This window comes from Panthera tigris, chromosome D1 (assembly GCF_018350195.1).
Source record: "Panthera tigris isolate Pti1 chromosome D1, P.tigris_Pti1_mat1.1, whole genome shotgun sequence".
Classification (NCBI taxonomy): Eukaryota; Metazoa; Chordata; class Mammalia; order Carnivora; family Felidae; genus Panthera; species Panthera tigris.
In genome coordinates, this window is record NC_056669.1 from 107,044,327 (window position 1) to 107,103,334 (window position 59,008).

Genomic DNA, 59,008 nt, shown 5'->3' on the forward strand with positions numbered 1-59,008 from the left:
ACAGCCCACTGCCCCACCCATCCCCCACTGCTTCTCTCCCTGCAGCCCCCCCCCCCATGCCCACACCCACATACACACACAGACTTGTCCAGCCAGGCACCGGGGCATGGATGGGCAGACAGATGGACAGGTGCAGTGACTCAGAGAGACTCTCTCAGACCCTTATAGATGGGTGTAAGAAAGGATAGGAGGAGGGCAGGGGCAGGGAGGGATGTAAGAGTGAGCATTTGTCTCCTGTCCCTACCCCCAGCTCTCTGGGCCACCTTTGCCCATCAAGGGCAGGAAAGGTCACCTGGCAGCCGCTGCACCTCCCTGCCCCTCCCCCCAGCCACAGGGAGGTCTCCCCGCCAAGGTCCCAAGGTTCAGGCTACCCAACGTAGTTGGGACGCACCACCTCAAGACAGCCCCCCAAAAGGCACCCGACCCAATGTGGCCCTTCTCCCAGACACAGTCCCGTGGGGACGCACGGCGGAGGGGAAACGCAGCAAATACGGCGTGTGTGTCTGCACACACACACATGCACACGCACGCACAACGTGAGGCTCGTACACCTAATTCACACGCGCAACCATGAAAAGACAGTCCCACATCACACTCCCGGGCAGGGCAGACCTGGGCGCACATATGCACACACACACGCACACACCACACGGGGAAGAGGCCGGGCTGGGGCGGAGGGCTGCGGGGAGGGGAGCCGACCAGGCTGCAGGGACGGAGGCAGCGCGGGAGGCGGGCGGCACCGGGAGCGAGCTGCTCTTCACAACACAATCGCCGTCTGTTGTTATAGCAACTCAGCCCCCAAATCGTGAAACGGATATTACAGCCTTCAGAGGGGGCAGGGCAGGAGGGGGCTGAGGACGAAAGGAGGGGTAGCGCGAGGGACCCGATGGGGAACAGGGCTGGGGTCTCAACAGAGGGTAGAGCTGCAGGTGACCTCAGTGAGGAGTGGCCCGGCAGGAGTGGGGTCTCAAGGGGAGAGGGGAGCATGGGGTCAGGGACCCCCGAGGGAGGGGCTGAGGCCATTGCTTTGCAGGTAGGAATGGGGGGCGGTGCTCAAGGCGCCACCCCCAGGACAACCCACAGCTGCCGTTCGACACACCCCAGGTTGGGGGGCAGCTCCCCATTGGAGCTCCAATGTTGGAGGAGACAGCTCCCACTCTCAGGGCTGCTGGAGCCTGGCCCAGTTTCAGAACCTTCAGAAGCCCCCCTACCCCACCCTCTGTACCCAGACCAGCCTTAGAAGTAGCCTCAGGTAGCGGTGACCCCCAAAACCTCGGTGCTGCAGACTCAGGAGGGAAGAGCTGGGTTGGGAGAGGCCACAGGAGGCTGAGAGAGGGATCGATATGCATTTCCTCTGGAAGTCACCGTCCTTCCGGCTGGCAGCAGCAGCACCGGGTCAAGAGGCTGCCAGCCCGGCAGGGGCTACTGGGGCCAAGGCTGCCCAGGTCCCCACCTCCCTCCCTGCCCCACAGCCAGCACTCAGGGCTGCCCTCTCTCCCCCACTGCAGTGAGATTCCCACCGCCGGAAGTATTCAAGCAGGGGCTGAGAGGCCACCTGTCAAGCAAGGGAATTTCGGCTACGGGCTGAAGGCTACGGTTACCCAGGCCACCGGGCCCAGCAATTCTGGGTGCAAAGAAGCCGTAGCATCAAGTCTGAGACACGCCCCCCCCTGCCCGCCCCTGCCAAGATTCTGGATTCCTGGAGATTCTAGGCCCTCTCCAAGATTATTATGTCTCAAGGTTTCTGGGTTCTAAAGTTCTACCCCCCAATTCTACTCCCCTAAGATTCCCAACACTTGAGATTCCAGATCTCCCAAGATTCTCTGACTACAAAGTTCTGGATGCTAAGATTCTAGCCCCTGTCCTTACGGTACCCACCTCCCCCCCCCTCCCCTGCCCCTTGAAGATTCTAGGCTCTGATGGGCTGGGTTAATTACATGGGCCTTTTTATTCCATCTGGAAAATACAAATATTCACAAGAGTCTGTACAACCTTAGGGACACCAGCCCCGGCCCAACCCTCAGCTGCATGCCACCCTCACCCCCCCACCCCACCCCCCAGCCCCAGCCTGCTGCCCCAGCACCCCAGGCTTCCTGCTGTGGTCCAAGTCTTTTCTCCAAGGCAGGCCTGAGTGTTTGATCCAGTCACAGCTGGGAAGGAAAACAACAACACAGGTTGTCAGGGAAAAAGTAAGAGTCCACCCGGCCTGGGCCATGCAGACAGAGGGCCTGTTTCCTTGATCCTCCCCTCCCCCCATGTCCCCAGCCCTCAGCCACGCAGGCTGCCCAAGACTCACCATCAATTACAAGTGGATGTCAAATACGCCATCCTCCACGGCCTGCACCTCCTCCTCTCTGATCTCTGCAGGGAAGTGGGCGGGGGTCGCGGGAACAGCTCCTGGGTCTCTGTGCCTTCAGCAGCCCTTCCCCCACTCACAGCCGACACCTTACCCCATCCGGGAAGCAGACCCATCCACCAAAAATCAATTCACTGAGTAACCAGTCGGCCCTCCCGTTTTTGAGCCTCTTCTAAGTTTTCATTCCACCGCGGCTTTTTCACAGCCACGTACTTGTCAGTGCAGTTTGCTTCAAATGTCAATTTTGTGTGTGTTTCACATTTTAGACCCCGGCACTTCGGAAGGCTCCATGCAAATGGCTTCACTTTTTCTATTTTTGAGGACTGATGCCTGGTGCCTGCCTCTATTTCTGAGGACGCAGGCCAATTCAAATGGCTGTGGTCAACTGCCTCCGACCCCAGTTTAACATGGTGGTTCAGAGTGTTCTCAGCAAAATAAATCATTTGGGGAACTGTCATTCAGCACACTGCGCTAGAACCACAGGAGACCCCCAAGACAGCCGCCAAAGATTTCCAGGGCAAGGGACATTTCTCAGAATGGCCTCCAGAGCAGACGAAAAGGGATACTCTGCTGCCTGAGCCAGCCAGGCACCCCTGTGACTGGAATCTTGAAGCCCCTTTCACTTTTACTCTTTTTTTTTTCTTTTTTTAATGTTTATTTATTTTTGAGGGAGACCCAGAGCATGAGCAGGGGAAGGGGCAGAAAAAGAGGGAGACACAGAATCCGAAGCAGGCTCCAGGCTCCGAGCTGTCAGCCCAGAGCCCGACACGGGGCTCGAACTCACAGACCGCGAGATCATGCCCCGAATGGAAGTCAGACGCTTAACTGCGTAACCGATTGAGCCGCCCAGGGGCCCTCACTCTAACTCTTTATGTATTATTCGTTTCTCTCAGCTTCAGAAGGTCAAGGTTTCCTGAGCCACCTTCTGGCCCCCTTACCTTTTCAATCCTTCAGTATCACCCCACCAACATCCCAGAATTACAAACTCCAGGAAGCTTTCCCTCCTGGATAGGTTAATACTTTGCCACAATGGCCCTGCCTCCCTCCCCTCACAGGACAGCACAGGAGGAGACCCCCCTCTTACCTGGAGGCCGGGAGCCTCGCCTACCTGGGCGGGGCAGGGAGAAGCTGAAGGCTCGGTGATGGGTGTGGGTGGGCGAGGGCGAGGGCGCAGGCCCCTCCAGACTCACACTCTGGGCCCGGCGCCGGCACTCAACGGACAGACGGTCTCTACATTGCTTGTGGCAGTTCACGCCGCAGGCTGGGAGAGGCAGATGGGGAGCCCAGCCAGGGCCCTGGGTCAGAACGCTTTCCGGCCCCTTCCCCAGGCCTGCACCTCTCCCCAGTTTCCTGTGCTCCTGAGCAGCTGCCCCACCAAAATAAGACTCTCCTTCCAAAGTGCTTCATCCTGCTCACCAATCCACACCCTCCGCCAAGTCCTCGGTGCCCGGGCAGCTGTCTCACCACAATAAAAGCCCACTTAAAGGCTACCCCTTTCAATATAATCAGCACACCCCTCTGGCTCCAGGGTACCTCACTCCTCCTCGGTTGCCCCGCCAAAATTAGAATCCCCGCGCAGAGAGTAGCTCTTCCCCCAAAATTCGGCCCTCCGGCCCTGCTCACCTCGGCATTTGAGGCCCTGCTTGTAGATGCCCAGGATCTGAAATAGAGGAGGGGGCTGTGCTGGGGGAGAGGGCTTGAGAGGTAATGATTCCACCTCTTCTTTCTCAAGGGCAGGGACTGGGACTGACCCACTCTGGGGCTTTAGAGCCCCTCGGGCCAACGCAGGCGCAGAACGGCCAGAGGAGAGGCAGGCGGAATTAACAAGGTTCGACTCTGCTACGAGGCCTCCAGCAGGGGCGGGGCCGGAGGGAGGGCGGGGCGAGCGGAGGGGCCAGGGCTGGAGGGGTGTGGCTCGGTGGGGGTCTCACCAGGGCCTTGCAGTGGCGGCAGGCAACCGGGCGCAAGGAGTTGCTCTCGTGGAAGTTGTGCACGAAGCCCATGCGGCCGCCCAGCACCGAGCTGGAGCGCAGGAAGTAGGACACCATTTCCTCCCTGCTGATGCAGCCATCCCTGCGGGGGGCGGGGTGGGAGAGGGAGCGCCTCAGGTCGGGGCCCTCCCCCGGGACCAGCCACCCACCAGCCTAACCCATCCCACTGGGAACTTCCCTACCAAGGAAAAGATCCTCACCCAACTCCTGGTTTTAGATTTCCTGGTGCCGCAAAGAGAGGCCTAGACTTGGGAGCCAGCCAGAAGCACCGGCCGCTACCACTTGTGTGGTCTTGGGCAAGTCACTTCCCCTGGGTTTCCTTCCCAGAGAAATGAGGATCATAACTCCTGCCGGGGTCACTTCACAGCGTTGGCGTGTAAACTAACTAGAAGGGCTGTGCGCTTTCCCACGAGATTATCAGCCTTTGTTTCCCAACGTGAGCTCTTTGGAACACCCATTGGGAGCCCTGAGATTCAAGAGACTTCTGCTGAGCTCTGGGACCAGACAAGATTGGGAAAAGCCGCCTGCCTCTGACTCTCATGCGGGTGAGTGCTGGAAAGACACCTGCAATCAGGATTCCCCCACATAACCCAGGGGTTCCCACAGAACCCTTTTCTCACCTATTAACATATTTTACGAAAGGAGCATGTGCTCTGGAGACAGACCTCCGTTCAAATTCTGGCTTGGTTACTTCCTGGCTCTGTGACCGTTGGGCTCATTAATCTCCCTGTGCCTCAGTTTCTTCTTCTATAAACGGGGACAGTGATAATTCCTGCCCCTCATGGGTCTGTGTGAGGACTGAATGAGGGCACATGAAGCATTTATAACAGTGTCTGTGTAGTTGGTAGGTCCTGGGCCACGCGGAGCTATTTCTGTCAGTGTTCATCCTTGTTGGAAACTCCTGACTATTATTATATCTGGGGCTCCATGATGTGGTCCAGGTGATCCTTCAATTCAGTGGGGCATTGGGACAGCTGGCCATTTAGAAAAAATATATATATCACCCTAGATTCTTACCGCACGCTGTGCCTGGACACTACATTCTCACTGAACTGAGACCACTGATGTAAAAACAAAAACCATCGAAGTATCTGGAAAGGTGTAAGAGGATACCTTTGGAATTTCAAGGAGATGAGGGCCTTTCTAGACATAACACAAGTCCAAGAAGTCATAAAGGAAAAGACGGACATATTGAACACGCGACACTTTTTTAAAATTTTATATGGAAACGGACAACACAAACGACAGACTGGAAGAAGATATTTGCAAACACATTCGACAGCAAAGAGTTAACATCCATTAACAGAGATTCTGAAAATCAATGAGAAAAAAAGACCCACAAACCCAGTGGAATAATGGACAAAGAATATGAACAAGCAATTAACAAAAGAAATATAAGGGACCGATAAACATATGAAAAGAGATCCTACCCCCGCTAGTATTAAAGAGATTCAAATTTAACCAAGACACCATTTGCCAATTAGACTGACAAAATTGTAAAGCTTATTATAGCGTCCAGTGTTGGCAAGGAAGTTGGGAGATGGGCACTCACTCACTGCTGACGGGGGTGCAGGCTGGCACAACCTTGCCTGAGGTCACTTTGGCAGGCTCTCTCCTAATTTAGAATGTGCATATCTTTTGATCCAATTATCCCACTTCCAGGAATTTCACCTACAGAAATAGTGGCCTGGGTGCATCGGTACAAAGATGTTCACAGCAGCATGGCGTATATTAACAGCGGAAAACTGGGGACAGTCTACATGTCCATCAGCAGGATAATGACAGCGGGACACTCTGCAGCTATTCTAAAGAATGAGGTCGTTCTGCACGAAGCTGGCGTGGAAAGATGTCCGTGATAGAGGGTTACGTGGAAAACAAAAACAAAAGCAAAAAAGCGAGACGTGCAGTTCCATCAAGAAAGTGATAATGAATAAATAAATAAATAAATAAATAAACAAACAAACAAACAAACCCACCACCACCAACAACAACAACAACAAAAAACCCTGCAAACCCTGCTGCTACAAATAAAATACTAGATCCCGGTTAAAATATACCAAAATTTGCTTTAAATGCGTAGGTGAGTTTGTGGGAAAGAAATGGGCATCCTCTCATTCCAGAAACAGAGAGCGAGCATCAAGCTGAGGCAGGGAGTTGGGACCAAGGCTGAGGCTGCCCTAGGAGGGGGTTGCTGGTCTCCCTAGAGAGCCAGGTGCTGGATTTTGGTGCCCAGATGGGCTGGGCACAAGGCTTGGGGTGCGCAGGAGGTGGGAAGTCAAGGCTGAGACCCCCGCGCGAAGCTGTATCTAAGGTCTCCAACAGCGAGCTGCACCCTCACTAAAAGTGTGACCTGGAAAAAATCCACCCACCAACCCAGGGACATAACCTAGAATTCTGTCTCAGTTCTGGGAGCAGAAACAAAGCAACTGTAACCAGCCCCGTGGGCAGAGCTAGATTTATACCACAATCCTATTTGTCCATGGAACAGGCACAAACAAAATCTGTAGCAATTTGCACATGCAGGGTGGGGAAAAAAAAAAAAAAAAAAGACTGGAAGGACACACTGTTGCCAAGCCAGTGGCATTGCAAACATGTTACTAATAATATAGCCTCTTCTGATGGGGAAAGATGGGAGGACGAACGTAACTTTGGCGTCTCACTTCATACGCTTTGTTCACTGTAAATCCGTTTTACTACCTGGATTTCTTTTTTAACGTGGGGCTCCGCAATATGGAAAAAAAAAAAAAAAGCCCAGATTTTTGAAATATGAATAGCGTTAAAAATATAAGTCGACCTGAGGTGGGGCTGTAAATTGCGACTGGAGTTTTTTGTCTGCTCAGCAAAACAGGGATATGAACATGGTTGCAGGGGGCATGTTTAACCTACTTCAGAGAATCAGCTGTTTGTCCAAATTGTCAGTATGTGAATTGTTGATAAGCAAGTGGGTGCTGCTAATTACAGGCCTTTCTTTTCTATTCATTAAAACAGGCTACCCAGGAGTTGAACTTGCCCACACTTTTTGCCAGCTGTGAGCTCCACAAATAAAGCGGCATTTATGTAGCAACAGTCCCCAGGCCACAGTCTTTGCAAGATTCAGGTGGGGCCCCCCCATCTGTCTGAGTGAGTGGGGTAACCCTGTGCTGCCACAGCTGGAAGCCTCCCCCTCCAATACGAGCCCCTCGCCACATTGGTGGCTTCCTCGGCCGCGATCATCTGGTTCAGTGGCCTCCTCTTGCACAGGAGGAAGCTGAAACCCGGGGGGGAAGTGAGCCTGCCTTCCCTCTCCCCCAGCCCCCAGCCCTCCTCACTGGTTCTGGTCGAGGTCCCCAAAGGCGCTGAGGTAAGGGAAGTTCCCACGGATGATCTGGAACTCTTCCTGTGAGATGTGGCCGTCCCCATCGACGTCAAAGTTCCGGAACACAGACTGAAGTGCACAGAGGGACACGCGGGGGACAGGAGGACAGGAGAACGAAACAGGAGTCAGTCCCGTCCTGTCCACAGGCCCAGTCCATGTTACGAAGGGTGCTGAGGCGTGGGCGCCTCTGCAGCTCCCCTTTTTCTCTCCCTTTACCGTACCCCCCCCAACCCCGCCCACTGGCTCCGCCCCTTGCCTGCCGGAGCCTGAGCCCTGGCCCTGGAACGAGGCGCCAGTGTGGCTCCGAGGGTGGTGGCCAGGCAAAATCGTTCTCGATGCACCGCTGCGGACCTGTCCCCCGACCCCTCAGGTTGCAGGGCTGGCTGCCACAGAGTCTCACCTCCACCATCTTCTCGATGTGTTCCACCAGGAGTGCTTGATCCAGCCTGGGTTTGGCAGCTGAGGTCCACTCATCCAGCACCGGGGGCCGGGGAGGCGGGGTGCAGCTTGTGGGGCTGGTTGGCTGTGGGGATGGTCAGGCCTGAGTGAAGGCCGGAGGTGAGGGAGTCCAGGGCCCGGGGTTGGGGGTGGGGGCAGGCAGGAAAGCCCTGGGGAGAAGGGAGCCCGCCCAGCAAGCTGGACAGGTGAGGTAGCCTCTGTCCTGGGAGTTTCAGGAAGGGCAGAGGTGGGGGAGAAAGAGGTGGGGGAGAGTGGGGAGGCAGGGATTCCCTGTCTCACCGAGGACTTCGAGCGCGGCTCCCGCTGCAGGGACAGCTGGTAGAGTTCATCCTCTGTCTGATACTGATCCAGAGATACCTAAGACACACAGGCCTGATCACACCCCCTGCCCCTGCTGCCCTCAGGAGCCCGCTGTCCAGAGCCCAGGGTCATAGGTCCACTTAGAGGCCACGGCTCAGCCTGGAACCCAGCCCAGAAGCTAGACTCGGGACAAAGGCCACCTTAGAACACACCCCAGTGACCACACACCAGCCTAGCACACAGAGCAGACCCCGCCGCTTGGCCCCAAATCTTGGGCACAACGCGCCCCCAAGAATCCAGCCAAGAATCCAGGTCAGAACACAACCAAGAGCTCTGAAATTAAGCCCCAACCTAGAACCCAACCCCACATCAAGAATCCAGCTCAGATTTCAATCCTGATCCCAGCCCAGAGGCTAGAAACCGTTAAGAATTCACTCTAAACCCAAAACTCCAGCCTCGGCTCAGTGTCTCGAACCTAGTCTAGATCTCGACTAGAACCTAACTCCCATCCTCGACCCCCACACCGAGTGCAAGACCAAGCCCAGACCTTTCCTGAGAGCTCAAGGCCATGTTTAGAAACCACCCCTGGGGCGCCTGTGTGGCTCAGTCGGTTAAGCGTCTGACTTTGGCTCAGGTCATGCTCTCACAGTCCGTGAGTTCGAGCCCCACGTCGGGCTCTGTGCTGACAGCTCAGAGCCTGGCGCCTGCTTTGGATTCTGTGTCCCGCACCCCCCCTCTCTGCCCCTTCCCTGCTCATGCTCTGTCTCTCTCGGTCTCAAAAATAAATAAACATTAAAAAAAATTTAAAAAAAAAAAAAAAAAAAAAAAAGAAATCACCCCTGACCCCAGAAGCCAGAGCTGAGCCCCAAGCCTTGAACACAACCCACTGCCAGGAACTCAACCCAGGACCCAGGCCTAGCTTCAAGCCCGGCACAGAAAGTCCACATGCCAGCCTCGAAATCAGACCTGAGTCCACAGCCCCTTTCAGAGGCTGCAACTCATCTCGGTGTCCACTCCAGACCCTGGAGCCCAGGCTGGATCTCAGTTCCTTGATCAGAACCTAGAACACAAGGCCAAGCCCGCAGCCTTGCGTGAACCCAAGACCAGAGGTGGTTGTCCACGCTGGTGCCCAGCCCCCGCCCCCCCCCCCCCCCCAGCGTCCCTGTTCCCAAGCCCCCTCACCGTGAGTAGGCTCAGCAGATCTGGGTTGGCCTGCACTGGTGGCCGAAGGCTGGTCACCATGGCCAGCTCCTCCAGGATGCTGAAGAGCTGCTTCATCTTGGCCCCATTAAGTCGGGTCCGGGCGGGGTCCAGCCAGTCAGGCAGTGCCAGCTGCAGGGCCACCAGGTCCTTGAGGTGCACGCCCAGGATGGGAAAGCGGAAGCCCACGCAGGCTGCCAGCCGGCGTCGGTAATTGCTATAGTTCCCTGTGGCTGTCACCAGTTCCGTGAGACCTTCCCAGAGCTGGGGTGGGGTGGGGCGTGGTGGGTGGGGGCAAAAAGCAAAGAATCACACACACGTTAGGCACATCACTGGCTCAACTACGCCTCCCCCCATCCCCCCCGCCCCGAGCCCTGGAAACGTGGGAGAGGATGAGGAGCCAGAGATGGGTGAAAGGTTAAAAAATCCTCCCTCACTGTCCCCCAGCACTGTCTCCCTTAGCCCCTGGGGGTCAGAGTTTATAGGTCATGAGTCCAAGGGAACGCCCACTGCCCAAGACCCCACCTCCACACCAGCCCTGGGCACAGACTATCCCTAACATTTAACAGAAGAAACTGAGGCTCGGGGCGGCGAAGAGAACAGGACAAAGATCCAGAAGAAACGTCCTCCGCTGTGTCCTTTGTAACCGCCCACGCTGGGAAGACCCCCAAATGTTCAACAGGAGATACATAACTTGCAGTAGACTTACAATAAAATATCATACGGCAGTGGAAACGAATGAGTAACAGAACGTTAGAAGGAAAGAAGCAAGACATAAAGTAACACACAACATGATCCCATTCATAGAAAATTCAGAAACAGGCAACAAAACTCCCACGTTATTTTGAGATTCATACAACGTGGTATGGTAAAGCTGTAAAGAAAAGCAGGGCCCTCATTACAAAAGTCATGACGTTGGTCACCTCTGATTGGGCGGGGGGCGGGGGGGGAGGTGGGGAGTTACGGTCTCAGGTGCTGGAAGCTTCTGTTTCTTGACCTGGGTGCTAAGTTACACAGGCATTTTCTTTCTAATTTTTCTTTAACCTCTACATACATACGCTTTATATATTTCGCTCTATGTACGTCACCCAATATGTTAAAATAAATAAACAAATAAAAGGGGGCACCTGGGGGGCTCAGGTGCTTAGCGTCCGACTCTCGGGTTTCAGCTCAGGTCATGATCTCACGGTTCAGGGGATCGAGCCCCACATCGGGCACCGCAGTCGCCTGCTTGGGATTCTCTCCCAATCCCTCTGCCCCTCCCCCGCTCACACTTTCTCTCTCAAAATAAATAAATAAATAACTTAAAAAAGAAAGAAAGCAAGAAAGGGAAAGAGAGAGAGAGAGAAAGAAAGAAAAGGAGAGGAAAAAAACACAAGCTTTGGGGTCAGGCAGACCGGTAAGCCCCCACTCTGCCGCTTTGGTCGTGTAACCTGTGAAAAGCATGGGACCCCTCCAAGCCTCAGTTTCTGCATCTGTCAAATGGGGACAGGAGTGCCCAGCCCGCGACGCTACTAGGAGTTGTCAGTGAGGCCAGACCTGGGAAAGGGCTAGCCCAGGGCTTGACCAGGCTGTTCCCCTGACCCACCCACCCCAGTCCCAGGCACCTTGACCGTCTCAGGGCTAACATGACTGTGGGTCTCCTTGAGGCGCGAGATGGAACTGTGGCTCAGGCCTCCCACCACTGCCATTAGTGTGTTGAAGTTCTGCAGCTGCAGGAGCTTCTGGGGGGCAAAGGAGGAGGGGTAGGCAGCCAGTCACTGAAGAGGCCCAGAACTTGGCCCAGCTTTTCTGGCGAGGAGGCAGTGGGTTGGTGGAAAGGAACGACTCCGCGGTTGGGCACCTGGGAGGCTGGCGGGGGGCGGGGGGGGGGGGGGGTGGGGGGTGGGGGGGGGTGGGGGGGGTGGAGCGACGGGCACCTCTGCCACGTGGACGAAGTGTGTGATGACCAGGGCCCGCTGAGGGGCTGTGGGCTTGCTGAGGATCATGAGTTGCACCCACTGCGACACACTGTTGAAGAGGGAGATGAATCGCTCCAGGACGGGGTTGTCCACGGTGCAGCCGTGAGTCACAAAACTGTGATAGTCCTGGAACTGGGGGATGGGAGTGGCCTCAGCCCCTTCGGGCCCCTCCCCTCACAGATGACCACGCCTCACCCTCCAGCTACTGAAAACCCCCAACCCACCCTGTGACCCTGCCGACCCCAGGGACCCCCGATCCTCCTGGGACTCCTCCCCAACCCAAACTCTACCCCTGACCGCATGCCCTCCGGGGCCGCACCAGGATCTTGCAGAAGGAGCGATACTCCAAGTAGGTGAGATGCTCCGCCAGCTCCATGGGCTCCAGGTGGTCGAACAACAGGGACATCTTTCGCTTTTTCTGTCCTACGGGGTTCCGCTGGGTCACCTGCCGCTTCCACTTGTAGGTGGGGCTGGGGGGGGGGAGGGGGGGGGCGGGGCAGTGAGCCCTTTTGCTGGAGATGCCCCGTCCCTTGTGGCCCCACACTCGTGCGCAGGCACCACTCAGGCTGACTGAGGACCGACACAGTCCGTGGCACCGTGCTGGGCACTGATGTCCCCAGTCCCAGCAACTCCTGCAAACTCCCCCCTCGTCATGCACTCAGGCACTGTGCTGGGCACTGGGGGTACAGAGAGGAGCAAGACACAGTTCCTTCCCTTGGAGAGCTCACAGTCTACTGAGGGAGACAGACACAGAAACAGACAATCACCAAACTGCGCGGCGCGTCTACAGGTCTTTGCACAGAGGGGTCTGCACAAAGTGCGGGCCACGGGAGGGAATGGCAAATTCTGCCCCGGAAGGCCTCCGAGCCCTCAGCGCCCGGACACAGTCCACACCTGAGCTGAGTCTTGACAACACAGAGAGGCAGGCAAGGGGGGCCCGTATGAGCGGAACGTCATGGCGCAAAGGATGCAGGGCAGGGAATGACGAGCGGACCCGTACAGCTGTCGCATGGCGTGCACGGAATGGGAGTGGGCTGTGGAAGATGCTGCAGGAATGCCAAGCCGCCTGGACACCACCAAAGGCTTTGATCCCCAGCCGAGACATTGTGAAGGCGACAGGGGGCCATAGGTTTTCCAGCAAGAGAGTAACATGACCCTCACTCATTCAATTCAACAAACATTTGTTAAGTACAGATGGTGTAGGACGCTGAGCGCCCTCCCCAGCCCTCAAGCTCGCCCCACGCACACACTCTCGATGTCAATGAGGCTGCTGTGCCGCCGGTTCCCTTCTTGGTCTAACAGAGCCTTCAGCTCCTTGATCTGCTCAGCGAGCTCAGGGTTCAAGTCAAACTCTGCTGGGAATGCCGAGATCCAGTACCTGGCGGAAGTTCTGAGTCACCCAAGGCAGCCCTCCCCCCACCACCCCCTGGGATTGTAGTTCCCCAAAGAGGGGGAAAGAGCCCTACACTGTGGCTCCCTCCCGCAACCATCCCACCCACCCACCCACCCCCCCCCCCCCCGTTCATTCCTTCCCCACCCCCACGGGGCAGATCAGAAAACCCAGGCCCAGACCAGGAAAGAGGCAAGCCTGTGACAGCCGGCCCACCATGGACAGAGCCCGGGTTCAAACCCACATGACCAACTCCCAGAACGTGTTCTTTCCACTCCTTCAGGCCAGTCTGAAGCCTGAGAGAAGGGAGCGAGAAGAGGGGACAGCGTCGCAAAAGGAAGGCTCACCTGACCAGGTGGCATGTTTTCACCTGCAGCGAATTGGAGTTGTCCTTCCGGGATTGTTGGTAGGTGAAGGAGAGTTAAGGAAAACGAGGATGGAGACTAATTCTAGAAAGGGAGGCAGGAGATGGGTCCCGGCTTCTGGAGGGAGACCGTGGGAGGGGCCTGGTCCTAGGAGAGATGCTGGGGGCGGGACCTGGGGTGGGGCCTGTAGGAAAGGGGCTGAAGAGGGGGTGAGGGGCGAGTCTGGGGAGGGTGCACAGCTAGGAACGGGGCTAGGTTCTAAGGGGTGGCTGAACGCATGACCTGGGTTCCGGGAAGGAGGCCGGAGGAGGGACTTGGGCTGGGAGTAGGGACAGGTCCTAGGCTGTAGAGAGCCCAAATTGAGGAGGGGCGGGGCGGGGGCGGGGCCTGACTCGAGAGGCGGGAAGGGGCGGAGCCTCGGCCCTGGAGCAAGGTTGCGCCAAGCCTGGATTCTAGGGCTTATAAGGGGCCCATGCTCTAGGAGCGGAGCCCATTCTTGGCCTGGGCTGGGCGGCCTGGCTCCCCCAAGCAGGACTGCAGGGCCCACGGCGAGGCCCGCGAAGGATATATGTGGAGCAGTTTTGCCGCCAGCTGCGAAGAAGGGATGTACCAAGGGTGCATCATGAGGAACATGCGCACCAGCTGCGGGTCTCGCACCTTCCCGGAGTCATCTAACTCCGAGGGGTCAGAGAGAAGCGGGGTGACCCTGCGTCCCGTAGCTGTGGTCCCTAAAGCCTACCCCACAGCCCGCCGGATATGTGGCCCCCCGCCCATCACCTGCTTTGCCAGGACTGCGAATCCTGTAGGCAGATTAGAAAGAACAGGTAGGGTGGGCGAGGGATAAGGCAGGATCTGAGGAACCGGAGGAGGGAAGCGTCTGATCCGGGCCCATCGTCCCGAGGGGAACCAGCTGGGGCGGAAGAAGCCTGGGTTCCCGGGGGTCAAGAATCCAGAGGCCACTTCCTGAGTGCTTGGGGGAAAGGGCACCCCCTCACCAGATAAGCCGCCCCCCACCAGCCGGAAACAGCTCCCAGGCCAGAGATAGACAGTTCCTCCGGATCCTCCGGGGAGACAGATAACGCTCCGCATGTTCCAGAGTCTGGGGACCCCGTCCCTCCCTTCAATGCCGGCATAGCAGGGAAGGGAAACATTTTATCTTTCCGAAGCGTGTGGATCTCTCTACCGAGCAATGAAGAGAAGGCTTTCGTTAAAAAGGTGGCAGGATGCGGAACTGGGTGGGTCCAGGCCAGGGGTCTGCCCGGGGAGGCAGGGACCCCGTTTCAGGCTCGGAGCTGGGCTCAGGCTGGGCGTGCCCTCCCGTGCCACTCACCGAAGGCTTCGATGCAGCCGCGGAGCAGCTCCTCCACCGTGCAGCCCTTGTCCAGGTCTAGGGTGCCCGCCATGGCCGCCGGCGCGGGGAGGCTGGGCCAAGCTGCGCTCCGAAGCCTCCCAAGGGGCTCCGACCGGACCCCTGTCCCGGGAGAGGCAGAGAGGGAGTCTGCGGAGGCGCCGGCGGGGGGGGGGGGGGGTGGGTGGGTGGGTTGCGAGTCGCGGGGCGGGCAGGAACGGGGCGGGGCGGGCACGCCCCCTGCTGGGCAGGGGCGGAGTCGTGCGCCGCGGCCACTCCCGGGGTTAAACGGTCTGGCCCGGGATGGTGCAACCCACCAGTTGGGAAACCGACCGGCCGCGAGGCTTCCGGCTCACCCTTGGAGTCGCGGGAAGGCCGAGGGGCTCCCCGGGGATGGGGACGAGCCAGGACACTCCGGGAACTGGTTTGTGCCCCAACCCCTCGTAGGCCCTCTTCTCGCGTCCTCTCCCCGGAGGCACCTGCAGCACCCCGCAGCTCGGCTCTACGCCCCTCCCGCTTCCCTCCCTCCACAGCCTCCCTTCCCCCGCAGGGTTATTTTGGGAACCCAGAGCCTGAGGGGACCTCGGAGGAATTTCTCCCTGGGATGGGAGGGAGGGAGGAACCCAGGCGTCCTGCCCGCATCGCCCCCTCCCGGGCTCCCGGGAGGGGAGGCGGGGCTGTGGCAACCCCCAGGGGCCTGCCCTTGGGGAGGCGAGCTAGAGTGCAGAACATTCCTGGGGCGGGGTGGGGGTGGGGGGAGCCCGCTGCCGCCCCGGAGGCGTCAGCGGGAAGCCTGAGCCTGGGAACCACGCGCTCCCAAGCCACCTCCTCCGTGAAGGCCCCAGGGGTCCGGGTGCAGCCCTTCCGCAGACCATCTTCCTCCCCAGCCGGAGCTCCGGACCCAGGCCCCATACTACACAGTCGAACTGTGAGCTCACTCACAGGCAGGCCACATTCGAACACACAGAGCAGGGCGCCCAGAAGGGGGCGCCAGCGTCCTGAGGGGTGGAGAATGCCGGCACGTCTCCACCAGCAACCCCAGTCACACGCGGGGTGATACACACCCATGCAGGGACACACTCTCATTCTATACCTGAGGCCAGAGGCCCACATTGGGGGGAAGACCCCTCCACCCCATACACACACACTTGGGCCTCAGGCACTTGCCTCCCAGCCTCTGTCTCATACACACAATGGCACTCACACCCCGTGCACACCTGCAGGAAGGATCCCTCGGGCACACGTACCCAGCTTTCTAGCCCAGAATGCAAACCCGTTGATGGGGCCAGTTCTGGACTTGCAGCTCGCTCGAGCCAGGCCAGGCTGGAGTCCCGCGGCCACGGAGGCTCTGAAATCGCACACGTGCGCGCACGCACACACACACACACACACACACACACACACACACGACAGTGCACCTACACGCATGTACAATCCCACACATGCACACACCCCCATGGGTGTGCACACACGCCCATTCCGCCGCCCCCATTTCCTCCGCAGTCCAGAAACCAGCTCTGCGGCCGCAGCGCCCTGACACCCCTCATCCCCGGACGCTGGCAGAGCCTGCCCCCCCCCCCAAAGGTACCCCGTCCCCCTCCCCTGCACAAACTCGCCGGGGCTGGAGGGGGCTCCTCTACTGAGTTCTCTGGCTGACTTTTCCTAGGAGCCACCCAGAGCCAGCCCCGTCTAGCTCTGTCGCCTCCTCGCTGTGTGACCTTGAGAGTCACTTGGCCTCTCGGAGCCTCAATTTTCTCATCTGTCAAATGGGGGGTCCGCGAGAGAAGGTCCCGCTGAGACGTGGCTGGGAAGGGCCGGAGGCGCCGCGGATGCCGCCCCCTCCCGCGGGTCGTCCAGGGCGCTTCAGCTCTCTCCCACCTACCCCGGACCCGGGCCGCAGACTCCGCTCCCACCAATCCACCCGCTGCCCCCGGCCCGCCGCCGCCGTCGCCCTGGGGGGGGGGGGGGGCTGGGGGCCAGGCCCTCCTCTGCCTGGCGCCTCGCCCGCTCTCGCTCACTCACTCTTGGGACCCGCGCGGCACGGAGCCCGCACCCGGCCGGGCCGGCGCCACCTCCGTGCGCTCCCGCCCGCCGGCCTCGCTGCGGCTGCAGCTCCCGCCCGCTCTCGGCGCCGCGGCCCCGCTTCCCGCCGCCCCGCCCCCGCGCCGCGGCCGCCCCCTCCCCTCCCCACCCCTCCCGCCCCTGCGCGGGGCTCCGCACCGCCGGCTGCGCCTCCCCCACCGGGGGCTCCCTCTCGCCCCGCACGCGGCCGTCCCTGCGGCAGCTTAACCCCTCCCCTGCCGCGCCGCCCGGGAAGCCAGGGCCGCGGGGCTGGGGCTGCGCCACCGGCCGCGCGGAGGGTGGGCGAGCGGAGGTCAGGCCTCGCGGGACGTGGAGGGGGGGATCTAAACCGAGAGCCCTCTCCCCCCACCCAGACGCCCCTACGCCCCCCGCCCTGCCGGCTGTTGGGCAGAGGAAGCCGGGAGGGGCAGGAAGCGGACTGCGGTGGGGAAGGGGCGCCCCGCCCAGCCCCCGGCCCGGGTTCCTGTTTTCGAGACAAACCGTTCCCACGGGGCTAACCCGACCCGGGGCCGGGCGTCTTCCTGCGGGCAGCGGGGGGCACAGACCTGGTAGAGATCGGGGGCGTGGGGAGAGCGGCTTCTGTGATAGCCTGGAGGAGGGGCTAGGACAAGATGGGAACATTTTGGGGACAGGGGCCTTGTGGGAGAGGGAGGCATGAAAACGCGGCTACCTGAAAACGGGGCCTCGATGTCTGTGGAGGGGGGTGGGGGCGCCCCGAGTTCACACAGGAGGGACTGGGGCCCCGGAAGCCTGGCTCCTCACGGGGCCAGATGGGAAGGGGCTGCTGCAAGCGGCGGGTGGGTTCTGCGCAACTTGGGGGACTGGAGGTCTGCGTGCGTCTCCCCCACCACCCCACCACCCCCCGGGGCAGGGAGGAACTTGGGAGGGGCAGCCACAAGCTGTTGGGGTCCCACAAGCCAGGCCTAGGAGAGCCGGTAACCATTTCCGGCTGTTTGGATTCAAATACACTCACTGTGAAACCACCGGCCCCAAACCTGCCTTTCGAGGCTTGCCCCTTCCTGCCTCAGGGCTGGGGAGGCAGGACCTCCCCCACACCTCAGTTTTGGTAATATGAGGCCGAGAAACAGCCTCTTTCTGGTCCTCAATTTCCCCAAAGTGAGGGGAGGGGGCAACACTGGCCTAGCCCAGACCGTCTGTGAGTGTCCCCCACCCTAACTCCCCAGACTTTAGACCAAGCGTAGCCACCTGCTCAGAGACCCTTAAACGCCGCAGTGGGGCGGGGCTACGGGCGGAGTCAAGAAGGCGCCAACCACCCACAGGCTCCTCCCCCTCCCAAGTCCTGCCCCGGACAGTGTGGACCCTCGGTAGTCCTAGAGGCCTCGGCCCAAGTCCCGACTCCCAGCCCCTGTGGGCCCCACCCAAGAGGACGCCCCGCCCCCGGCCAGCTTGGCAGGCCGCTGACCTAGTATGGACACAGCACTGGGAAGAGAGGCGTGGAGGGTGACGCCTGTAAGGAGGCTGGAGAGTCTCGGGTCCCGCCCCCTTGGGCTGCCCCCTCCTTCGGAGGGGACGCACCTGCCGGTTGTGGGGGCAAAGCGCGGTGACTGCGCAGCTGCCGCGGTGCCTGCCGAGAGCTAAAAATATTTCCCAACAGACAGAGGAGTAAGGAGGTTCCCAAGGAGAATCAATTTATTGAAGAGTGGGTGCAGTTGGTCAGACCCTTAAATAGGAGGGGGCAGGGAGCCCGAGGACAGGATGGGAGCAGTGTCCTTAGTCACACTGGACACTGGGACCTTGAGACTGGGGGAAAATGGGAGGTTCCAGGAAAAGGCTGAGAGGACGAACTCCAGTATCCCCCCTCTGGGTGGGGACCTGGGGCTGGCCCAAGGGAGTGCAAACAAACTCAGGGGCCAGTTTGGGGTCTGGTCTGGAGGCTCAGATGGTCTCATCAGGGGCCGGCAGGCGCTTGCGTGAAGGATCGACGCCCCAGATCTCCCGGGCATACTGGGCAATAGTTCGGTCACTGGAGAACTTGCCTGATGTGGCTATGTTCCGGATCACCATTCGTGTCCACTCTCTTGGATTCTACAAGCCAAAAGAGAGCTCTGGGTTCATTCTGCCGGTGGGGTCCCCGGCTTCCACCCCATCCCATCCAGGGCCACCAAAGCCTCGCCAACCCCTCACCTTGTACAAAGCACTGACTTTCTCCTGGCACTTAATGTAATCTTCATAATCTGCAAAGACTTTAAACCTGGAAGGGAACAGAGAGGCAGGAAGCTCCATGAGATCAAGGGCCAAGCCCATCCTGTCCTAATGGTGTGCGAGGGCCAGGAGAGGGAAACTGCTTCCAGAAGAGCCTGGCCCCAATTGCCCAGGACCCCTACCCAGCCTCCCCACACACGGCACCTGAGCCCAGTTCAGCCCAGCAGCCCCACCTGCACGGCTCCCTGGCCAACCAGCTCACCGGTCATGGTGCATAAGCATGTTGACAATGTCCTTGAACAGGTCTGGCTGTTTGGGGGAGAAGAAACCACTGCTCAGCTGCTCAATGATATGCCGAAGCTCCGGAATTCGGTCGTAGTACTCCTGGGCGTTGTACCTGTGGGGGAAGTACAGTCAGCACTGTGGCCAGGAGTTCCTGGCTCCTCCTTCAGAGAAAATCCGAAAAGTCCTAAGCCTCGGGGCCAAAACCCAGGCCCCAGCCTGCGGCTGCCCTCCCTGGAGCTGCTGCACCCCTCTGGAGGACCCTCTCCCTTCTCTGCTCAGCTTTTCATCCCCCTTGTGTAGGTGAGGCCTGGAGACGGCAAAAAGGTAAATGTCTGAGCCAAAGGCCCCAAACCAAGTGTTCTTTTTTCCCTCCCATACACCACCACCTCTCCTAACCGGTGCGTTTCCTTCCTAAATGCTTTTCTCGCTCCCTCTCCCAAGTCCGTCCGCCTTCGGGCCCCAGGAGGAAGCACCAGGCATGTCCTCGGACCGTCCTTCAACTCGGACCGTCCAACCGAGCCCATCGCTGGCCTGGCGCCAGCTTTCTTCCCGTGCGCCGCTTTCTGAAGCAGTCCAACCACCCCTCGGCCACCTGGGTTCAAAACCCTCCCCGAGGCCAGTCTCCTCTCTTTCCTGGCCTCCCCACTTCCAACCGGCAACCAAGGGCGACCCCTCAACACCGTCCCTCACCCCCCACCCCCAGCACTGGCAGTGCGGGCCATTCTCCTCGCATCACGGCGCGGCGGCCTCCACGCTGGGCCCCCACCTGCAGGCCGGCCTCCACCTGACACGCAAAATTGTCCTCCTGGAGCCTGCCTCTGAACGTGTTGGAATCTGGCTCAAAACATGTCCTGTCTCCCTCCTATCCAAAGGATAAAGTCTGAACTTCCTAGTCAAGCCCCACAGGAGAAATCTCCTTTCAATATTTAATGCCAGCTCTCAGAAGCAGGTGGTGGGAGTGTGAGCCGCTACCAACTTTCTGGAAAGCAATTTGGCAACAGGCATCAAAAGCCTTAAGAGCTCATACTTGAAGAAGAAGGGAGGAGGAGAAGAAGGTCTCATACTTTTTTTTTTTTAATTAAAAAAATTTTTTTAATGTGTATTTATTTTTGAGAGAGAGAGACAGACAGACAGAGTGCAAGGGGGGAGAAGCAGAGAGAGAGGGAGACGCAGAATCTGAAGCAGGCTCCGGGCGCTGAGTTGTCAGCACAGAGCCCAACGCGGGGCTCGAACCCACAAACCCTGAGATCTTGACCTGAGCTGAAGCTGGACGTTCAACCGACTGAGCCACCCAGGCGCCCCGGTCTCATACTTTTTTGACTCAGAAATGTATCTCCTTCTAATAATTATCTTCAGGAAATAAAGATGTGGGCCTAGATAATAAAAGGATGGGATCGCAGTGATATTTACACTAAGAAACAGCAGAAATCAACCTTGATGTCCAACAGTATGGAACTGGATAAATTACAGCATGTCCATACGATGGAACCCTATACAAACATTTTTAAATAGTTTAAAGACTATTTAGTAACATGGAAAATGCCTCACCAGTGCTGACATCAGCCTTCAAAATTGTACACGTGTTAGTCCCAACTTTCAAAACCCTACATATATACACACGCATAGTGATACACGTAGAGATAGGACTACAGTGGGGCACCCGGGTGGCTCAGTCGGTTGAACGTCCAGCTTCGGCTCAGGTCATGATCTCCCGGTTTGTGGGTTCGAGCCCCATGTCGGGCTCTGTGCTGACGGCTCAGAGCCTGGAGCCTGCTTCGGATTCTGTGTTTCCCTGTCTCTCTGCCCAACCCCCACTCGTACCTGTCTCTCTCTGTCTCAAAAATAAATAAACATTAAAAAATTTAAAAAAAGAAAAGAAGAAGGAGTATGGCTTTAAGAATGGGTGATGAGGGGCACCTGAATGGCTCAGTCGATGAAGCATCTGCCTCTTGATTTGGGCTCAGGTCATGATCTCACAGTCCGTGAGTTCGAACCCCACGTTGAGCTCTGCACTGTCAGCACCGAGCTTGCTTGGGATTCTCTCTCCCTCTCTCTGCCCCTTCCCTGCTCCCTCGCTCTCTCTCTCTCTCTCTCTCTCTCTCTCAAAACAAATAAAATAAACATTAAAAAAGTAAAAACAGGTGATTAAATTATGAATGACTGTTATTTTATTCTTTGTGGTTTCATATTTTTCCAATTAAGGAGCACATATTGCTTGTATGATAAGAAAAAAAATTTTGTAATAAATTTTAAGAAATCTAATATCTACTTTGAAGAACTGCATTTCTGGCCACAAGCACAGCTGTATTTACTGTCCTCATCTTTCCCCTTTTGCCATGCCTGCCAGGGAGCTAAGAATTCAATTTTGCTTCCAGAAATTCCAGCAATAAATAATATCATAGCCTACGATTGACATCATTTTCTGCTCCTTTTCCTTCAGTGCTGTGTTCCTTCTTTCTTTTCCGTTAACCTCATTTGTTGTAAGTCATCTCAAAAGTTCTCCGGAACCCTAACGGCCATAACTGAGACCTTGTGCAGCCTGGGCCGGCCTTTCCAGGTATGCCCCTTGCTCCCAAGCCCTACCCTCCAGTAGCCACACCTCCTCGGTGCCTCCTGCCCATGGACTGTGAACTTTGGAGCCCCTGACCCCCATACCCTCTCTGGTCAAGCTTTTCCACGTCCTCCACCCGCATGCCAAAGATGAAGAAGTTCTCTTCTCCTGCCTCTTCCGCCATTTCCACGTTGGCCCCGTCCATGGTGCCAATGGTCAGAGCCCCATTGAGCATGAACTTCATGTTGCCGGTGCCTGAGGCCTCAGTGCCTGCAGTGGAGATCTGCTCGGAGAGGTCAGCAGCTGGGATCACTGTGGGGCGGCAGCAGGGGACACACTCAGCTCCAGGGAAGGTCCCACCCCAGCTGGGGACTGTGGAGTTAGGCTGGCCCGAGGTATAGCCAGAGTCAGAGCCCCCCTCCACCCCAACCCTCCCACAGTCACCAGCTGAATCTCCCTCCCACCGCCAGCCCCTCCACCCCACTGCACCCCACTGCTTGGTGATCGTTGACCATCTGAGGTCTAAACCTGGACTGCACTCTCTCCCCACCCCTGCCCCACTGTGTGCACGATTCGAAGGGCAAATCTTCCCTATAATTTCACCCTGTACTGCCCGAAGCCCCCACCGCCATCAGGGTGGGGGTGGGGGGACATCCTCATGATCTGAGCATTGTCCTGTCCAGATTCTTCTTCCAAATGCAAGTACCCCAGGAACAGGTGACCAACACCCCTTCCTGGGACTGAACTAATCAAAGCGTCCCTCTGGCGGCACCCCACCTTTCTCGGCCAGCGAGACTCGGTAGTTCTCCAAGAAGATCACACGGAGGCGGTCTCCTACCACTGGGTCGTGGTTAACCACATCCCCAATGGCTGTGATGAGTTTGATGATCATCTTAGCCATGTGGTATCCAGGGGCAGCCTGTGGGAGCACAGTCTGGGGTCAGCTCCACAGCCTGGCCCCCTACCCTTATCCTGCAACCCAGCCAGGCTGACCTCAACCCGGCTGTCAAAGGATCAGGGCCGCGGTCTGCGGCCTGGCTCCTCACCTTCCCTCCAATCATCACAGTTCGGGGCACAACGAACCTATTGGGTTCCTGCTTGATGCCTGTGGAGAAACAGAGATCAGCGGGCCAGGTTTGGCCTCCTGACGACACCTATCCACCAGGGCCCTAGACAGTAGGCCTGATTTGGGCAACCGCTTGCTATGTGACTTCCGGTCTGCTGTCACTTTCCCCTCTCCGAGCCTCAGTTTGCCTGTCTATGAAATGGGGGTAAGTCCATGCCCCAAGAGCTGTCCCGAGGCCAAAGGAGACGTTGACTAGGAGATACGTGGTGCGTGGTGCACGGCGGCGGGGGGGGGGGGTGTACGCAGAGGGGAGCGCCAAGAGACAGAGGGCACCCCTGCCACTCACGGTTGTACAGGGTGATGACGTGGAGGCAGTTGAGGAGCTGGCGTTTATATTCATGAATTCGCTTCACCTGGACGTCGAAGAGCGAGTTGGGGTTGATATGGACTTTGTACTCCCTCTCCAGGTACGCGGCGAACTTTAACTTGTTTTCCTGGAGGCAGGGAGGACGGGGGGGGGGGGGGGGGGGGGGGGAGAGCTTCACCAACGGGCCTCAGCCTCAGGAGATCCCACAGTGTCATTTCTTTCCCAGAAAGGGAGCGGACAGAAGGCTCGCTCGCCACCTTTATCCCCGCGTGCGCCAGGGCAGACATCGCTAATCAATGCCAGCACTCTTCCAGTGCGGTCAGCTGATGCCCTGTCACCTTGGACTCCAGGCAACGTCTACCAGGCCCGAGGCTGCGGGGGAGACAGGCCCCGCGGGCCATCCCCAAGCCGGGCCCGGGGGCTGGCGCCTCCAGAGTGCTCCCTCCCGCCCTGGCACCAGTGCTCCAGGTCGCCACACTCCGTACCTGCTTCACTTTGGCCACATCCCGGATAAAGGCTTCATCGTCCACGTACGAGAGCAGCTTGCGCAGCTGGTCCAGGTCGGAGATGTAGTCCTCCCCGATGCGCTGTGGGGCGGTGGCTGTCGGTCAGGCCTACACCCCTCCTCCAGCCTCCCGCACAGAAAGGTCCCTTTCTGGCGTCAGCCAGGCCTCGCCCCCTGCAGACAACCCCTCCTTCGCCAGCCTCCCCGCTGGGGCGTGGTGTGGGCACCACCATCTTCCCGCTGGACCTCGGGCTCTGATGGCTGACCTCACGGGACCCCAGCAGGCCTTTCTCCTGGCCTTTTCCTCTGACAGTGACCTTGACGCCCTGCTCACAATCTCTGCTCCTGTCAGTCTCACTTCAGATGTGACCTGTCCTGACCCTCTCCGAGGCTGACCTCCATAGCCAGGCCTCCATTAGCCCACAGAGCATCCTCATGCAAACAAGAAAACGGTCCCCCTCCTCCAGGCACATGCAAAGCTAGGGGAACACAGCGCAGGATGGATTTCGGCCCTCCACCGGGCCCCCTGCAGTGGCCCACCTACGTGTCCATGCACAGCTGGTCCCTGTAGCGACCCGTGTTCACCCCTACTGGCCACACAGTGACCTCTCACCTCAGCAATGACCTCTGCCAGCCCAGGGTTACACAGGACTAGCCAGCGACGAGGGGTGATGCCATTGGTCTTATTCTGGAATTTATGTGGCTCCAGCTCGTAGAAGTCCTTGAAGCTGCAGGATGGGGTTGGAGGGTCACTACCCACCCCTGCGGGACGAAGGTCCCCTCCTGGAGGCCCTACCCTGGTTTCTTGCTGAGAGGGGCCTGGGGATGAGGGGGTGGCTGTATGTGAGAGGAGATCATTTGGGGACGGGACTGTACTGGACATCAGGGCCATAATGCTCATAAGGGGCGCCTGGGTGGCTCAGTCGGTTGAGCGCCGACTTCGGCTCAGGTCACGATCTCGCGGTCCGTGAGTTCGAGCCCCGCATCGGGCCCCGGTGCTGCCAGCTCAGAGCCCAGAGCCTGTTTCAGATTCTGTGTCTCCCTCTCTCTGACCCTCCCCCATTCATGCTCTGTCTCTCTCTGTCTCAAAAATAAATAAAACGTTAAAAGAAAAAATTAAAAAAAGCTGTGCTACCTGTGGAAAGGGCCAGCTGGGGTCAGGTGGTGAGGGGGGTGGGATGGGCGGGGCCAGAGGGGGGCGGGGCCTGGGGAGCGGGTCTCACATGGTCTTCTTGAGGATCTCCGAGTGGATGCGGGCCACGCCATTGACGGCATGCGACCCGGCGATGCAGAGATGGGCCATGTTGATGCGTTTCACTGCGCCCTCCTCCACAAGCGACATGCGCCGCAGCCGGTCCACGTCCCCGGGGAAGACGGCTGCCACCCGCTGAGCAGGGAGAGCCCAGAGCTCAGACGCCGGGGCCTCCAGAGCCGAGGTCCCCAGCCCCGTACCCCCAGCACTCTACCCACAGCCCTGCACCCTCCAGCCCAGGCCTCCTCCACTCACATTAAGGAAGCGCTGATTGATCTCGTAGATGATCTGGAGATGTCGAGGCAGCAGCGTCTCAATCAGATGCACGGGCCAGCGTTCCAGGGCCTCGGGCAGTACCGTGTGGTTGGTGTAGGCACAGGTCCTGACCGTCACATCCCAGGCCTGATGAACAGGAGGGGGGGCGGTCGGGGACCCCGGGGCCTGAGCCCTATGGCTCCCCACACACAGAGTGTGGCCAGGAGCCTGGGCCCTGTCACTGGGGGACAGGTTCTAGGACACTCGTCCTCGGGCCCTTACGCTGCTGTCTGCTCTGTGCGGGCTGCCCTCACGGATTTCTACTTCCCAGACCCCGCGGGAAAGGCAGCCCTGAGACAGAGAGGCTCAGGCAGGGGTGGAGGGTCCCGGAGCCCACCTTGTCCCAGTCCAGCCTCTCCAGATCCACCAGTATCCTCATGAGCTCGGGGATGGCCAAGGAAGGATGGGTATCATTCAGCTGGATGGCCACCTGTGGGGAGGGGGTTGGGAGTCAGGCTGGGATCCAAACCAAGGCTATGGTCGCCGTCCTGTGCCCCTTCAGAGCCCCCTCCACGTGGCTCCAGGCTGGAGCTGGGTGTGGCGGCCCTCGTGGGGGCAGCGGCGGGCAGGAGGGGGAGGGAAGTTCCCAGGTTAGGTGCCCGTCGATTGAGGATCCCGAACAGGCCACCCTCACACACACCCCCAGCCCCCACTTCCTCATCTACAACGTGAGGGGGCAGGCTGAGGCTGGAGGGGAGAGGCGATGGCATGCATCACGGGAGGTGTAGAGGGGGGCCCCTCCCTGGGGCCTGGCACCTTATCCGGAAAGGCGTCGAAGCTCGTGCGCACGGGGTCACGGCAGCCGAACTTGGAGGACTTGAAGCGGCGGATGATGTCCTGGAGGGTGGCGGCCACCACAAAGTACTCCTGCTTCAACCGCAGCTCCTTCCCCTCAAAGAACTGGGGACAGTTCAAGGCAGGGCTGAGTCAAGGGGGTGGGGGGTGGGGGGTTCTGACGGTGCCACAGCGTGGCCGGGAGACTCCTGCCCACACCAAGCCCCTCCCCTTGCGCCCTGAACAGCCCCCACCTCCGGGACCCAGGGGTTTTCTTTTTTTTTTTTTTTTTTTTTAATTTTTTTTTTTTAATGTTTATTTATTTTTGAGACAGAGAGAGACACAGCATGAACGGGGGAGGGGCAGAGAGAGAGGGAGACACAGAATCGGAAGCAGGCTCCAGGCTCTGAGCCATCAGCCCAGAGCCCGACGCGGGGCTCGAACTCACGGACCGTGAGATCGTGACCTGAGCTGAAGTCGGACGCTTAACCGACTGAGCCACCCAAGCGCCCCCCAGGGGTTTTCACCCACCAGGTAGTGGAGGGGATGGTGTGAGGACGGGGGCATTCGAGGACCCGGAGTATTGTCGGCATCGCCAGGGAACAGGTCCCCCAAAGTGCCCTGCCCCAACTCGCTGCCCCCAGGACCTAGGTGTCCTCTTAAAGAACCAAAAGTACTTGGGGGGCGGGGGTGGGCAACAGGACACGACAGGAGCCAGCAATACGTCCTGGGTGCTGCGGGGCGCCCGGCTGACTCAGTTAGAAGAGATGTGACCCTTGATCTCAGGGTCGTGAGTTCGAGCCCCACGTTGGGGGTGTAGAGATTACTAAAAAATAAATAAATACGCTTAAAAAAACAAAGGATATGTCCTGGGTGTCACTAGGGCGCCAGAGGCTGTCCCTCCCCGTTTTCTGCCCTCTCCTAGGCTTTCAGGTTTCCCGCCCCCAGCCCAGGAGGTGACATACGTTGTCGTTGGGGTACAGGACGCGAGAGATGTTCTCCGCCAGGTTTCGGTCCAGCACAGCCTGGATGTAGCCACCGACGTTGACTGAGGGGTGAAAGCGGGGACAGTGTCGGGCCCAGGCTGAGCACAGGCCGGGGCAGGCAGGGGTGCGGGCAGGCGGCTGAACTCACAGTCCTTGAGGTTGAAGTCATTGGGGGCCTTGGCCGACCACAGGCGCATGGTGTTGACAATGTTGTTGCGGTAGCCAGGCACAGGAGTGTCATAAGGCATGGCCAATACCACCTGCAGGCGTGTGGGACGTGGTGGCAGGAGCTGGGTATCTGCCACGTGACTTGGGGGGCCCCCGAGAGCCACAACTCCTGCCTTTGTCTCTACCCTGCACCAACCCCCCAGCTCCAGGTTCTACTGCCCACTCTGGGTAACCGTGAGCGAACCTCTCAACCTCTCTGGGCCTCATCCATAGAGAGAGGGCCCCCCAGGGTCTCCCCACCCACCCCCCACCCCCCACCCCCCACCCCCCACCCCCCACCCCCCACCCCCCACCTTGCCCGGCTGCCCGCGAGGATTACAGGGGGCAGTGATGAGTCTGGAGCCCAAGGCGGGGCTCCGTTGGGGGCCACTCTACAGTGATGGGGATGAGCGGGCCCGTCTGGCCCGAGCACAATCTAGAAGATACTCTGGACTCATCAGAGGGCTGGGGGGCCCCGGGGCCTGGTTGAAGGGGACACAGATGTCAAGTCCATCCGAAGGGCATATGTCTGGTTGACCACCGGGCTAATTAGCAGTGACTAATGCTGGTCCCACCTCCCACAATTAGCAAATGGCGATCATTGCTGCCAACAGCTGCCCGCTACCACGGGGCTGGGGGCATCAGCACTTCTCCAAGGCCCGGCGCCCTTTCTCCCCAACACCGAAGCAGCTTAGCCCCTGACTGGAAAAGAGTGGAAGGTGCAGCTCCGAGAGGGAAGGGACTGGCCCGAGAGCACAGAGCTAGGGGGCAGCCAGAGCCCCTACTGAATCTTATCATAAATGACAGCCCGACAAATGGCCCATTCTGAAAGCCTAGAGGTTTCTGTGCAGCCGTCTGGAGGCCTATGACCTACAGCCACGGCAAGAGAGCTGACTGAGCTGAGGTTCAGACACCTGGTTTGGCTTCAGGCTCCCTCTCACTCGTTGTGTGACCTTGGACAAGTCAGTTCCTCTCTCAAGGTTTTAATTGTCTCCCTTTCTGGGGGGAGTCAAGTCACCGTGATTATTCTGGGATGAGTCTTGTGGGGTGGAAAGGAGCCAGGTCGGGGGAAGGGCACTGGTGGAGCACGGCAGCCTCTCTCCTCCCCCTGGGCCCTGTGCTTGGCTTGGCTCCTCTGTGACCCTGTCTCCAGCCTCTCCTGACCCAAGCTGTGTGACCTCGAGTAAATCACTTAACCTCTCTGAGCCTCAGTGCCCTTCATTGTAAATAGCACTGGGTCCGGTAGTCTCCAGGCTCTCTCCCCGTATCTCCCTGTTTTCTTCCAGAGCCTCTTCCTCCCTGCTTCCCCCTCACTGGGGGCTCCCCCCACTCCCTGGCTTCACCCTTACCTGTGTGTCCACCCACTTGGCCCCCTGGCTGGTGTGCTCCACTCGGCCATAGAAGTGCACAGGCAGCGTGAACTCGGGCCGGGCCTTCTCCCAGGGGTTTCCGTAGCGAAGCCAGTCATCGGCCTCCTCCATCTGAGTCCAAGGCAGGTCAGGGGAGAAAGGAAGGCAGCGTCAGACCCAGGCTCACACCACGGGAGGCAGTGGGTAGGGCAGGAGCAGTGGCCCTGCTGGGCCCTCTACGGAGTGTAAACTAAGAGCCCTGGGGTGGCGCCCACCCCCGGTCTGGTGGCATATCCCGCGGGACATGGTTTGTGCATGGGAGTCTGAGAGGTGGCACAGGTGTGGGCCACCTGTTCCAGCAGTGACCAGCAGGCTTTGGGGCCAGGGGGAAGGGACAAGGATGCCTTCTCTCAAGGCTGAGGCTGGTTCTGGGTCTACCCGGAGGTGGATGACCCAAGGGGGGGTCCGCTCCATCGTGCCTGGGGCCCCGCAAGGCCAGGGCCCGAGGCTGCTCACCTGCCAGCCCCCACAGATCTTCTGGTTAAAAATCCCAAACTCATAGCGGATCCCGTAGCCGTAGGCAGCCAGGCCCAGTGTTGCCATGGAGTCCAGAAAGCATGCTAGGGGGTTCCGGGGAGGTGGGTGTCAGGGACCCGGCACACAGGAACCCTTCTGCCCGCCCCACCCCTGCCACCCTACCCACTCACCGGCCAGCCGACCCAGGCCCCCGTTGCCCAGCCCCGCGTCCTCCTCGATCTCCTCCAGCTCCTCCATGTCCAGACCCAGCTGGAGGGGTGGGGGGAGGGGTGGCAGTGGTCAAGGCCGAGGGCCAGCAGGTGAGTCCCCCAGTATCTCAGGCTCACCCCGCTCCCGTCCCCCTGCACACCTGGTAGGTGGCTTCGTCACAGGCGTTCTCCAAGGCCAGGTTCACCATGGTGTTCTGTAGCGTCCGTCCCATGTAGAACTCCAGAGACAGGTAGTAGATCCTCTGCCCGGAGAGACAGATGGGTCGGGGAGGGGTCAGCCCTCCGGCGTCTAGCCAGCGCCTCTCACACCTCCTGTCCCACTCCGGGGGGCCTGGCACGTGCCAGCCCTGTCCCTGTTTATTCTTCGCCCCACCACAGGCTTCAGGACCCATCGGGAGGGTTCCGGTCCAGCCTTTCCTCTGACTTTGGACACATCACTTTTGTTCTCTTAGCTTCCGTTTCCTCATCTGGAAAAGGGGGCTGCCATATCTACCTCAGGGACTGAGGCGCCGAGGGCAGGTCTTCCAGTGCCCACAAGCCTCCCAACAGCCCAGCGGGGAATCGGGGAGCAGAGAAGCCCCCCCCAAGTGCTCCCCAAGAGGGGGGAAGGCTAAGGTGCCTTAGAGAAACCAGTCATTTACTCAAGGTCACACACACACGGACTCACGGCTAGAGTCGGCCCCCTTCTGTCCTTGCAGGGCCCAGGTCCCCTTGATCCTCAAGCCTCAGCCCCAGGAAGGGGGACAGAGAGGCACTAGAATCCAGGATGCTGGGTCTCCCGGTTTCCTGGGCCCCCTCCCTGCCCCACTCGCCTGCCCCTCCCCCTCCCCTGCCCAGGAGTATCAGGTTGCTGACATTTACCATGACCCCAAAGACACTTGATCCCGCCACCACCACCCCAGCTGCCCCAGCCTCGCACCAGCACCACCACACTCACATGTAATGACCCACCCTTCCATTTCAGGTCGGCCCTGACCACCCGCAGGGGTCTCCCTGACCACCGGAAGCCCCTCCCCTCTCTGAGTGAGCGCTAGGCCTTTGCCCCCAGCCCGCCTGACCCGCGCCACCCGGCCTTGCCCCTGCCCCGGGTCTCACTGCCTGGATCGCCCCAGCACCCCATCGCACTTGGCAATGGCGCCCGCCGTTCCCGACCCTCCAATGTCAGGAACCCGCTGCTGCAGAAAAGCCAGACCCCTGGAAGGGCTGCCGCTTGGTGGAGCTCTCCCGGTCCCCCGCTGGGGCCCCCAGCCCACTGCCCACCCAGGATGCCCCAAGCGGCACCTTGGGGTCCTTCTCGTAGTAGTGCTGCTGCGTGCGGATCCAGCGGCCCACGAGGTGGTCGCGGACGGTGTGGGCCAGCGCAAAGTAGTAGTCTCTCGGGGTGGCCACATTGCGGTCTTTCACAAGTGTGAAATGCAGGTGCCGGTTGAAGTTCTTCTTCAGCTCGGTCACATTCTCCACGCCGGCCAGGCCACGCACGCTGATTTGCTTCCTTTTCTCCTGGTCTGACAAGGGCCGGGACATGGCTGCAGGAGGGCGGGCCGGACTGATGGGTGGCCTCAGCAGTGCCTCCAGCCAGGGAGTGGAGATCCCCAGCTGCCTGGGGTTTTAAAGCCTGGCTCTGGGGAGCTTGCCCCGCCTCCCCCTGCGATGGGAGGGTCTTGGCCGCGCGGCTCAGGGAGCTATTTTGGGGGCAAGGGGAGGAGAAGGGAGACGGGCAGGGAGAGCAGAGCGGAGCTCCGCAAGGGCCAGGCCAGGCCCAGCCTGGCTCCTTCGCAGCCCTGCGCTGACCCACTTGTTCCAGGCCTCGCCCACTGGGGTCTTTGGTGCCCGTCTCTGCCTTTCACAGGGTCAGAGGCAAGATGCAGCAGGCAGTGTGGCCTTGAGAGGCCTGCCGTTTGACTGGAGCCGTTGGGCTGTGACTTTGGCTAAGAGGTTGCCCTGATCTGGGTCCTTTTCCTGGGTTATGGATTGGGGGCGGGGGGGGGCAGATTTCAGCCTCAGGGCTCCTTGAAGAAGCCAAGGAAGGCTGTCAGGGGGGGGGGGGGGCGGGGGGAACAGGTGCCAGGAGACCCCGCCTTCGTCCAAGCAGCTTGGTTTCTCTTTCAGACATTTGCCCAAAGACTGCAAACCACCGGCTGGATGACCTCTGGTCAAGTTTCCACGGTGGCCTTACGTGGGGGGCGCAGGGGTCTGCACTCGGGTAGCGAGGTCATATATCGGGGCAACAGGGGCAAGGGGCCAAGGGTCAGGGTGCCCCGAACAGGAGACATGTAGCTAGCAGAGGACGCTGGGTGTCTGGGAGAAGGGGGACCGGGGGACTCCGGGTTCCAGGGGGTTGTGTGAAGGTCGCCTGAGGCAGGGCCACTGCCCCCACGCCACCCCCACCCAAGCTGAGCCACTCCGAGATCCCCCCTGTTGCTGTCCTTCAAGGAGCTCTGAAGTGACCTTTCGAGAGTGGTGGTAATCAGATTACAGGCTGACTCTGGCTAGGGGCTGCCAGCCCAGAGCAGGGGCCTCTGGGAACTGTAGTCCTGTGCCCACAGGGGCAGGAGAAGCCAGCATCCCCCACCCACTCGTAACATTGGCCAGTGGTATTGGGTCTCTCTGTGATGCAGCTGCCAGGTGATTGGAGACCTTCTCCCGCTCATTCCTCCCACCTGGGGCCACAGTACTGGACAGGGACTCAGTGGGCCAAGGTTCACGGCCGTGACCCCACCTGTAAAGTGGGAGCCTCGGCACCGGGAACCTTATAGCACTTCCTCGTCTTCATGGCCTGGCAGCTCCAGGACCTTCCCTTGGAGGCTCTGGCTGTCCCCGATCCACCGCTCACGCCCTGGCCCCGGCACTGATTTGCTGTGTGACCTGAGGCTGGACGCTTTACTATTCTGAGCCTTGAATTCCTTCATCCAATTTATACTCTCAAATAAGAATATAAATTCCTGCCTCCGCCTGCTGCTGCCTCCTACTCTTATGGAGGCCGCCTTTTGGATCCTGCTTTGTTCTTTGAGCAAAAGGAGCCCAAGGCTTTGTGCAATTTCAAAGGATGCCTGGGCCTCCCGGGCAGCGGGCTGGTGGAGAGCAAGAACTGGGTGTTCTGGTCTGAGGGCCAGGGAAGCAGGTCAGAGGCCCGGACGGCCGCAGGACGTTACTGAGAGCCTGGCTTGGGGGAAGGCCGAGTTGTTTCCGAGGACATCCTGAGCCACAGCAGGCCCAGCCCTGGAATCACGAGCGTGGTGTGGGGTCTACACTCCAAGTCTTCCAACTCCCAAGCGCTGCTCTCGTCTGCCCCCAAACAGCATTACTGGGTTGATCTCCCCAGGCCGCCATGCTTCATAGTGAGAAAGAAGATCAGGAAAATACCAAAATGTGCCTACACGGGCATGGTGGGAATACAGAAAACTTCCTTAAATGCTCCCATCTGCAGCCCCACCCACGGGGCTGTGCCTCTGCGGGGGTCACCCACCCTCCAAACCCTTGTCTCCAGTTGGGTGGGTCGGGTCTCCGGGCTCGGCTAGCATCTTGGGCCATCTTGGGCCGCGGGGGCTGGACTCACTCGCCAAAGGCTGGCTGCTCTGAGTAGAGCTCAGGAAGCTCCTTGGTGCACAATAGTCCTGGAGAAAGCCCCACGTTCCCTGTGCAGTCACCTCGCACCCAAGTTGTGACGGGACCCTGCCCACACAAACCTCTGCCCTGACCTCTAATGGCCTGCAAGTTCATTTTCCTGCCGCTGGGGACCTGCTCCCAACCATTCCCAAATTCTCATCCGCTCCCCAGATGAATCCAAACCTCTTCTGGCTGGCTGGCTCTGACGCCCCTCCTGGTGTACCAGCGCCTTGCTGGCCCTTCTGTGCTCAAGGCACTGGCTCAACAGGGATTTGTCCCATTTCTACTAGGAAACAGAAATTACTTTTTAAAAGTAGGCTCCGTGCCCAATGTGGGGCTTGAACTCACGACCCTGAGACTAAGGGTCACATACTCTACCAACTGAGTCAGGATGGCGCCCCAGGAGAAATCGCCTTTTTTTTTTTTTTTTTTAAACCTTTGTTTTATTCTAAAGTAGGCTCCGCACCCACAATGGGCTTGAACTCACGACCTTGAGATCAAGAGTCTCACACTCTATGGAATAAACCAGCCAGGCGCCCAGAATTACTTTTGACTTCTCTGACTACCCGCTTGTGGGTCTCCAGTGGCCCCCACTGGAGTGACGCCACCCCAGGGAACCCCCCTTTTATTTTGCAAGCCCCAGCCCAGCATGATGAAACCTTGAAGGCTCAGGCTGACCTACTTGCCTCCCCATGTGCTCTCCAATCCCTCATTCCCCATCCAGTGCTGCGTGTGCAGATCAATCTTGAACCCTGGAAGCACTTGACCAACCCGAGTAACTCAAGGTTGTTTATGTCTGACTAGGTTTCTAACCAGAAATCCTGCCTCCTTCTCCGGACCAATCTTGGGTTTCTCCAGAGCCCGAACACTGACCTTTCCCAGCCGGTGTTCCTTTCACCAACCAGGCTGAGGGGGCAGGAAGCCAGCGCCGAAGTGACAGGACAGACGGGCTTGAGCAAAGGGCTTTTCCTGCACTCTTTCAGGTCCTAAGGCGGGTGGGAAAGCATTTCTCCTCTCTCCCCACTCTTGCCTCAGAGGCAGGTGGCTCCCTACACTTCTGAAGGCCAAGCCTCTCTCCCATTTCAGGGCCTGGAGCTCCTTGGAGAAAGGCCCAGAGACGTGCCTTAGCTAGCCACTTTGTTACTCTCCAAAACCTTAACAAAAGCTGACGGCGGGGGAGCAGGGAGGGAGCTAGCACAGGAATGGAGCTGGCCCCAGGGGAGAGAGACGGAGGAGATGGCGGGGCTGTGGTTAAGTCATTTATTGATTTTATTTCTAAAACCCACATAGCGCCACTTTGCCTCTTCCAGAGCTTCAAAGAGCTAATTAACCGCCCAATGAGCCCACCAGGGAAACCGAGCTTGTGGGGGAAGCAATGAGGTGAAGCCAAGGTCAAAGAGGGTTGCTAGGCCCCAGGCCCTGCCCCCATTCCGCCAGTTAAGGACAAAGAGAAAAGAGCTTGTTCTCTTCCTTTAGTCACCTGTAGTCTTAGGGCCTGGTTAGGGAAACCCACTGAACTTGCCTCCCTCCTGAGGGTTTCCTGAACCCCGCAGGCCTACGGCAGAGATACAGACGCCCCGGACGGGGCCCACAAAACCGGGCCGTGCTCCACACAGAAGGCACTGGGCGGGCCCAACCTGAAGGTGGAAAGCAGCCCAGGCTGGAGCTGCCCCCACCGGCCAGGTGCCGGGGCGGCAGGGGCGTGCTGTCCCTTAACCTCCTCCAAAGGAAGGAGAGGCTGCCAGGAAAGGCAGGCTCCACGCAGGCTCCCCAGGGGCGGTGCGGCACAGCGGCGGCAACAGTCGGGCGAGGACCTCGCTGCCTCGTGCAGCCCTGACGTGGGTTTTTTTTTTCTGCTGCCACAACAGGCACTGTCCACTGCCCCACCCGTGAAAGAACAAAATGGCTCGAGACCCCTGCGAAGAAGTGCTTACGAAAAGTGCAGACGGGGCACTTTTTCTCGCCCCCACCAACCCCCAAAGCCTGCAGCGGCAGCAGGCTGCAAGCAAGTCACGGGCAGAGAAAGAAAAAGCCACTTGGCGGTTTTAATTTTAGCTGCTCTGTGCCTCACAGGCAGGATTAGTTGGCTTGACCTTTAGTGCTGATGCCTCCCTAGGCCCAGGGCCTTGGTCAGGTGGCGGCTTCCAGGCAGAAGTCGCAACCAGAGCTCATCAGGGGTGGGTGAGTGTGTGCGCGTGTGCGTGTTGGGGGGGGGGGGGCGGTTGTCCAAGCCCCAGGGAAAGGCTTTCAAAAGAGCAGGGACCAGGGGAATGAGGGGTGATGGAGGCGAGGAGGGGGGTGCAAAGAACCCGGGTCTCAGCTAGTAAACCAGGGAGAGATGGCGGGACCACCCACACACTCAAGCTCCCACCGGCAAAGCCACACACGGGGACACAGGTGGGAGGCTCCTTAATTAGTGTCGCAGCAGTCCCCCAGAAGAGACCGGGGCGGCTGGGGCCAGGTGCTGAATGGAGGTAAAAAAAGTAACTCTGGTGCTGGTGGAGGGGATCTAAGAAGAGAAAATGAAGAAACAGACCCAGAAAACCACACTGCTCTTTTATTCAATGGAACACCCCCCTTTAACGCAGTGTTGAATCATACACCGAAAAAAAAGCCCAGAGAAATTTCTGCAGATAAACCAGTGAAGAGAACGCGCATTATACATTATTGTCAACATAATCACTCCATGAAGAGGGAAGGGGAGGAAAAAGGAAGTAGAATGAAAAACGAGGGGCTCAAACCCTTAGACACTGCAAAACATTCAGACGTTTGGGATTAAAATAAAATTTAAAAGGAAACCTTCCAGGAAGGAGAGGAACAAATGGAATCTGAGGCAGCTTAGATGCTCAGGGAGCATGGAAAGGACTCTCCAGGGTGGCAGACGAGCCCAAGGTGGCTTGGGTGGCCCCACCTAACGCAGGCAGGGGTGCCGGGATAGGTGTCGACCCAGAACCTGGAAATGAACCCACTTCTCTACAAAGGTGGCAAAGACAAAAATCTCACACTACAGAAAGGACAAAAAAAAAAAAAGTCTCTGGGGTGGTCATGGCAACCTTGAAAATTTTAGAACCAAAGAACCCTCCCCCCCGCCCCACCCCCGCAACTAGCCTGACATCAATGGCTAAAGCTTGCGCCTAAAACCATTTGCTCCCTCCTCTCCTTAGGAAGAGAAGAACAAGGAACGGAGAAAAAGGAAAGGAATCTAATTGCAGCAGAAGATCGGGGAAGAGCATCTCCTTGGACGGAGTCTGAAGAAAGGAAGAGATCAGGAAATAACAAAGGAAAAAGAAAAAAATTAATAAAAATTTCACGATATGGAGCCAGCGTGTTCCGATTCCGTCCACAAAAATAACTCAGGCTGCTTTGCCGAACCATCCCGTCCACCAGGGGCGCTGCTGAGGCTGTCTGCCTGGAAGGGTCACCAATGGGCGCGGAAAGTCCTCACTCTCATGGCTCGGGCCATCGCCGCCGCGGGGAGGGATCCTGGCGGCCCGGTTTGGGGAGAGGCAAAGGGAGTTGGGTGAGGAGAGAAAGAAGACAAAGAAGACACTCGATGCTACGGGGCGCCAGGAGAGCCCAAGCTGGCGCCCCTACTACCACCTGCCCGTTCCCAAGCGAGTCCTCGGTCGCTTGGCCCAGCCCGGTGCGTGCACACACACACATGCGTGCACACCAATCACATGCGTGCATCCCAATGTCTGGCTCCATATGGTGAGGTTCGGCGTGTGTTTAAACGAGACCAATTCTCTCTCTATATAATATATATTTTCTTAAAAAAACCGAGTCTAGTTCTGTGGTGGAGGCGGTGGGGGAGCTGGAGGCATCCCGAAGGGCGGCATGCCCGCCACCCCCATGCCCATCATGGTGACAAAGTTAGAAGGGTCCATGGGAGGCGGAGGAGGAGGGGGCGGGGCATACATCATGCCGGCGGAACCAGGCGGCGGAGGCGGCGGAGGGGGAGGGGCCCCGGGCGGCAGAGGCGGCTGGACCCCGGGGGGCAGGGGCACCATAGTGGGGTTGCCTTGCATCTGAGGGGCTCCTGGAGAAGCTGCGGCAGCCGCCTGCTGCTGTTGCCATGGCGGGATGGACCCTGTGCCAGCGCTCGTGGTGGTAGTCGTCGTATCTGGGGTGGTAAAGAAGCCCAAGGTCACACGCGCGGGGGCACACCGCGGCTCTCTGCGGCTGCTGCCTTGGGATGGGGGGGCGAGGGGCGCCTGCTCCTTGCTTGGCATGCGGTACGGTGGTGGGGGGCGGGCGGGCGGGGCTGTCCTGGTGATGGGGAGTGGAGGGGTGGGCAGGACTACCCTGGGGTCAGCCTCGAGGTCTCTGGGCTTCACAGAGTAAGCCCTTTGTCACCAATGCCCGTGGAAGGGCTGAGGGAAAGGTACCAGACACAAGAACCGGCTCTGACGTCCCTCCGCCCATCCGCCGCCACCACCGAACGGCACATTCAACCTCAAGGCCACAGCTACTCTCCCCACAGCCCGGTCCCATCCCTGCAGTCTCTCAGGCCCCAATCACATCCCTCTCCACGGCATGCAAGCACCCTCCCCACCCTGGCCCTCCGCACAGGCTCGGGCCAGCCAGCGGCTGGCAGCTCCCGCAGCCCACCGAGCGCCTGGATTTCCGGCACCCTACCTACGATGGCAGGTTCCCTCCAGGTCCCCCAAAACCTCTCCCCAGACACAACCACGCCAAACATCAGCTCTCTTCCCCAAGATCCCCAGGAGGGCCAGGAGGCCCTTTCTGTTTACACCCCCAGCAGAGACCAGAGTCTCCTCCCAGGGTGTCCGCCTGCCCGCGTGAGCTGCGAGGTTCTCTCGTCCCTCTCAGCCCCACCTCCCCATCCCACCCACCCCCACAAGCCCAAAATATTCCACTCACTTTGCTGCCATGGCAAGGGGGTACTGGAAGCCATACTGCTGCTGGGCGGAGGGGGTGGCGGAGGCTGCTGCTGCTGCTGCTGCCATGGGGGAAGAGGGCCAGAGGGAGGGGGCGGGGGCTGCCCACTGGGAGGCGGCGGCGGCGGCGGCATCATGCCCATAGGCGGCGGTGGCATCATACCTGCGGGCAGGCGGAGGCAGGGGTGAGGCCTCAGGGGAGGAGAGACCGGAGACCCCACTCGCGCCCAGGGCACACCCCAAAGGGAGCAGGGGACAGGCTGTGTTACCTTTTCCTTGATGCAGGCGATAGACCCCAGAGCCCACAGGCGTACTTCCCAGGTACTGATCTTGATGGAAGGAAAGAGCAGGGACTTAGCAGGACATTGGAACCAGCCAGAGAAGATGCCCCCACCGACAGCTCGTTCGGTCACACAGCCTGCGATGGCTACCGTTCTAAGAACAGTTCTAGAACTGTTGCCTTGAAGAGGGAGGCCTGTGTCTACCCCACACAGAAAACACTTCCTGAACCAGAACAAAATCCTGCTCCTTCTGGAGCCCGAGCCTTGGCAGGAGACCTGGTGCGACACCCAGCCACTCCGAGGGCTGCTTCCGGTTCGCAGCAACCTGATGTAACCCTTGCTTATCCCAAAGCCCCAAGGTTTCTGGTCTGACACTTACTTACCCATTGGAGGAGGGCCATGATGCCCAGGTGGGTGGGGGCCCTGGTTCATCGGTGGTGGTGGCGGCTGCATCCAAGGGGGTGGGGGTCCGTTAGGGTTGTGCTGCATGGGATGTCCACCGTGCCCACCTGTCAGGCTGGGTAACGGGTGTGGGAAGCTGTGGGGGCCACCTCCGGGCCCACCAGGACCACCTCCGTGCATGCCGTGGTAGGGCCGACTCTCTGAAGGGCCCGAATTCATCCAGGGTGGGCGGCTCTGGGTGGTGGACATGAGAGACTATGTGAGAGCGTTTCCCGCCAACGTCCCTGCCTGCTCCCCCTGGTGGCAACACTGTTCTTTCGGCTCCGTCAAGAGGTCCAGAACCGGAGGACGGGATCTTCCCAAAGCGAGAGATCCCCAAACATCCTGACATCCGGAAGAACAATGTTGCCAGCCATGTCCGCCAACCTGCTCTACCCAGAGCACCTGGCCACAGCGCCCCCGTCTCCGAGGAAGAGAACGGGGGACCGGGCCACAAAAACCAGCCCCTGAAACTCACCGGGGGAGGTGGGTTGTTGGCGGGAGCAGCAGGCCGAGGCGCGCTGGCCAGGGGCGTGGTGGCAGGCCCAGAGGTGGAGCCCACGGACGCTGGCACAGGGGCTTCGCCCAGTTCAGCCATGAGGGACAAATACTCTTTATCCATCCGTGCTTTATCCTGAGCTGACTGGGGGTCACCAGGCCTGAAGGTGGGATAGGGAACGGAGAGAGAGAAGAGAAAAAAAAAAAAACCCCTTCGTTATTAAAAAAAAAGTTTTACGTTCTGAGAAATTGACAGAGTTTTGAGGAATCCAACGATCCTTCCTCAAAATAGTCTCATCCAATTTTCAGTTCTGTGCCCAGCTCTGCATCTGAGATTACCACGCGGATCTCTGCCACAACAGAGAAGACGGAGATCATACGACCACGCCAGCCACGGGAGCCAGGAAAGCATAGGCTCTTCCAAAAAACAAACTTGCATCAGATCCTACATTCCCAGTTTGAGGAAAGGAAAATATATGCAAGACGAGAGCACCTGCCAGGTTTTCCAAAGTAAAAAAAGGAGAAAACTGTTGCCATCAAGGGCTGGTTCAAAACCGGTCAAGAATCCAGACTGCTTAGCAGCAAAAGGTAGTTAACACCGAGGCACAGTATATCCAAAATGGAAATCTCCAGTGTTCCTGAACTCAAGACGAGCCACAAAATACAGGTGTTCTGCACAAGCTGCTCCTCATCATCCTGGGCTTTAACGTCACACCGTCACAGACCACATTCACAGAAAGGGAGCATCTCTCTGGTCCAAAGGTTAATAGGAACCAACCAACAACGTGCTAAAAAAAAAAAAAGTTTCGTACACCGCAGGCTACAAAGAAGCTCCAACTCCAGCCGCTCACCTTTGGAATTTACAATCGGAAGCAATATGGCCAGCCCCTCCGCACTTGGTACACACTGTGGTATTGGTAATGCTGCGGGTCTCTGAGCTCTGCCAAGGTCTTAAGATCCTGTCAAGGAAGAAAAAACAAACACACAAAAAAAGACAAAGTCATCTCAAGAGCCACGGTCACGCTCCCTACTCCCACAGGTTCTTTAGGTCCGAGTGGACTCTCCCTCCCTTCAAAACTGATGCCACACCTGTTATCATCTTCTCGAAGGGTCCCGTTCAAACGGGCCAACTCCCGAAGCTGCATCTTCCGTAGATCATTCTGGTCCTCAGGGGTCTCAATACCCTGCTTCAGGATGTTTCTTATCTAGCGGAGATGGAACAGTCAGTCACGTAAGCACCGGGGCCACTGCATGGCTTCTAGCAATAGGCTTCCTTTCTGGCTGCCTCACCTGTTCCACGGCTTTCTTCACATTCTCCATGGTGTTGGCGGTAACCAGGGCATGAAGTGGTTCATCTTCTCCAGGCAACATCTGGCCATCTTTGCGCCCGACCTTCCCTTCTTTGACAGACCCTTTTCCCCGAATCATAATCTTGGCGTTACATTCCTTCTCTATGTTCTTCAAGGTGTTCCCTCTATCAGAGGCAGAAAGAACGGAGTCTTTGTATTCGCCAGGCAAGTTCACATGCCAGAAGAGACAGAGCGGGCTGACCACACTGGCAGAAAGTGGGACAGCATGGAGTTGGATTTTCCCACCAAAAGCTCCAGGACCCCCAAGTGAAGGCCAGCCATAGCAAACGATCCCCAGGATCGGACTTCTCTGCAGTAAGAGGCCGAAGTTAAAGAGATTTTCTCACAGAAAGGCGTGACCTCCCACCCAAAACGGGAAGGCAAGCTATCAATTGTACCCAACGGGGCCTAAGATCGATCCATCCCACGGGGTCTCAGGAATGACGCACCGTCCCATAGGACAGCACTTACTCACCTGGGCCCAATCAGCAGCCCCACGAAGTTGATTTCTGGGTACTCATCTTGTGGAATCATTACTTTATCGCTCACCCGTGTTGCTGGAGGCCTAAGAAAGAAAAGACTCATGGACTCCGCGTGTTTTGGAGACAGGACACCGACATGCCACAGCTCTTCTAAACCCGAGCTTGGTACCATGTGTTAATCACACGTGACTTGGGGCGAGAGAGGAGACATGGGTACCAAAACGGTTCTACCACCAGCTCACACGTGGCCCACACGTGGCCCACACGCGTCCTTGTCCCGGACCGGCCAGCCCCTCTGCTTACTTGTAATCTGCAGGCGGCTTGAAATCAGGGTTGAGGGCAACCATCTCCGTGATGAGGTTGTGCCGCTCCTCTTCAAGCTTTTTGCGGGTGCGGAACTCGCGCGTGTTAAGCCGCTTCCCCTCGCTATTGTAGATGGGCTCAGGGGAAGGGGACCTGTGGGAAACAGAGCCCCGTTACTGCTCTGCCTTCACTTTTCTCATCCCACACGGGCTAAAATTAGTCTTCCCCAGCCCCTCTGCCTCTCAGACCCTAACACAACACTCTTCGGAGGAACCGACCATAACGTGTGCTATTCAAGATCGTGTGGAGTGGGGAGATGAAAGCTGGCTTAGCATAGGGGGACTGGGGTGTGTGTGAGAGAAGAAAAAAAAACGGTCTGGCTTCTAATTGTTGAGAAGAAAAAAGTCTGTCCTTCTGGGGGGAAATCTTTGGACTGTAAATGGCAAGGACAGTATCATCTTCTGGAGTCTTCTTGCCAAGTATGGATTTTTCTTTCGTTTTTAAAAAAGCTGTACGATATTACAACTCTACGAACCACGGAAACCCCAAGTTTAGGTAAAACGTGGACTCTTGCAGAGCTCGCGCCCTAGCAGGAAGAGTGTCTGCACCCCTACCGCAGAGTAAGTACGAGCTCTTTAACCCAATGCGACTGGGACTCAAGGCTGCTGCAGCTACTTGGCCCCACAATGGAGAGAGATGGTTCAAGGCTTCGTCTCTGCTTTTCCTTCAATGGCCTGGCTGGCTGTGTCCAAGGCCCAGGAGCCAACCTGTTTTCTGGCTGTTCGAGGTTGGGGAGTCTGGGTAGAGAAAAACGTTAAAGTGCTAACGCAGCTTCTGCTAGAGGCTGCAAGTGCAGATTTGGTCAAGTACTTGTCTAGGGTCTGGACCTGCAAACGGCAAGGGGAAAACCTAGGATTCTCCACCAGAGTTTACAAGTCCAGAAAGCAGATTTTCTCTCTCTCATTTTTTTAAGGAGTAAAATGCTGTTGCTACAAGTAAAAAAATAGTAACGATAAAATGGTCAGTTTACCACAGCTGGATTTTGCGGTAATAAAAAAAGAGAAGTTACGCTCCTAGAATTCTGAGTTGAGATTACAAAAAGGACCATAGCTTGATATTCTGAATGAAAATTTAGTAGCAGCTGCAAGAAGGGAAGAGATCATGTGGATCAGGTTATTAAAAAAACATCCTGAAAGTAGTCAAGACTCCTATACCCTTGGTTTAGTTGAGAGAACCTTGCCTAGTTGGAGAGCAAGGACTGAACTCGGCTGCTCCCACTGTCTTCAGCCTAAAGGGAACCATGTCATACCACATTACACACACGATGGAATAAAAGGTCAGGTTTGTTCATGGCTAATGACGACTAAATGACACCTCCGTTTCTAGCATTTATATAAACTGTTGACACAATCCAATGATAGTGAACAAAAGCAAACATACCCCAGCTCATTAGACTATCAGCTTACACATTTATGTCTATAAGAGATCTTAAAAACATTTTTAACTGTGCAACTTAAGCAACATCAAGATAGCAGAAAGTGGCTTAATATTGAGAATACACCTTCTTAAGAAATAACCTTATTAAGGTAAGAAACTCATGCAATTCCCTCCAACCTGGGCTCAAAAGCAAAACCAGTCAGGCATTAGGCCCTCTTTCAAACTGAATACAAGGGAGAAGAAAACTCTGCTCTGGTTTTATTTCTAACATGCTTGACATTTCTAATTCTCACCCCACAGCTGTCTAGAATGTAAGCATTTCTAGCTAATCAACAAAACAAGTTTTACCAGTACCAAATCGGTCATTTAAAAGCCTCCCCACAGTTTAACCTCTTCCCGAATTGTGGATGTGAAAGGCAATAGCTAATATTCTAGAGGTTAGATTGGCCCAACTTCTTCACTTCGAATAGGCATCACATAGATGAACTAAACTCTAATCCCAGTTCTCCAGGAAGCAAAGGTTTGTTAAAAATTCAACCTTTTGAGGAATTGCCTGGTAACCTGTTAGACATATTACTAAAGGGAAAAAGGCCAAAAAAAAAAAAAAAAAAAAAAAAAAAAAAAAAAAAAGGCACTCAACAGTTGTGGTCTACAACCTACAATGCAAATCTTGGGGTGGGGGGGGGGACAACACCAAAAAATATAAAACACAACCTTCCAACCAAAACCTACAGGTAAAAAATAACAAATTCAATCACGTAAAATGAGAGAACACATGGAGAAATTAATTTGTTCCCTGGCAAATGGCAGCAGAAAGATGCATTGAGTGAGTGGCTTCTAAAACCATTACATCATCTTCCTGATTTAACAAGCCATTAATTGGGTAATAAAAGCCGAAAACACTAACTTTTAAAGGCAAGTGCTTTCAACTATGCTGCCTGCACTAAGAGAAACTTCACGGAGAGGGAGGCATACTGCCCTTCGATTAGACTTTAGCGGTTTGAAGTTCAACCAGTCAGTAAAATTCCTGGTTAAAAAGTTCATTTCCCTCAGACTTTTGACTTTTCAAAGGTGAGAGAAAGGATAAACAGAGATGACATGACCACAGCTGTTTGCAAACCACACTCTTATAAAAAATCAAGGTGATTTAGGGTTGGTTGCTAGCCTTCCCCAAATAGCTGAGAAATGTTCTGGCCCCTCCCAATACCCCCAGGCAATGGCCAAGGCTGAAAATTCACTGGCAGTGAAGGAAGCTGGTTAGAAATCTCATCTATTTGAAAACCATCTCAAAACCATGAGGAGGACTGCAGCAATGAGCTAACCAGGTAAGAGTTTCTGGTCTGCTCAAACTCAGTGATGCTCAAAAATATTCTTAATCCCTGCATCGTGTACCTGTGAGAAAAACTCTATACCCTCGGCTTTCCACCACAGCGGTTACTGTAAAGGCTGGTGAACGGGCCACCTCACTGTCCCTACTACGGGTGGGTAAATCAGGTGAAAATCTACATGCTTACCAATTGGAAACCAGTTGTCCATTTGCCCGTTAACTTTTTATTCTGCTAGTAATTAAGTTTCATTCCAATTTTCTAACTGATGACTAACCATACGGATTGCTAATTAAACCCTAGGCCCAAGAGTCAGAGTATTAGCAGTCGTCTTACTATGATTTCTTTGAACTGACACAATATGTTGCCACCAGTAAAACGTATTGAGAAAAAGGTAAAAGCGTTACTGTCAGCTGGTTAAAACTGTTTCCCAACCTGTCCTCAGGGTTAGGGGGGATGCCCAGGTCTCCTGTGCGCAGTTTACGAGTCAGGTCTTCTATCTGCAGTTGCACTGGAAGAAACCAGGTTAGGAAAGAAAAAAAAAGGATGGAAAAAAGACAATGTTACCAAAAAACATCTCAAATCTCAACAACAAGCATGAAGAACTCGGAGACTTTGAAAGGGACGACTGATCAGTGAACACTCTGAGGCAAAAACCCCCAACCGCCTATCGGCAGGAGTCCATTTACATCTATAGGTATTTTTCACTTCAAAATGGTTATCACTTAAGGAAGCAAACAGTTTGTTGGAAGAGGGGTTAGCGGTATAGACTGTTCACTAAGGCTAACGTCAAAGCAATTACTCGGTGTTTCACTTCTCCCTCCCCCCTCAAGGCTTGCTATACGAATGGCACCCAAAACAAAGCATGTACGTTATCACCAATACCCTGTTCCCAACCAAATTACTTTGAGGGCAAGACTCTTGAGAGTTTACTTTTCGTCATTAAGTATTAAGCATAGCCCAAAATGAAATCCAATTAACATGGGACAAGGAAAAATACCAGTTGAGCAAAGATCATTTTCATTGATACCAGATTCAAAATTCCTTAAACAAGTAAGACATTTAATAACCAATCCGATACCTCATAAACAGTTCGTTATACATACTCTTTCCGTACAACCCGATCCGTACTAATAAGGATCTCCCAATACCTGTTGCTTTTGTTCAAATCTTCATATACCTTAATAAACCAGTAACCGTGAGAGGTTAACAAGTCTGTCTTCAGACTCGCTCCTCATGAGGAGTGTAAAAGGAAGAGGGGAGAAAATAGAAGTGTGGGTCAAGGAGAATGTGTGTGGCCCTCAGACCTTGACAAATAAGGCTGTACGTGAAAAAGAGAGGAGGGTTTCACAAAAGTTCAATGACTCCAGGGAAACGTTACCCGGCTGATTTCTCAAGATAATGGAACTGCAGAGCAAGATCACTTTCTTCAGCGTGCTGAAGAGTCACCCGTGTCTTACCTTTGTAGCATCTGAGAGTTGTGAGCAGGCATCTCTAGTAAGGGCAAGTCTTAACTGGGTTGGGTTAAAGTTGAGTTGGCTCCAAAAACAGGATTAATACAGGTCTAACCCAAGACATCCTTCTAATTTTAAATACATCCCACAAGGCTATACCGTATATCCACTCCAACTCCAGAGAAGTGAAAATCCACACTCATATCAAGAGATGATACTTGGGGGCGTCGTACAAGGCAGCGTGTACTATGAGAGACAGAAGATGAACGAGATCTGTGGATCCCTAAAGCTCTTCTATGCCAGGAAAGTGCTGACTTGACGGTCAAGTATTAAGTTCAAGAACTCAAGTGAAAGTCCCCTTCATGGGAGCAGGCAGTCCTCCTAACTACGGTAGGGATGTGGGGTCTGACCTGAGGAAATAACTGGAAATTAAACCCGAAGTTTGGGATCTTCCTTGGAGCTGAGATCTATACTGGCCTCGGCTTTGACTCTATCCACTTGGATTATAGCTGTAAACAGCCCTTCGGGCTCAGTGCATTAACTCCCTACACAGGAAGAGAACTGGAGAACTGCAGAGAAGTTCGCTTTTCCCCATTTTCTAAGACTGCTTGTGTTTTGGGAACATTATCCCACTAGGAACATTTCGCAAGGTTGTAAAGACCCAGAACGATCCAGTGTGAGATGAAGGGGTGGGTGGCAGTAGATTGAACAGTGGGGAAAGAAGAAATATTAGTACGTGAAAACAAGATAAACAATTCCAACACCTCAAAACTCTCGGCAGTTAAAAAAAACGAGATTCAGATCCTCAAGAATAACACATGCCAGCCTTGAAGCTTTTACTGATGAAGGCTCCAGACTCATAGGCCTAGGCAGCCTTTGCCCTAATTTACTCCAAAGGGGATGTTTATCTGGTTAGTAAGAAATATTTCCAAGTGAACTTTTCAGAGACAGCTGCAGATACATGAATAAAAGTGAAACTTGCATTAAAAACCTTGTATTTGAAAAAAGGTAATTTTAAGATTAACTTCATTTACATTGTGGACAGTCATTGTTAATTCTTGAAATTTCCCATCAGTTAAGATCTTTTATCCTATCACCTCATTCCATATCCAAGTAGTATCCCTTTCCCAGCAGAGTTCTTTGATAGTAAATAGTAAAAGAGCCCTCGTTTTAAGACAGCTCTCCAAAGACCAAACCAGAAAAGATGCTGAAGGAAAGGTTAGATTCAACAAAATGGTAAAAAGGGGTGCACTGTGAACACTTTCAGAGCCAGTCTTTGATTAAATTAAGTTTTTTTCTTTTCAGAAAGTACCTATAAAAAAGTAAAAGACCACATTTGAAGGGGAGGAGGAATATGAAATTATGGTGAAAAACCATGCTGTGAAAAAGGTACTTAGTTTATAATACCTGCAGTGTTCTCCACTGGGGCCGTGTCCAGAGAGGCAGAAGACACTCACCTCACAACTGGCAACGAGCAGCAGCTGAAAAGGGCAGGTGGGGTGCTGGACTGGGGGCTACCCTCACTCCTAAAGTGGGTCCCTCTACCTTCCTGGCCCTCATGGAGAACACTGCTGTTACAGACAGACCAAAACAAGGAGCTGCAAACCCAGGACTTAACACAGCAAAAACTGATGGATTATGTCAAAGTCGAGAATGAACACCTGATACCTCATCTTAAAAAAACAAGACTTTAAGGTCTCAAACTTACAACACACAAAATGTCGCTCAGAATAAACTGTAACAATCTGAAAACGCATTTGGGTGCAGAACGTGTATTTACCTATATAAGCTCTTTCTTGTTCCCGAGTAAGTCCAGGGGGGATAACCGTAGGCATTCCCGGAATCACCGTCTTCTGTTCCATCGTATCTTGGTTCCATCGGCTCCTCTTCCGCTTCTTACTTGGAAAGTCTACAGGCAGACAAGGTCCATCAAATGCAAATATAAACCAGCTAACTATAAACAAGCAGATCAGGACACTGCACACAACCTCCGCAGACCGGGAGCCTGAGAACTTGACCTAAGACATTTTATAAATGGCAAAAAATAGAAACAAACCCGGGAAATCAGACACATAGCCACTACAAGGGTATCTGGACCTGGGTCCGAAAAAGTAACATTTCACATTTATGGTATATCCAGGGCAACTGTGAGGTACGTAAACAATCTAATAAATCTCTACGTCTGAAGTTTCAGACCTACATCAACCGTGGATGTCGCAGAAGCCAAGGTATACTGAATAATCAGGCTCGTACAATAATATTGAAGAAACCGCTGTTTCTTCCCACGTCCCCCTCCCCACCAGTCACCTTTCCAAATTGGCCAGAACTCAGCGAAACCAATGATTTACTAAGTGAAAAAGCCCAACTTTTCAACAAGATTAGTTTTTTCTTCATCAGTTTAGCCAAGATAAGCAACCTTCCTGGCCAATTAGACACTCAGTATCTGACGTATCAAAAATTCAACAAAGAGCAAGCTATACGACAGCCACCAAGTCCTCCTCCTCCGATACAACTGCGGGAACTCCCTACACTTTTAATACACACAGATCAGTGCTACTTCCCGGGGGGGGGGGGGGGGCAGGCCCAGGGGCAAAGCCCCAACACTAAGGGGAAGCATTATCAGACTTCTCTACAGTAAATGAAGCGAGACTAGGAAAAACTTCTCTCCCTCCAAAAGGAGCATAGGCCTCACCCGCACCCCGAGGACTTCCAAACTTTCTATCACTGTACTGAAAACCTTGCCTCGCTGTAGAAAAAGTCGCTCTCCTTGCTACTTTTCTGCTTTTTGGGGACCGGTCTACAACCAGGAAGGAGGCGCTCCACGTCATCAGTTGACCCTTTCACGCTTTCCTGACATGCACACCCACCACCCCGTCCACCAAATCAACTCACTCCACGCCCTTCTCCTACACCAGGGGCTAGAATACAGCACAGACCACCCCCCGCGCCCCGCCCCGCCAGATTTTAGTCGGGCCGCGGAGCCCGGCCACCACACTGCGCCTGCGCACAGCAGCCCTTCGCCCTCCCCGCTCCCTCCAGCGCGCGTGCGCACTCGGGGCCCAAGAACCGGGCCGCGCGCCCCGTGGCGCCTCCGCCCGGGGCCTCCCCGTGCGCGCGCGCGCCCCTGCCGCGTGCAGCCGCCGTCGCCGCCGCCGCGCGCCCCTCAGGCGGCCGGGCCCGTCCGCGCGACGCCTCTCGCGCTCTCTCGGCCCGACTCACCTCCTCCGCCGCCGGCCGGGCCCGGCTGCTGGTCCTGACGCGGCGGCTGGGGTGGCGGCAGCTGCGGCGGCGACACGCGCTGGTAGAGCGGCGGCGGAGGGGGAGGCTGCGGCGGCGGGTACGAGGAGCCTGGGGAGGGCGGCGGCGGCGGCGGCTGCTGGGGAGGCGGGGGCGGCGGCGGTGGCGGCGGCGGCAGCGCCGCGAAGGGGAAGGCCGCGGTCAGGGCCCCCACCGAGCCCACGGGCGGGGGCGGCGGCGCCCCGGGCACCAGCAGCCCCGCCCCAGGCCCGGGAGCAGGCGGTGGCCCCGGCTCGAAGCCCCCTTTGGGCCCGGAAAGGGGGGGGAGGCCGGGGGGGCCCAGCTTACCCAGCGGCGTGGCGTTCGCTCCGGTCGCCATGGTGCCCCCGGGGACCGGCACCGGTGGCTCCTTTTAGGTGGCGGCGGCGGCGGCGGCGGCTTCTTCGCGAACCTTCCGGGGGGAGGGGACCCGACTGCGCTGCCGCGGAGCGCGCGGAACCCGTCCTCTCACGCGGCGGGCGGCGGCGGCGCGAGACGCACAAAGAGGGAGGAGAGAGGGCGCCGCGGGGGCGGGCCGGGGGCGACGGGTCCGAGGCCTGGATTGGGCCGAGCCGAGGCAAGGGGGTCGGAATCGGCGGCCTCCGATTGGCGGAGCCTTAGCCCTTCTCGATGCACGCTGGGATTGGCCGGACCGTTAGGCCCGGCGAAGAAATGGCGGACGAGCCTGGCGAGCTAGGAGGTGTCGCAGCGCGCACTTCATTTGTTACTGCGCGAACTGAGCTCAGCGTCCAGAAAGGAGGGGATAGGGTGGGGCAAGCTCTGTGACGTAAGAGCCAAGGGCTTTCTCATTGGTTGAAACTGATTGAGTCGATCAACCTTGGTTGCGTCGTAGTCTCATGGGATTGGCTGTCGCTTGTTCGATTCTTTTTCTACGCCCCTCCCCCGGGGAGCAGTTTCGCTGGGATTAAGCGAGAGGTCGCGGCGGTAAAGCCGCGGCTGAACGAGATTTACGGTGGGGGAGGAGTGGAGAAGGAGCGCGCATGCGCAGGTGGGACAAAGCTTCCTCTCCGCCCTTCGCTTCATAGTCGACCCTGGGGTCCGGCGCGGAAGCCCTAAGTGACGTCAATTCTCGATTCCCATGGTAACCCGGAACTGGGGGACGGGGGGAGGGGCCGGCGCGCGCCCGTAAACAGGATCCGTTGACTAGCCGCAGGTAAAAAAGGACTTCCTGTTTTCTTAAAGGAAGAAAGAAAATAAGCTATAAAATAGCCTTTTTGAAAGGTTAAAAGCAATATCTGAGCCGACAGAAGAACACATAATCTGAGGCGACAACAATATAAAGTCAATTCCAAAATTAATTTACATACACATTGCGTTTCCATGCGAATCTCAATTGGGTTGGGGTGATTACATCATCTTATAATCATAGAATTATGAAAATAGTGGGGAAACTTGTCAACGAGGTCGAGAAGGAACTTGCATTTCAGACGGTACAAACAGTATAAAAGACTCCATCATGAAACGATGTGATAGTGTAGGAAAGACCGATGAAGGCAACAGGAAGAGACTGGGAATAGATTCCCCCATATGTAGGTAGATTCCGTAAAGAAAAATTGAGCTAATAAATGGTATAGAGTGCTAAATTAGACAATAAAACAGGCACGGAACACGATGTAGGACACTATCAGAGTCATGTAGAGATAGAGACTTTTAGGAAGACAAGAAACTCAGACTAATAAAAGATGACCACCAAAGAAATGAAAACTGTGTGATAAAAGCAGACAGTAATACATCAGGAAAATATGTTTGCCACACATGATAAAGAGCTTATATGGAAAGAAGTCTTCAAAGTTAATGGGGGGGGGGGCACCTGGGTGGCTCAATTGGTTAAGCTTCTGACTTCAGCTCAGGTCATGATCTGGTTGGTGAGTTCGAGTCCCCCGTTGGGCTCTGTGCTGACAGCTGAGCCTGGAGCCTGCTTCTGAGTCTGTGTCTTCCTCTTTCTCTGTCCCCCTCCTGCTTGCTCTCTGTCTCTGCCTCTCCCTCAAAAATAATAAGTATTAAAAAAATTTTAATGAATAAATGTTAATTTTTTTTTTTAATTAATTAGAGGGGCGCTTGGGTGACTCAGTAGGTTAAGTGTGGGATTCTTGCTTGCAGCTCAGGCCATGATCTCACCATTCGTCAGATCTAGCCCCATGTTGGGCCTTTTCAACGTATCAGTCCCACTCCTGGGAATCTGCCCCAAAGCAAAGTGTGTGATGATATAATGTAATGTGTTCATGGTCTTATACTGCATTTACTGCAGCACTGTAACGGTGAAAATCTGGAAACAAAGTGTGTTTCTATTAATAAGTGAATTCGACAAACTGAATGTCCGTAACATAGATTACTAGGCAGATTTGAAAATCAGTTAATCGATACCAACTGATGTAGAGGGACTTCTGTGCTGTTATTAAATGAGAAAAGCAGACAAATACATATTTCACGATCTCGTTTTTGTAAAGCCCCATATATGGGTGTGCTCGTGCATGTTTTTATTTGGTTAGCTGAGCATAGCTATGGAAGAATACACGTCATGTTATTAGTGAAGCACTGGAGAGGGAAACAATTACTTGGACGTTATTCCATACATTTTGAGCACTCAAAACATTTTTTAAATGTGCTTCATACTTTTTAAAAATTTCTGATGATCCCGTGACATAACATTATATAACTGAACATAACGAAGTCCACTGACAGGAAAATCGGCAAATTTTTAATGGTGGTGGGATCTCAGGTAATTTTTAATTTTTTCCTCCTATTTCTCTATGTTCTATATTCTACTTTAGTTTTTTATACTGAGCAAGTACTATTTGTATAATAAAAGCGAAGCTAATATTACGGACAAGAAAGGAAAAAATATAAAATATTTAAGTCATCGGGCACCTGGGTGGCCCAGTCGGTTAAGCGTCCGACTTTGGCTCAGAGGTCATGATCTTTCAGTTCACAAGTTCAAGCCCCGTGTCGGGCTCTGTGCCGACCGCTCGAAGTCTGGAGCCTGCTTCGGATTCTGTGTCTCCCTGTCTCTCTCTATGACCCTACCTACTCACCCTCTGTCTGTCTGTCTCTCTCTCTCTCTCAAATATAAACATTCAAAAAACTTTTATGTGTTTAAGTCATCTGTTTGAAAATGAAGGGAAAGTTAATTTTCCCAGTTAGTACAACAAGGCTCTCTGGAGGAGAAAAGAGTCCCTCAGCGTGTGAGCAGTTACTGAGTGCAAAACAGCTTTGGTGGATCGCAGAAGTAAACGAAACTCAGTCCCTGCCTTCCAGAAAATCATAGTCTGGTAAAGGAAGAGACAAATGCACACCCGAAAATGGACTGTTAATACCAATCGCGACGTTGCCATACTGATGACAGCAAAGGCTACAGCTTTGTGTGATGGGCCCGTCACCCGCACTGCTCTGCAGCTGTTCTGGTTGAATTTCTTCTTTTATCCAGGACTTTCATGAGAGTATCTTTCCTTAATTCCAAGTTGCAATGTTATTAATTTATTAATAACGTTAATTTATTACTTTTTATTTTTGCAGAGCGTGGCCTTTAAAATCCCTACTCTTGGGGCGCCTGGGTGGCTCAGTTGGTTAAGCATCCTAATTCGGCTCGGGTCATGGTCTCACGGTTTGTGAGCTCGAGCCCCATGTCGGGCTCTGTGCTAACAGCTCAGAGCCTGGAGCCTGCTACAGATTCCGTGTCTCTCTCTCTCTCTCTCTCTCTCTCTCTCTGCCTCTCCCCCACTCACCCTCTGTCTGTCTCTCTCCCTCTCAAAAAATAAACAAATGTTAAAACAAAAAATTTTTAATAAAAAATAAATAAATTGGCACTTTCTGGCTGAGGACCCGCAGGCTGATTCTTCCCAGTTTGGAGGCAGGTTGGAGTCTTAACGGACTCAGGCCAGCCATCCACCGGCGGACAACTAGGGAAGTAATTTAATCTCTCCACGCCTCAGTTTCTCTGTCCGCACGAGGCAGACATTGACGCTACCCCTACAGGATGCTGTGCCGATCCAGTAAGATCAGAGAGCACTGTTGGTTTGAATAGGAACCTCCAAGAACTCTACACGGACTCCAGACACAGATGTCTCCTGATTTTATACAAGGGTGCAGTACCACCAAAAATATATTATCTTGCCTTTGTCCCAAGATCCTGGCACAGAGCTCCAAAAACCTTTGGGATTTCTTGAGTGATACGAGTGTCTTTGCTTGTTCATGACAAGCCCCTTTGGACCATACCCGAGTTGAAGCTCACAGGGGACTCATTGCCAGCTCTGAGAGCCCTGAGCTAGCTTCAGGATGCTGGCTGGTCAGGAAAACCACTCCGCTTTCAGCCCCACCTCTGGCGGAGAGAGAGGGACTGGAGACTGCATTCAGTCACACGGCCAATGATTTCATCAATCGTGCCTGTGTAACGAAACCTCAGTTGAAAACCCTGAACAATGAGGTTTGGAGAGCTTCTGAGTCAGTGAGCCTACTGATGTGACAGAAGGGTGGTGTATACCCTGACTCCACAGGGACGGAAGCTCCTGGGCTCAGGACCATTCTAGACCTTGCCACGTTTCTTCATGTAGCCGTTCACTTGTATCCTCTATAATAAAACAGTAATCATAAATGTAGTGCTTGCCTGAGTTCTGTGAGTCACTGTGGCAAATTGTTGAACCTGAAAGGGGTCTGTGGGAACCCTGAACTTGCAGCCAGGTTGGACAGAGGTGTGGCTAGCCCGGAGAACCAGGACTTGTGGCTGAATTCCTCACCTGTGGGGTCTTCACCAACTCGGAGTTGTTCGTGTCAGAATCAGATGGACTTGTAAGACATTGGTGGGTGGCAGAGAACTGGTGTTGGAGTGTACAACATAAGAAGTTTCAGGGACGCCTGGGTGGCTCAGTCGGTAAAGCGGCTCAGGTCACGATCTCACAATTTGTGAGTTCGAGCCCCACGTCAGGCTCTGTGCTGACAGCGCGGAGCCTGGAGCCAGCTTTGGATTTGTGTCTCCTTCTCTCTCTCTGCCCCTCCCCACCTTGTGGGCTCTCTCTCTCTCTCTCTCTTCTCCCTCCCTCCCTCCCTCTTTCTTTTTCAAACATAAAAAAAAGCTTCAGTCCTTCCCACTCATCTTTGGCGTTTTCCGTCTTTTGAATCTACATCTGATAGTTCAGAAACCCCAACCCCTGGCAAGATTGATTGGTAGTACCATGTAGGTAGCTGACATTTAGGAGGAGCAAGTCCATGGTTGTTTGCCTCTGTGTCCACAGTTTGGAGAGCCCACCTGTGATTCCATTACCTGCATTAGGAACAACACCATCTACCATGGAGTGAGCACCCGTTGTGCACCAAGAGCTTTTCATGTTTTGTTTTCCCCGCAAAATCATGTTTATTTACCACTTCCTATTTTTTGTGGGTTTTTTTTTTTAACGTTTATTTATTTTTGAGACAGAGAGAGACAGAGCATGAACGGGGGAGGGGCAGAGAGAGAGGGAGACACAGAATCGGAAGCAGGCTCCAGGCTCTGAGCCGTCAGCCCAGAGCCCGACATGGGGCTCGAACTCCCGGACCGCGAGATCGTGACCTGAGCCGAAGTCGGCCGCTTAACCGACTGAGCCACCCAGGCGCCCCCTATTTTTTGTGTTTTTATTTAAAACAATTTTTAGGGGCGCCTGCCTAAAAATTATTTAAATTATTATTTAAAACCATTTTTAATGTTTATTTTTGAAAGAGAGTATGAACGGGAAGGGGCAGAAAGAGAGGGAGACACGGAATCTGAAGCAGGCTCCAGGCTTTGAGCTGTCAGCAGAGAGCCCGATGCAGGGCTCGAACCCACAAACCATGAGAGCATGCCCTGAGCCCAAGTCGGACACTTAGCCAACTGAGCCACCCAGAAGCCCCTGCTTACTACTTCCTGTTAAAGCTAATTTGAACCAGTGGGAGACAGGTAGTGGAATTTGTGACTTTAGGTACAGATTAGAAATAACTGGGCGCCTGCCTGAGTGGCTCAGTCGGTTAAGCGGTCGACTTCGGCTCAGGTCATGATCTCGCAGTTTGTCAGTTCAAGTCCCGCATCGGGCTCTGTGCTGACGGCTCAGAGCCCGGAGCCTGCTTTGGATTCTGTGTCTCCTTCTCTCTCTGCCCCTCCCCTGCTCATGCTCTGTCTCTCTCAAAACTAAATAAAACGTTAAATAGCAGGTACGTGCAAATCATGTATCCAATAAAGGACTTGTACCCAGACTCTAAAACTCAACAAGAGGACAACCCTACTTTTTAAAAGCCAAAGATTTGAACAGACTCTTTTCTTTCTTTCTTTAAAAATTTAAAGTAATCTCTGCACCCAGCGTGGGGCGCACACTGACAACCCCGAGATCGGGAGCCGTGTGCTCTACCGACCGAGCCAGCCAGGCACCAGAAAACAGACTCTTTTCCCAAGAAGTCGTACAGTCGTGAAAAAAAAAGTAAATTAAAACCACCGTGAGATTCCACGACACGTCTGGTGAAAATTAAACAAGGCCGACCATACCAAGGGCCGTCACGGAAGCGAAGGGGTTAGAATTCCCCTACCTGGCTGGCCGGAATGTAAAATGGTAATAACCACTTTGGAAAACGCTCGGGCAGTTCCTTACAAAGTTCAACAACACTTCCCACGCCGAAGTATTTACCCAAGAGAAATGAAAGTAGATGCCCACACGCAGACACATACGTGAATATTCATAGCAGTTTTATTTGTAACAGTCCAGAGCCGGAAAGAGCCCACATGTCCAACAGGTGACGAGCCAAGCACACTGTGGTACGCCTATCAAACGGAATATTACTCGGCAATAAAAAAGAACGACTATCAGTACATGCAACAACATGGGTGAATCACAGAACCATTTGCTCAGTGAAAGGTAAAGAGGCGTGCACACTGTACGATTCTATTTATGTCAATTCTGAAAAGTGCACATTCATCTATAGTGACGGAGAGCGGCTCCGTGGGTATTATGAGCAGGACGGCACGATCACAAAGGGGTAGAGGGAACTTGGCGAGATGATGGACGTTATCTTGATTGTGGTGACGGTTTCCCACGTCATCATCAAATAGGACATTTTCAATATATGCAGTGTATCGGATACCAGTTTATCCCTCAATAAAGCTGTTTGTGTTTTTTTTTTTTAAGTTTATTTAAGTAATCCCTATACCCAACATGGAGCTCGAACTCATGACCCTGAGATCAAGAGTTGCGTGCTCTTTTGACTGAGCCAGCCAGGCGCCTCTCAATAAAGATGTGTTAAACAATAGAGAAAACTAGAGAGAGGGGGAGGATCGGCCCATAATTCTCCTCCCAACACTGATACCGTCCTGTAGGGAAGGATTATCTTGGCTTTTTGTTTTTCTTTCTGAAGTCGGTACCGGGCTTTATTTTTTGAGTGGTTATTTTTATGCTTACACTCAACCCGTTACTACACAGCGTTTGAAACGTACAAAAAGAACCGACAGACACTGAATGCCCTGGGAGCCCATCGCCCAACCTGAGGACCAAGATTTTACCAAAACCCTTGCAAATTCCTGGGGTCCTTCCTCGTCCCACTGCCACTCTCCTCTCGGAGACCATCATCTTGAATTTGGTACTTTTTCCTCCCCGGACCTGACAGTTTTATCACCTGTGCGTGTGTCAGCGGACCATAAGTGGTTTCGTTTTGCTGGGTCTTGAGCTTTGGAAAATGCTATCGTGCTATGTGTCATTTCATGGGATTCGTGGTTTTAATTCGGCATTCTATCTCTGAGATGCATCTGTGTGGTGTTGTTATTACGGTATTTTCAATCCCCCCCCCCCCCCCCCCCCCCCCCGCAGCAGCCCTGCAGGCAGACTTGGGATCTGCTGTATCTGCGGAAGACCCAGCTCGGCGAGCTGGTCCGGTCAAGAGGGCTGACGGCAGCACCTCCCTCTTCACCCCCGTCACCCCCATCCCTTCACTCAGAAAGCATGTCTGAGGGCCGCCTCTGCACCAGGCAGTGACCAGGCGCTGGACGCGCCACACAAAGGTGGCCCGTCCCTCGCCATTCCGGAGCGCAACGTTGCGGTTGTCGCCTTGACCTCTGACCCTCGCTCGGCTACGAGCCAGTTACCTGAACGTCCTGGGGCACCCGTGCCTCCTCCACTTACCCACAGAATGGCTTCAAGAGGCCGAGCTGACCTATCTCAGAGACTTCCGCCCAGAAGGGCAAGCAATTTTGACAGTCGCTGTCGCAAGAACAAACACGGCCGCTCTGAGCCAGCAATGCCGCTTCCAGGAATTTATGCTATAGGACACCTGAATGTGTACAGTGGCACTGGCCTAATACTTATTGCACAAGAATATTTATTGCAGTGTCGTCTGTAATATCAAAGTAGTAGAAACAAATTTACATCCAAAGGGATCTAACCCACTTTAAGGAACAGGAATTGTGGGAAGCCCCTACGATGGAACACCACTAGCTATAAAACAAGCAAACAAACAAACAAAGAGGGAGTCAGTGATAATGGAAAACCCTCCAGGTCGGATTTTAAAAGGGTAAGAGCAGAAAGGTATGTGGAATATATTAGCACACGTATAAAAAAAGGGAGGAGAAGATATCATACTGAACTGCATAAATCCTCCCCGAAGGGTTCATAAGTAACGGAGACCTTCGTAGGTGACTTCTCATCGTATCTATTTTGCATTTTTAAAAAACAGTGTGCCACGGACAAGGCCTACCTATTCAAAAATACATAAATAATATAACACTCTTAGGCTTTCAGCGCAAACTCCCAGCTTCCTGGGCTTTCTTTGGCTTGTGGCCAGCCTGTGCTGCCAGTGAATACTTTATCAGAAGCCCTTGCTTTTCCCTGATCTCCCACTTTGGCACATTAACACTCTTGACTCCTCCCACCAAAACCCCCTTTTCAGGCGTGGGTGGCAGCGGACGGCCCGGGGCGGCCCGCCACAAGGTGGCGCTCTCTGCCGACCGCGGCTCGGTGGGTAGAAGGTCTGTCCTCCCCAGGCACCTGGGGTCAGGGTCAGGGGCCTCCGCGGAGCGGGAGCTCGCCTCCCCACCCCCGGCACTCCTCAGCTTAATCCTACACCTAAACCAAGAAATCGAGAGATTGGGAAGTTAGGAATTCTATCCCCGTCACTCCACCATTTGGCCCATCACATGTCAGCCAGGCAGGTGTAGACTTTCAGAACTCGGGAGGTGCCTGCCCCCCTCCTTTGGGTCTCAGGGAGAGCACAGGTGTGAGTGCCAATGCACAGAAGCCTCGTGTCCTTCCGTGTCTGACAAATCCATTTCAGCCAAGAAACTCCAGGAGTCAGAGCAGTCTGGGCTCTGTGGGTGAGTGGACAAGGGGACACTCTGACGACCTGGGATCACCCTGGGCTCCTGGCAGGGGCACTAGGGACTGGGCTGCTGCAAGCTCTTCACATAAGGTGCCATCTACCCCCGCCCCCCGCCGCCCATTTGTATCCGTTTATCAAATACCAGCAACCCAACCTGGTAGAGAAGTTCTTAATTCAAACAGCTGCCTTGTCTACCAGAAGAAAAATAATTGGGCCTTTGCTCAAGCTCTGGCCCCAGACCCAAGGCCTCCTCGCCCTATGCACCCATGGTCTTGTGTGCGCACCTGTCCTCTCCTTCCAGGCCAGCTGCCGTCCTACCGCTTTGACCTCACCTGGCCAAAGGCACTGGTCAAAAGCAGCCTGGTCAGTGCCTGAGACAAAGGGAGGGCTCCCTGGCCTGAGGGCACGGAGCCCTCCAAGAGGGAAAAGTGGGAGAGTGACACGGCAAAGCACAAGGTCAGCCACGGGCAGACAGACATACCCTCGAGATACCCTCCCTTCCCTGGGGGCTGGTCCACACCTTGGGAGTGACCCCTCTGTGAGCCCGGGGTCTAGCACTGGGAAGGCTGACTGGGAATACTTGTTAAATGGACACAGGCTGATCTTCCCGGAGCCTAGTCTGACGCTGGAGTCCATATTTAGCGGTCCTGGTCTGATGGAACACACCTAAGCAGCAGGTGGGAGGCAGGGACGCAGCCCCGGGCCTGGGCAGGGGATCCAGATCAGGACAGGCTGTGTCCAGAAACCAAAGCCTCGCTGGCACAGGGTGGAGCTGCCAGTGGCTGGCCCTCCCTGGGTGCTGGCTGCCTGGTGAGATCCCATAGGGGGCAGGAGTGCCCGGGGATGAGAGTCCCTTTGTTCAGCCTGCCTCCCCCAACTGCATCATTCCTCGGCCATAAAAGAGGCCTCATATTACAAAGCTGAGGGCTCATCCTGAGCAGGGAGCCCTGGAAGACACTGCCCC

At 55.5% G+C, this 59,008-nt stretch overlaps 3 protein-coding genes across 18 annotated transcripts; all 3 read right to left on the reverse strand.

The window, feature by feature from the left end:
• Positions 1-1,929: 1,929 nt before the first annotated feature.
• Positions 1,930-16,845, reverse strand: RASGRP2 (RAS guanyl releasing protein 2). 5 transcript variants are annotated; one of them, XM_042957851.1, is made up of 17 exons: positions 16,748-16,845; positions 14,708-14,848; positions 13,946-14,048; positions 13,360-13,422; positions 12,869-13,000; positions 11,942-12,092; positions 11,581-11,754; positions 11,269-11,385; positions 9,644-9,925; positions 8,441-8,518; positions 8,103-8,225; positions 7,656-7,771; positions 4,288-4,429; positions 3,980-4,016; positions 3,441-3,617; positions 2,297-2,361; positions 1,930-2,150 (listed from the first exon to the last, which is right to left on the reverse strand). In XM_042957851.1, the coding sequence occupies exons 2-16, from the start codon at positions 14,778-14,780 to the stop codon at positions 2,303-2,305; spliced, it is 1,827 nt and encodes a 608-aa protein (XP_042813785.1). In that variant the 5' UTR covers positions 14,781-14,848; positions 16,748-16,845; the 3' UTR covers positions 1,930-2,150; positions 2,297-2,302. The 5 variants fall into 5 exon arrangements, with proteins under 5 accessions (XP_042813785.1, XP_042813784.1, XP_042813783.1 ...); XM_042957850.1 differs by lacking the exon at positions 16,748-16,845 and adding an exon at positions 15,082-15,262; XM_042957849.1 differs by lacking the exon at positions 16,748-16,845 and adding an exon at positions 14,155-14,229 and having other exon boundaries at positions 14,708-14,793.
• Positions 16,846-18,431: 1,586 nt separating this feature from the next.
• Positions 18,432-31,296, reverse strand: PYGM (glycogen phosphorylase, muscle associated). The gene is made up of 20 exons (XM_042957846.1): positions 30,655-31,296; positions 29,514-29,615; positions 29,335-29,413; positions 29,144-29,247; positions 28,628-28,759; positions 27,220-27,331; positions 27,051-27,133; positions 26,068-26,211; positions 25,649-25,741; positions 25,252-25,398; positions 24,968-25,131; positions 24,358-24,472; positions 23,725-23,826; positions 23,219-23,366; positions 22,853-22,911; positions 22,584-22,725; positions 21,911-22,118; positions 19,233-19,367; positions 18,953-19,019; positions 18,432-18,853 (listed from the first exon to the last, which is right to left on the reverse strand). The coding sequence occupies exons 1-20, from the start codon at positions 30,895-30,897 to the stop codon at positions 18,704-18,706; spliced, it is 2,529 nt and encodes an 842-aa protein (XP_042813780.1). The 5' UTR covers positions 30,898-31,296; the 3' UTR covers positions 18,432-18,703.
• Positions 31,297-35,518: 4,222 nt separating this feature from the next.
• Positions 35,519-49,509, reverse strand: SF1 (splicing factor 1). 12 transcript variants are annotated; one of them, XM_042957689.1, is made up of 14 exons: positions 48,670-49,503; positions 47,231-47,359; positions 44,432-44,507; positions 41,235-41,387; positions 40,925-41,014; positions 40,391-40,574; positions 40,190-40,305; positions 39,952-40,059; positions 39,081-39,261; positions 38,545-38,818; positions 38,150-38,209; positions 37,864-38,043; positions 36,898-37,102; positions 35,519-36,462 (listed from the first exon to the last, which is right to left on the reverse strand). In XM_042957689.1, the coding sequence occupies exons 1-14, from the start codon at positions 49,064-49,066 to the stop codon at positions 36,333-36,335; spliced, it is 2,283 nt and encodes a 760-aa protein (XP_042813623.1). In that variant the 5' UTR covers positions 49,067-49,503; the 3' UTR covers positions 35,519-36,332. The 12 variants fall into 12 exon arrangements, with proteins under 12 accessions (XP_042813623.1, XP_042813626.1, XP_042813624.1 ...); XM_042957692.1 differs by having other exon boundaries at positions 49,036-49,482; XM_042957696.1 differs by having other exon boundaries at positions 36,337-36,462; positions 38,541-38,818; positions 49,036-49,484.
• Between the last annotated feature and the right edge of the window lie 9,499 nt (positions 49,510-59,008).

Excerpts from the sequence above, each read along its gene's own strand:
- PYGM (XM_042957846.1), bottom strand. The coding sequence starts at position 30,897 with ATGTCCCGGCCCTTGTCAGACCAGGAGAAAAGGAAGCAAATCAGCGTG. Across the intron at positions 23,367-23,724 it reads ATGTGGCCAAAGTGAAGCAG|GAAAACAAGTTAAAGTTCGC; the intron begins GTACGGAGTGTG and ends CCCTGCCTCCAG. Across the intron at positions 19,020-19,232 it reads ATGCTTATGCACCATGACCG|GTTTAAAGTCTTTGCAGATT; the intron begins GTGAGCTGGTTG and ends GTTCCCTTCCAG.
- RASGRP2 (XM_042957847.1), bottom strand. The coding sequence starts at position 14,466 with ATGCGGAGCGTTATCTGTCTCCCCGGAGGATCCGGAGGAACTGTCTAT. Across the intron at positions 11,386-11,580 it reads ACTTCGTCCACGTGGCAGAG|AAGCTCCTGCAGCTGCAGAA; the intron begins GTGCCCGTCGCT and ends TTTGCCCCCCAG. Across the intron at positions 4,430-7,655 it reads GGGGACCTCGACCAGAACCA|GGATGGCTGCATCAGCAGGG; the intron begins GTGAGGAGGGCT and ends CGCCCCCCGCAG.
- SF1 (XM_042957688.1), bottom strand. The coding sequence starts at position 49,066 with ATGGCGACCGGAGCGAACGCCACGCCGCTGGGTAAGCTGGGCCCCCCC. Across the intron at positions 40,575-40,924 it reads GGGCTGCTGATTGGGCCCAG|AGGGAACACCTTGAAGAACA; the intron begins GTGAGTAAGTGC and ends TGCCTCTGATAG. Across the intron at positions 38,044-38,149 it reads TCGCCTGCATCAAGGAAAAG|GTATGATGCCACCGCCGCCT; the intron begins GTAACACAGCCT and ends GCCTGCCCGCAG.